At 41.2% G+C, this 72,089-nt stretch overlaps 2 protein-coding genes across 5 annotated transcripts; both read left to right on the forward strand.

Annotated features, from left to right (window-relative positions):
• Positions 1-14,941: 14,941 nt before the first annotated feature.
• Positions 14,942-56,546, forward strand: zgc:153372 (arsenite methyltransferase). 4 transcript variants are annotated; one of them, XM_030776222.1, is made up of 11 exons: positions 14,942-15,101; positions 52,751-52,814; positions 52,913-53,043; positions 53,513-53,663; positions 53,756-53,892; positions 54,063-54,132; positions 54,484-54,565; positions 54,759-54,890; positions 55,275-55,417; positions 55,768-55,893; positions 56,003-56,546. In XM_030776222.1, the coding sequence occupies exons 2-11, from the start codon at positions 52,785-52,787 to the stop codon at positions 56,147-56,149; spliced, it is 1,149 nt and encodes a 382-aa protein (XP_030632082.1). In that variant the 5' UTR covers positions 14,942-15,101; positions 52,751-52,784; the 3' UTR covers positions 56,150-56,546. The 4 variants fall into 4 exon arrangements, with proteins under 4 accessions (XP_030632082.1, XP_030632079.1, XP_030632080.1 ...); XM_030776219.1 differs by lacking the exon at positions 14,942-15,101 and adding an exon at positions 52,080-52,132; XM_030776220.1 differs by lacking the exon at positions 14,942-15,101 and adding an exon at positions 52,114-52,136.
• Positions 41,318-46,521, forward strand: nrip1a (nuclear receptor interacting protein 1a). Its single transcript, XM_030776217.1, has one exon. It carries the CDS (start codon positions 41,331-41,333, stop codon positions 44,739-44,741), a length of 3,411 nt encoding a protein of 1,136 aa, XP_030632077.1. The 5' UTR covers positions 41,318-41,330; the 3' UTR covers positions 44,742-46,521.
• Positions 56,547-72,089: the final 15,543 nt, after the last annotated feature.

The following is a 72,089-nucleotide window of genomic DNA, read 5'->3' on the forward strand; positions in this document are numbered from 1 at the left end:
CCTGAAACAACCTACTGAATGCACTTACTTGCTTGTGGAACCTGTAGAAGAAAAAGCTTGTGGAATATGCTACAAAGCCTATAGAAACACAGTTGAATCCAATGCTTCCTCTGTAAAAGACAGTATATAGCTTCAGTTAAATATGCCCTAGGTCAACTCATATGGGCCTTTAAAAGACAAACACGACATAATGTTGTAGGCTAAGTTAATTTTACTTCTACTACATAGCATTGTCTGAAATGTTAAACAGCTGGATGACCCTCCTCACCGCTGTCACCAGATTCGTCAGACATTCACAAACATATTAATCGCGATTTTCAAGTCGCATCTCATATCTACTGAGGCAAATATGATCATAAGTAAGCAGCGAACACTACATCACAGCCACCTATGAAAAAAGTTAGGCGAACACTGTGCAAACGTGTACGGGAAGCAGTTAGCTTGAAAACCAGTTGATTTCAGAAATCTCAGACATGAACTTAAGATATGATCGTGGGTGCTCTGGTGAGGAACCTTTATCTTTATCACCTTTATCTGCTGTAGTAGTAGCCATCAGTAAAACCACCAAGTTCAATTGTTAAAAAAATGCAGCACACACTTGACTGACAGCATTGGAGTAGTTTAATGTGATTGGTTTTTCTCCTGTGACAAAGACAAAATGGCCTATCGCATTTTAGAAAAGAAAATTCGTCCGCTGACTTTAAAGCTATGCTTCAAAGTAATGAGTAACAAGGACCTTCATAGAAATGTAATGGAGTGAAGAGTACAATAATTGTCTTTCAAATGTAGTGGAGTAAAAGTCAGGAGTTTCCACAAAAAAAACCCCCACTCAAGTAAAGTACAGATACTTGAAAAATGTACTTAAGTACAGCACTTACGTAAATGTACTTCGTTACCATCCACCCCTGGTTAAGGGCTGGAATACTCTATCACTGGATCCACCAACAGCTGCTTCTCAAGAATCTGTGTTTTCTCCATTTGTAATAAAACAACACTTGATTGGTTTAACTGGTTTATCAGTAGGCATGAAGACTAAAACGGTGAACGGAACTGCCTTTGCATATGGCATTTCTACACTTTTTTGTTTGATGTAGCAGGCCAAATATGAGCACCAATCATCAGCGGGCAGATAAAGTGAATAAGATCCCCACGAACCTCATGTCTCAGGACGGACATCTGTAGTACACACTAGGAAACAAAAAGGACCAGTCCGTCCTTCAAAAGTCATTTCATCTGAAACAATTCAATCTCCTCTTTCTCCTTATTATTATTATTATTATTATTATTATTATTATTATGGATTTTCAAAAATATTATTTCTATTTTATTTCTATTTTAAATATGTTATTCTACTCAAAAAAATTGCTTAAATTAATTTACAATGTCAGATAATATTTTATGGGTATATATATATGTGTGTGCGTGTGTGTGTATGAGTGTGTGTGTGTGTGTGTGTGTGTGTGTGTGTGTGTGCGCGTGTGTACTGTCTGTGGAAGTGAGAGGTTGGCAGAGACAAAGAGTCAGAAGTGCTGAAGGGAATGTAAGAGTGATCCTCATTGACCAAGTCAGGATGAATTAGCTTCTTCAGCTTCATCCGCTAACTCTCTCGCCACACACCTGCAGGCCAAGGAGAACAAGCACTGAACTGAATTGTGGTAAGAATTGTAGTTGTAGATCATTGGTTTTCATGCCTGTCACATGAATGGGAGTCTATAAAAGGACAAATGACCTTGACCTTGGAGAGCACTGTGATTGAAACTTGGAGCTGCGTGTCTGTAAATAGCAGCTAAGATATAGGGTAACGCGTGGTATTATTTTCTCTTACGAAAATTCGGATGGCTGACTTCAGCTCCAGCTCCTGCATTACCTGTCCTTTTGGGCTTTGACCACCTCTATCAATTGAATGGGAACCTCCTCAGGGCTAAAGGAGAGGACATTTTCTCATACCTATATTAAACTCTCACTCAGTTAACGGAAGAGCGTGGCGCTAAAATGTAACACGTTAGCATTAATGACTTATGTTCCTAATAAATAACTCTTGCCTACATAGTCATGATATGACTCACTTAAATACGACTTGCCAACACTGGCATGAGATTATCTTACTAACGCTGACACCACACACATACACGGGCAGACTAGTAATCACTGCAGATTTTGGTGTCACTTTTCTGGTTGATGCATTTTTGGAATCCCTGCGCTCTTAATGTGTGTTTGGCTCGTGAAGACAGTCCACAACACTTGCACTAGGTCATTAAAGCACAGATCCTCAGTTCTGGCTTCCTATTGCAGAGTGCACAGAGATATGCTGTTACTGATACTACAGTGCCCCGAGAAGCTGGACCTAAGATGAGAGAGAGAGACAGCAGCAGTGGATCAGCAGAGGAATTGCTAGCATGCTGTGAAGCCCTTTTGAAAAGAGTTCTCACTCCGAGGAAGACGTGGGTGGGGAGGGGCCAGGAACCATTTGGGAGTGTTTGGAGACAGAAAACGAAGATACTGGAGGCTCATGATCACTGGTGCATGAAATGGAACTCCAACATGCTGCGTGGTTTGAGCCCTGCTCTTGCCCCTACTCCACCCACACCCAGTTACCTACCTCAGTGAGGCTTTGATTTAACAGTTAGGGGAATAAGAGAGGGGAACCGGGGGCAAGAATGATCATGGGATTCCTCAGATCTCTCACCTCAGTCACTGACAGGAGCTCCTTTAAAAAAAAAAAAAAGGAAAAGGGAAAAAATTCATGAGCAAGGATCCTAAGAAATAGTAAACACAATTTCTACCAAGCACTGAACTAACTTACATTCAGACTGTGAGTTTATACTGAATATATACTTTTACATTTGTACTTTTCTTTTTCTTTTTTTTAACTGAAAGACAACTCAAAGTCCCTCCGGACTTGTCTCTTCTGACATTCAATCCCCTCGTGAAGCGCATGTACAAATTAATTATCGTAGCAAGACAACTTTTTAAAATCTACAGTGCAAATGTAATTTCCTGTGAGTAACACTAATATTGTGTGGTGGGGCAGTAAAAGGGATGGAACGGGATCGATTCTACATACAAACGATGCCGAAGGACTGAGCCCATGGGATTCTGGGATCTCCGACCTAACCTCCAAAAAGCAAGTTAGTAATTTAATGAACTCGCATTACCGCAAATTACGTATGGGTCCAGAATGCCAATCAAGTCCTAATTGCTCATCCCTGCTAAGACTGGAAAAATGCAAGCATGGGCGAATTGCAAATGCCCGATCCTGATCAATAGGAGGCATGCCACTATCAGTCGCCAGATCAATGCTGTTTGATTTGCTTACCCAATCTTCTTTCTTGTTGCAAATAGGTTCCTTGGCAGAATAGCTGTGGATGAAGACTACTGAAGCCAGTGCGTTTTTTTTTTTTTTTTTTAAGTGTCAGTAGGTCAGTCCACTGTTCACTGATGACCTGTGGCCAGAGTGTGCTTCTACTTCAGCTATAATTACTTCATTGACCACAGTGCACAGCTTCTTCCACATTTCGCTACTCTATGCCCCCCCCCCAACCCCCCAAGTTAAGCAAGACTTGTGATCACTGCTGTTGAAATCCCGAATCCAAAAGGACTTCAATATCACTCTAAATCACTCTAATGACTTTTAACGAGTTTATCTCACTATCATTGGTCGAAAAATGTTCTTCCTGGCAGGTGAACGTCTCTGCTCATGTTTTTGCCAGTAAGTGCCATCTGTGACGGATGGGGAAATATGACCAGTAAGTGAATTAGTCAGGAGGCGTTTATATAGCAGGGGTAGCAGTGGAGTTGTGCCAACATGGGGGATGCCAAGCCAAATCCACACGGGTCAGAACTTCAAAAAATCCTGCACAAAAATAGAATGTTACCATAATGACTTACAACTGAACTTCAGTGTTGAGAATGGAAATAGAATGCCTCTATGAGTTTACCATAAAGACTCAGAACTGAACTTCAGTGTTCAGAAAGGGAAACGATGGCTCCTCTGTTGGCACCTTTTTCATTTCAGGGCTAACTATCAAAAGTTTGTAAAATGTAAGGTGTTCACAGTGTCAAAATGAAGACTATATAAATTTACTATTAAAGTGAACTGTATAAATTTCTTAATCATTCTGCACACCTGAGTTGAATATTTTTCTGCCACTGAATGCTTAGAAGGCATTTTAATCTAGGCTCCATCTTAACCTTTGACCTTTTATAAAATGCACCAGAGTGACTCGGAATACATGGAGTATACGCTAACAAAAATGTGATTCGCTGAGCTCTCTACAGGTGTCACAGGATTCTGCTCTTCATGAAGATTCAGCTGATAACCACCCACTTTCACTTCCCTTTCCTGACACTGCATATTTGGATTTTTAGAGTTTCTGCAATAGGGAAATTAAGGCCTTTTAAAAAATTAAGAACAAATAATGCATGGTTCACCCAAAGCTATTTCCCTTTGGGCTGCAAAAAAAAAAGTCAGAAATGGAGCAAACGTACAACAGAAGGAATGAACTCTCTCTGGCCCCGTCCCTCCTGCCTGCCTTGTGCCTCAGCTGTAATTACTCATTGAATGGGTGACATGAAGAAAGTGCTGACGTAGCAGCATTTTTTCAGCAGTAACAGCACACATCTCACATGGCTTCATGCGTCACGCGACGGCCAATCACCTGGAAACGTATCTCCCACTGCAAAACGATGCACGTCAGAAAAAAAAAAAAGAAAAACAACCACACGTTACTGACATCAAAGGACAATTAAAGTCTCACTGGGCATGAGCGAAAAATGCACTCCAAAATGACCTCTGATGACATCTGTGTTGCTGTTGTGCTGAACTGAAGAAATTGGTAACACAACCAGAACAAGAGCATTTGAGAGTGTGAGTAGGGTGTAAAAAATCTGTTGGATAGTCAAAGATAAAGAGATATATGGAAAAGGAGCAAGACAAGAACTGTAGGGGAGAAAATAACCTGAGGGGGAGTGAGGTGAGAAAGAAAGAAAGGAAGGAAGAAAGAGAGGGCAGAGACACAGAGAGAGAGAGAGAGAGACACAGAGAGAGAGAGAGAGAGAGAGAGAGAGAGAGAGAGTTGTGATAATGGAGGACAAGAGAAGGTTGCTGACCTGCAGTTCATTCTGGGGATTGTGTTACAGTGACAGGACAAGGTCAGGCTACTTAGTTTACCTCTGTGGTTTCAACATCTGTGTTTTATTTAGGATTACCAACAAATCCAGAGGCACTTTTACATAGACAGGCCTTTGTTTTCCATCTAAATATAACAAAAGACAGAAAATAATCAGAGCTAACAATCACACAAAAGAGAAAAGAGCAGAGTCAGACCCGACAAGGAGAAAAAACACACACAGTTCTAATACACAGATAAAGTGTAATGGTGCCCTTTAGGCTGGGTTGAGAATGATAACCGTCATATTTCAATAAAAGACATTTTTGAAGAATTGAAAAGACACTGAAAGAGACAAAAGATGTTAAGTATGAACACCTGGTAACGCTGAGAAATGACAGCTTGGCGGTTCTGAATTAAGTCCTGATTATCTTCAGATAACTAATCTAATCAATTGCAGTTCTAATTGGAATTTTAATGCTTATGATATCCACTTATAATGTTTCCTGTCCATAGAGCAGACTGATGAGGCTTGTCCTTCATCAATTCACCTTAGTCTCATCTAATGTGACCCCCCTAACACAGACACACACGCACGCACATACATGTGCACATACACATATATGGATGCATATACACACTGTGCCCACATAGTCTGTTCCCCTGCTCTGTGTCTCAACTGTGAGGTTAAAAATGGATGTTGTACACCTGCACATCCACACACACACACACACACACACACACACACACACACACACACACACAGACACACGCACACATACACCCCACAGAGTCCACTGTTAGACTCCTAATGTAACAATTACTCAGATACAAATTCAGCACCATATAGATTATTCTCCAGCCCATGTTTTAATAAGACCCGTTCATTTCCTCTGGGCTGCCCCTGTTTGAGCTCCTCTCTCTTTCAGCAGGAGCTCCTAACTGTAGGCAGAGGCGAGCTATTTGTCATTAACCTCTGACCCCCAGCACTGGAGGGGTGGGGGGGGTGAGAAGGGGGGTGTGGACAGGAGGCTGTGAGTGGATTGTGCTCTGTCTGCATACGCCAAGTGAGTGCGATGTAGCCCAGACTGCCCCCCGCTGCTCTGGTAATGAGTAATCAGGTCAGCAGCTTGTCAATAGGTCCATGTGAACTAGGATGGCCCCACAGCTCTCCGGCCACCCGGCAGGACGGCAAGCTGGTAAGCGGCTTGACCCAACAGTCTTCTTCACACACACACACGCATGCACGCACAGACACACGTGCATGCACATGCATAGACATGCACACATACACACCCATGCAAACATATTTACACACACGCACACACACACACACACACACACACACACACACACACACACAAGGGCTGCCGTTAGATGGAAACATTTTGCAATTGTGATTTGAACTGAGATATGATAAACACAAGTTAGCATCTCATATTTTTGCTTAGTTCTCAAGACTAAAATCAGATAAAGGCATAGAACTACACTGTAAAAGGATGTTTTGAAATAATTAGGTCAACTAAATAAAAACTTTAAAATAACTCAACTACTCAGTGACAAAATGGTACAAAATGCTTGAAACCTTTCACAAAATGATTTCTCACACGTCAAGCATGTAAAATCACTAGCAGTTGTTTGTTTTAGTTCAGGTCGGCTTTCGTCTGTCTTTTTTTCCTTTCATACATAACTTCATCATAAGGCTCTAAGTTGTTGTAAAGTATGGGGTAATGCTTGACAGGGTGTCCAGAAAACTAATGAGTCGGAGGCGAAGAACTCCACACGAAGCAGGGTGGCCTTTTTTATTCAATTGCAGCCTTTTGCAGTTTAGCGATCGCACGCAGACACATTGCTATTTTGTTTTTGATTCAATTAATTGTGCAGCCCTAATACACACACACAGGTGCATGCATGCGCGCACACACACACACACACACACACACGCCAAACCCATTTTTGCTCTCCTTAACTCCTGTCCATCCACAGGCCTGTGTGCACATACACTGAGTAGGTGTAGGTCCATCACAGTAGTCTCAGGCTGAATTTCTGCTGTATGGATTTCATAGTTGAAGTTGACATCATTGGGTTGTGATGATTTGGGTTAGAGAGCAAAGGTTTCAAAAACCATCTGTCCTGACTGATCAATACCAAGTACATTGACCAGCTTAAGATCAAAGCTGTTCTCCTGCTCTAGAGATGCCCTGAATAGAATGATAAGGAAAGAAAGAGACAAACAGGAAGAAAAAGAAAGAGGGCAGCAGGCAAAGAACAACTGTGGAGTATTGGCGAGGAACAACATTTCGCTCTTTTTTTTCCCCCTTTGTTGTCCACATTTTTTTGGCCCAACGAGAGAGAAAATGATGTAGGAGAACACTGGAGGAGACACAGCTGGGTAATTACTCTCTTTGCCCTAATTAAACATCATTTCTGTAATTACACTGGTTTCTTTGGAGAGGGGATGGGCCTGGGCAAGATCCAATTTATTAACCAGAGACTCAGCAATCTGAAAAGGATCATAAAATCAGAGCATGGAAATATCTAGAGTAATCAAAAGCCCATTCAGATTTGTTAAGTAGCTTTGATTTAATTTTTTTTTTTTTGGTGACAGACTTGAGGTACGGATGTAAAATACCATGAAAAGCATTTGCTTTTGCACCATGTGCAGTTTTGAATATTTTTCACATGAAACTCAGTCAGTTCTTTTTGTGGGTTGTAGTGGCATATAGGCAGAGTCTGAGAGAAAAAAAAAATAATTACAACAGCAAAATTGTAATTATTCTTTCATTTTGTTTGGTATGCAAGGCCAAGTAAACATGTAGTTTTCATGAGTAAAAATAGTCATTGCCCCTTCAAGTATAATCAACCCGTTTAAGTGGAAAATTAAGGTCAACTCTTGGAATGCTTTGGTCAACAATCGGCCTAGACCAGTCAATATAAAATTATTATTATGGAGATAAGCAACATACAGTTACTGCAATCACAGAATTCCATAATCCAAAGAAATTTCTAAACACCTCAATAATTGTTGTTTGTTCTGTCAGAAATTTTCCAAGGTGTGTGATCCCTCACTGAAGCCAAGAAGAACACCAGGGAAAGTGATGAACCTCACTGGAACTATCCATCTAAAAGAATCAGACATGAAGGTGTAAAATTACTCCCCATAAAAACACAAAAAACAAAAAACAAACCCTACCACAAATGGCAGCTTTCATGGCTCCACCAGAGAGATGCTGAGGAGAAATAGGGTTTATGACAGAGCAGCAAGTCAGAAAAATTGCTGACTATGCAGACCATGAACACTGGTCTCCAGTTTTGGCAAAAAGCACCTGGCTAAACTGGGGTTACATGGGCCTTGTCACATCAGACCAGAACTAGACCCCACGTACAATGCAAGAACAACTGTTACATATGTTGGCTCTAGAGCGGTGATTTGGAGATCATTTTCTGCATCAGGAAATGGCACAATTAATATCACTGCATGCAGCAGCAAGACGATGATGAAAAACACACAAGCAAATCTACATCACGATGGTTAAGAGAGAAGAACTTGAAAGCTTTTAGAGTGGTTTAGTGAACAAATTAAAAGCTTTTAGAGTGGTTTAGTGAACAAATTAAAAGCTTTTAGAGTGATGTAGTGAAAGTCCAGAAAGATAAACCCATGTGTGACCTGAAAAAAAGGAATTCATTTTCAAAAACCCACAAATCTCAGAGCATCAAAGAAGTACCGCATGAAGGAACTGGCTAGCTTTGCTTCTTGCTGTTGTGAGAGACTGATCAATAGCTTCAGAGAGTATTTAGTTAAAATCATTGGTGCTAAAGATGACCTAACTGTGACCAAGTCTGAGGGGATGGTTAGTATTTTTCTTTTTTTACATGAGGCACTGGCTGCTTTACTTTCCTTCTCAAATTGATGAGTATTAACATTTTGTTAAACGTATTTAACGTATTTTAACTTATCTAATAACAGGTGTCAACTGAGGAACTGCACTCAGAGTCAAAATTATGCAAAAAACAGAAAATCGGGGGAGGGGACAATTATCTTTACTGTATGTATGTATAGAGTATTTGAGTTTAAAAAATTACAAATGTGTGTCATCATATTAGAAACGAACTTTTTTCTTTTGAAATTTTGACAATAAATATGAAAAAAATATTTAAAAAAAAACAAAACAAATAAGCCATTCAGAAGGCTGCCATAACATCTGAAAGTCATGTTACATCCCTAAACAATGATCATTTTTTTCTGTTCTGAACAAAGAACTCAGATATGAGTTCAGGCAAAGAATAACAGAAGAGAGAATATCTGCAGGAGAGAACTAAAGGTGAGGTCAGCCGATGAATGAAATCGGGTCCATTTCAAATGGGGTTACTTTTCACCATTCCATGTGATGCATCTGAATCTGCCTGAATAAAAATAGACAGACTTAGTCAAACATTCAATGCATAGTCTTAGAATAGGTTTTTTATTTTTTTTTTGGATTTCGGGCCAAGACTTCGGTAAATGAGTTCAACCCAAGCCCTTGAGACAATGCACGCAGCGGCCCGCGCTCCAGTTCCAAATCCCCTGACAGGCCTTTTTTTTCATAGAGGCCTCTTTCTTTTTTTCTTATCTGATATTCTAATGAGGGGAATCGGAGGAGCGCTCCACCCCGACCACCCGTGGAACGGCCGATGGGATTAGTCAAAGAGCACAAAATAGGTCAACAAGATGCGGAAACGAAAGCACGCGAGCATAATGAACGGCACGGCACAAAGGCAAGCAGGTCTGACACACCACGCGCGTCTCGTTCGACGTGCATGGCTCAGCTCTTAATGGCACACATCCACACACATGTGGATCAGTCCCTGACCTGTTTCTCAAATTTTGGGGGGAGCAACAGACAAGGCATCGGCTCCTGTATTATTTCGCAAGGAAATAGGCCATGCTTGAGGGGAAAAAAACAGAGAACAAACACAGCTTTTTTGGTCAACTGTCAGCTTTTCTGTGTATGGTAATTTGATCACGTTTCCGTTAGATGGTGATCTTGATGATCAATCAAACGTCTTTTCACCTTAATCGTCTACTTGTTTGTTCAAAGCATTAGTAAACAAGCATAGGCGCCACACTGAAAAGCAAAGGCAATTTTTGTATCAAAAGTTGAATTGTTCCATGCAGACATCAGTGAACGCCCACAGATAATCTGTTTATCATGTTCAAAGCCTCTCTGAAGTACAACCATATGACAGCAATATGATTTCTGACCTCATATGATGACATATCTGACTGAATGACCTTGCCTGGGTTACTCAGTGGTGACATTTACCACGTATCACATCTCCTAGGGCTGAGATCAGCCTCATCCAGATAACATTACACACGCACACACACACACACACACACACACACACACACACACCACCCTGGAGCCCTATTCAAAGCCAAAGTCTTATTCAGTTCAACCCCCATTTATCATACACTTTAAAGTGATGGGAGCGCACAATGAGAAATGAGATATATATTCCCGTTGAATGTGGTTTGGGGATTACAGCACAAGATCCCTCGTATGGAATAGACTCTGCCCAAGGCAGAAATTACATGTGCATGTTCAGCCCATTGATAAGACGTATGCTCTCATGTGGAGATTAACATAAGCAATTTGTCACAGAAAATTTGCTGGGTGTTTGATAGGTTACTCTACTTGAATATAGCTGCTTGGATTATCACCAAGAGCCTGTAATACATGAGAGATGAATTATCACTCCTTATGGAACTGTAAGAGCATGTTCAAGTGTGTGTGTGTTCGTTTGTGCATGCCTGTGAGTGTTTCTGTGTGTGTGGGTGTGTGTATGTTCACAGTGAAAGCATTACAGAGTTCAATTTTTTAAGAAAGAATACAACAGTCTTCCACAACTTCCACAACAGATTCTCATGTTAATGCAATTCATGTAAGTTTTATATTCGGTTCCGTCACCGAAACTTTATCATGTTAATTGAAAAGGTAGCTACGGTACAGTTCTTATGTCCTTCAACCTACACATTTCTCAAAGCTAGGTCAATTATGTTTTATGCTTAACCGACTGAACAAAAAAAAGACAAAATGGGAGCATTGCCCATGAGAACAGGCAATGCCTATGGGAAAGGTAAAGAAAATGTACAAGGGTAAAATATAGACGACAGAGCTATACATGAGTGCACAATGTGCATGTAGTGCGGCCCATCCTGCAGTGAACGCATAGCCGTCAACCCCCTCTCTGCAGTTACCACACAATGTGACAGAGCCTGGTACATGTCAGCCACTCATAAGGGACTTACGCTCTCTATCTCTCCTTCCTTCACGACTTTTTCTTTTCTCTGCCTTTCTCTCTTTCTCTCACCAACACTTTCTGCCTCCAAAGGCTCCGTCATTGCTCTCTCTCTCACTATCAAACATTTTCATTTCCACAGTTATTCAACACATCAGCTCAGCAAATGGCGTACATTCCGGTCAAAAGCAGTTACCCTGATGATTTTTGAACAATTGTCTGGTGCATGTTTTTTTTTTTTTTTTTTTTTAAAAAACCTGTCTTGAAACCGAAACTATAAAGCTAACAGTACAAGCTCCACTTATACATGGTGTAGAATGAACACTCAAAACAGCAACAAAAGGATTGCTTTGGCTCAGCAAGCTCAGTTACCCCCCCCATCCATCCCTCCCCCACCCCCCACCAAAAAAAGACAAAATCCATACACAGGTGCTTGACCACTGTCATGGTAAAGGGTGAATAGCATATATTCTCCAGACCCAGCACAGTTAATATGGTTCTAGAACATGCAGAGTGGACAGCAGCATTGATTGTGTCATTTCAAACTGAACCCTTCCTCTCCACCCAGCATCCAGTCATCCGACACCTCTGACACTTCATGTTTGCTCCATTTGTGTTTTATGACATGCATTTCTAACAATGAATTATAACAAATGCTAAACACTAGGGAAATGCTGAATCATGTGAATTGATTACAGAAACGGTTGAGAATAGTGCTGTGTTAGTATCCATCATTCATACCACACTCTGCCTCATAAAATGGAGACTCCAAATGATGTATTGAGCATTTTGAAGAGTGTTTTTCAGTTGGTCCTTTTTTTCTGCTGAGGTTGTCCTGTATTGTCAGAACTGTGGCTTTGATCTGAATCTGTACCATGTCTTTAGAGTCCATAATAACAGCCTTTCATTGCAGGAGATGCTGTGTGCCGCCTGCATCCTGGCTGCAGAAACAGACCGTATTCATCTGCATTGCTTGCTCGGCAGAAATTACGATGGTTATGCGATGGTTACACGACCTTCTAATCCACAGTCTGTTGCTTTCAGAGATAAGCCTTTTAAAAAAGTTCAACCAGACTCTCTATTCCAAGTAAGAGAGGAACTGGTGTGAGGCTCCAGTGTTGAGGCTTTTATCCGATGGTCCTGCAATCCTATGCTTTACAAAAACAATTCTTCAATACATGTTCTTCATTTTTCATTTTGTGTTGTTGTTGTTGTTATTATTAGGATTATAGGATTATTTAGCTTGTCTGAGAAGTGCGGCACATGGCATTAAGTCAAATGTATGCAAACATTATGTTAACACTTGTCATTGTGTATTATGGCTTCATAAAATCATTAATGACAGAGCAATACACTTTAAACTCACACGGACATCCTATGATTTGTACCTCGATATTAAAGCTTGAGCCTACTGTGTAGACTTCATATACTTTATAGATCAGATGATGTTTATCAGCAATGCTGATGTATTGCACTGATAACTCTGTGGCCATTGTACTAAAGTGATGATATTTGATGACCTGTGCTATTTTTCTGCTGATTCATTTTCACTTCTGCAAAACCAAGAGTAACAGTTACCAGGCTATTGTGGTACCAACTATCAGTCATTTTTAGATATGTACAAAGACAAACCAAGTGGGTGTAGAGAGGGTAGTTTAAAATATAGCTTGAAAAATGTAACATTTTTAGGAAACAGATTTTGAAAGCGGTTTGTAATTTCATTACAAAATGTGACACCTTTGCCTTGTCACAAAGTATTCTCTCATTAAAGAGTTTTAAATTCCACATAGAACAATGTCAATCAAAAATGTTTTTTTTTCTTTTTTTGTCTTGTGGCCTGGTAGACCAAATCAGCCACCTTTGTATACAAGTCCAAAGGTTACTGTACAGTTTGTGTTTCCCACACTCCCTATCCTTGTTTGCACCTGCCTGTCCTGTGAGCCTTTGCACTTCCTGTTAACTCTCGGTCCAAAGGAACCCACCAGCATCAAAGGTCATATTCTGCTGGCAGCCTCACTGTTTCCCTGTGTGGCCATCAGGTGCTGAGGCCAAAGTTTCCTCTGTTTATGTCCTCTGTATGCCACACAGAGGGCTTTAGTCTGGAATAACCTGACCTTTGCACTTTTTTTTTCATCTGTATTTGTTGTTATACTGAGTGGAACACAACTCCGCCAACAAAACCTTGAATTTCAGCCCCAAACCCTAATGATCAGCCTGAATCCACTGGAGATGATAAAGTAAAAACAATGAACTGGGTGAATTAATGTTTTGCCCAAATGCGATCATGCTAAAAAAGAACTTTGTGCACCCACCACTATATTCTGAAACTAGTTAATCAGAGCTTGTTCCGACAATGAATGCATTGTCGTTATTGGTTATGGAAGCACCTTATTTTTGTTGGGATGTGGTTCGTGGAGTGTTCTAAGGAAAGCACAGCTAATTCCTAATTTAATCCTAAGTAATCTCACACCTTAAATATACGTACACATATGAGTCATTCAAAGACTATGTCTCCTTTTTGTGATCAGATGCAGACAAGCAAGTGCAAAGGGCAAGAGTTGTGGGTGTGGAGAGGCAAGGAAAGAAAATAAAATATAAAAATTGAAAAATTACTCTGAAAGCAATACTTGGAGGAGAAGGGTCAAAAGGTGAAAGGAAAAAAAGAAGACAGTTTTCCTTTAACATCCGAAAACTGTTGAAGCTAAAAAGGTGGCAATGCCTTCCTACCGACCCAGACTCATCCAGGGGACGTGGTGTCTGACTTCAGCATAGACTAGCAGCAATGTGAGGGTATGACAGAAGATAACGGATCCTTTTGTCTTAGAGAGTGAGCACACACACACACACACATTCTGTGCTCAGACAAGAACTGTATGAACTTAATACTTGGTCCCGCCAGAATATCTTTCATTTAGAAGCTCAGTTTACTTTAGCCCTTTCCTCCAGTCTTTAATTTTTTCCCTCTGTAACTTACAAATAGTTTAATTTTGAATATCAGAATAAATACAGCATCACAGGCTGAATGTTAACGCAACAGCTGACATTTTTCCTCAACGAGTGTTCCTCGACCAACGTGAAGCCTTTTCAATACGTTTGTTAATACTTGTTACGTAGACTGCTAAACTGCAGCTTGGGCAATGTGTCCTTTTCATAAGTGTTTTACGGGGTACGTAATCTAAATGAGTACCATACAACACATGAATTAAAACACAGGCTTCCGTGTGAGTTTTGAATCCATGTAATTAAACATTAACGTGGGGTTTTCTTGTTTGTTTGTTTAATTTTTGGTTTGTTTGTTTTTTTTTAGTTCCTAATTAAAAGTTAACACGTACGACTGCAATCGCGTGGGTAGAGGTTAATACGGCTGCTGTACCTTTAAGGCTAGCGTCCATGCTGGGTAAGGGAGGAGTGTACATGGCAATGCAGAGTGCCGGGGATACCTTGAATAAACAATTCACCCAGTCGACTGCAGAAGTCAAAGCCGAGCTAACCGATCCGCGACAGAGAAAGCGGCTGAACGGTATCTGTGCGTGTGGGGAAAACGCGTCGACTCCAGTACACAGTGCAGACTTACGTTTCATATGTGTCGGCATTGTTAAAGAAAGATACCTATTCCAATTACACTCCCCACAGATTTTCGCGCGTTTCAAAAAAACAAAAACAAAAACAAAAAGAGTAAATTTCAACGGAATCTCATCTCCATCTGAACAGGTACGTGCGGAACATCGTGTAGCCCATACATTCGTGGGGGGGGGGGGGGGGTCATGTGGCTAGTGCGAGGCAGTTTCTCCACTGGGTTTAAGATATGTGTATACACTAACATATGTAATCTTGATTACTGTCAAGGGAACAAGTCATTGTGTTTAGAGGTAGCCATTGCGTATTAGCGTGGGTATGTTAAACGGTGATGTAGCAAGCGAGAGCGTTACCATTTTGTTTTCACTCTCCATTCCTTTATTAGTAACCAGAAGACACGTTGTGTTACGGAATTATATGTACACTGTAATGACACGAAAATAAACAACACATGGAACATAGCGTACGTTATGACAAGTGGTAAGGGATGCTTCAGCTGAGAAAAGTGCTCTTGTTTTTAATACAGAATAGCCCCCTGGCCTTTTACGAGACGGTGTGTATGTGAACACTAAATATACTCAACATGTTTTACGTTGTGTTGTCGATGTTGTTTTTTGATGTATCGGTCTTCTCAAGTTTTAGACCTGACATGTAGGTCTTTTCCCAAGATCTCTAATGTCTTTTTAAGCAAGCTACTTGTTAGAATTGTTAGTGGCGGTGGAAATGTTGTTTACATTCTTGATAAGACTTGTCAAGGATTTTTTTCTTTGGGAATGAGTTTTTTTTTTTGAGTAATGTCGCTTAAAATGTATCTCAAATGTCGATGCTGGTCGAGAAGTGCCACATGGATTCACGGCTCTGAGTGATGGCTTGAATGGCCTTGGTAATGACTGAGAGATACGTATGGATTTTGGCATTGCTTGCTGGGTCATCATTAAGTTCCCTGCTTCCTTCAATCGATACTGAAACTTAGGAAAGCAGTAGCCAGAGTCTGAGCAATAGTTAGTAGGCTTAGGGGCTCAAAGGGGAAAGGTCACTCATTTGTTAGTTAATGTTTTTTTTTTAAACGTACCCTTCCACTGTCGTTTGACGTATTAAAATACATGTGTAAATATGCATAGATTCTTAAAGTCCCCTTAAATTCTGTACAGTGTTATTTTAATAATCCATCATCTTTCAGTTACTTACCTCTCACCAATGCTGAATGGAGAACATTTAAGTAACTAAGTATATTAAATCCCAAAGATATCTGGCAAAGCTAGTGTAGTCACCAAAACATGTTGCTGATTTGAGTACAGCCCCCAATACAAGAATTTTGTTTTTAACCATTACCCATGTGTGTTTTAAGAGCTTGTATCATTTTTAATGAGTTACTCTGGTGTCTGTGAGCTGTGATATGCTGACATTCTAACTTAAATGACTTTTTCTTCAAACACCAGGTGTCTCAGTACCACTTTTACAGCTCAGCCACCAGTTTTTCTGTGTCCTTAAAGCTGGTTTTGGCCACCTTCTGTGTAAATATGAACATCCTAATGTCTCCCAGTGTCTGTGGACCGAATTTGTTGAGCCTGTTCACACACTGACTAGCCCTGGTGCTAGCGCTTAAGTACTGAGCTAAACTTACATTTCATTTCTTTTTTTAAAATAGTTGACATTTGTGTTTAGAGCTCCTGGTCCTTCCTCAGATTACAACATCCCTTTCTAAATCATTTGTCAAAACGACTAAAAGGGTATATTTACATTATTGTGCTATTTTGATCCTCAGAAGCATCAAAACATAGTCCGTAGAGGATGCTTTGGGTGACATGCAAGAATAATTCCTCTTACTTGTCTTGCTTCATAACATCAGAGTCAAGATGTCCTGAATGTTCTGTGTTAGTTCAGTGAAATGACCTTTTTCAGCTTATCACATTATAGCTTGGGTTATGGACTTTGACCTTTATGCTGATTGCAATTAGCCCAGAAATGCTATGGGGCTTTAAGCGCAGCGAGGAGCTTGAAGAAAGCAAAAACGATCGAACACGATCAGATTGCGTACGAAAGAGCGAGGGAACAGGATGAGGGATTGGACGATGCTACAGAAGAGGAGTCAGAATGGTGGAGTAAGGGAGTCATTGGTCATGAGGTGGTGACAGACTCATCTGTTGAGGGCGGAGACGGTCATAAACGCCCCTTAATCATGACCCGTAATTGATTGGCCGCCATCCGGGTGGAGTTCTATTATTCATACTTTGCAGAAATCCCCTCTCCGTGCCCACACAGAGAGATCGGGGTCAGATAAATCAAGCCGAGAAACTCACACAAGCAGTCACCCGCCTGAAAGAAGACAACTAGCCAAATGTGATGTAGTAAACAGGCCGGATCAGTGAGGGGATGCTAGCAGAAAACTTCGCATTACGTCTTTTTTTTTTCTTTCCTTTTACTGTGGCTTTTAAAATAGGCTTGGTTAGAGCTGTGCTGGAACAAAAGAAGAAGAAGAAGAAAAAAAAAAGACATATGCAAGCAGAGAGAGTACTGTGTTAAACTAATGGCGTAAGCAAAACGCAGAGGGCAAAAAGGAACTAGAAGCGTCTTAAATCATATCTTCCAGTGCCAGCTCATCTGTCTGCAGGGGAGCTTGCTGAAAATGATTTTTCCATCTGTGGAATAGAAATGTCATCCTAGGGCGACAGCGGAGCTCCGGTGACATTTTTATAGAGTAAGGTTGCATTATACATGCGATTTATGGGAATAAGTGCAGTCGGTGAAGCCTCCCACATGCGTAAATACATGCGACAAGCTCAAGGAGAGGGAGACGAGAAACAGAAAGAGAAGTCAAGTAGTAAGATCAAGTTTCAGATATTGTTTATACATATATATATAAACATTTGTGTGGTGGATTTTTTTTTCCATCATAACTCTCTTGATGAGGAGATGCTGTTTATCAGTTATTTATGCCCCCTCCCCCTTTTTTTGACCCTCCTTTTTGTTTTCTACCCTCAAACACACTTCTATTTTACTACAGTAGCTGCTCCTGGTGAATCGAGGAGGGGTGTGAGCGAATGGTTACACCAGGGTATTGTGAAATACTCTGAAATGATCGGACCAGATAAACGTCCCAGCTTTGGTTCACTTTTGGTGAAGATATTTGGGACAATCTTCTACGTTTTGAGATGCGTTTCGGCCAGTCCGGCTATTAAGAACTTTTCCAGGAGTGTCTGAACCTGTAAGCGTAAGGGATACTCTGGGAATGTGGAGCCATGGTTAAACTGGTCTTAGAACTGTTATTTAAATGGCGCCGTAATTTAACCATGCAGGGGAGGGTTATATTAAGCAATGCCCACAGAAGGAAAAAACAAAACAAAACAAAAAAAAAGAAAAAAAAAGGAACAGCGGCGGCTCTCGGGAACACCAGTCATTCCGAGCCAGGCCAATCTGGTGACTTTTCCGAAGGTCATGGGCAGGCTGTCTGCGACGAGCTGACGGATTGATGCATGCCCCCCTCCCTGTCGGGCGCAGAACTCAAAGTCCAAGGACAGCGCAGTGCTGTCCTATTTGGTTGCTAGAGGTGGAGGGGGGTGTTGTCCTTCACAACTTCTTAGCTGGCCTGTGTTTTCTGGAGGCTTCAGAGTTCAGCCAAGGGCATTGCGTTTTGTACAATAAGCTGTGTGTGTGTGTGTGTGTGTGTGTGTGTGTGTGAAAGAGAGAGAGAGAGTGAGCAGCAAGCACATCACCTTTTACATAATCATCTAGCTAGTCTAGCGCAGGTCTCTGACATTGCTCATGCAACTGACTGGAAATGGGTAAAAAAAAAAGGCAAAAAGGGCGGGAAACTGTGGAAAGGGGGTGTGGAGGTGTGTGTCGAGGTGTGGCGGCGGTAAAACGTATCTCAGCTTCATTACGTCTTGCTGTTGGGAAAGCTTTTTGTAGAAATTAAATTTGTTTGGCAATTAACTAAAAGGGGATTTTCAGAATTTATGAATGACTGAGAAGATTGATCTATTGCACAAGAAGGGCACAAAAGCATGCACTGGTGAAGTGAAGGTGAAGGTTATGGATTTACTGCTTTGCTGGAATGTTTCTCTGAACCTGGGGAGGAAAAAAAAAAAGGTTAGGGCAAGGACTGTTGGAGGTTCAGTATGTAGCCTGAGAATGTGAAAAAGCACGTTTGTACACTGTTGTATCAGAGTTGGCATAAAGTCCAAAACCTTTAGGTAGAAAGTTCGTCTCAAACAGGAGTTACACATAATTCTGGTTAACTCAAAAGGTAGTTAAGTTGAAACATATGTTCAGAAATCTTGTCGAGTTGTAACATCTTGACATGGTTGATTTGACCTCCTTCATCTTGATACCCAGTTTTCACATCTATGGCTTTATTTTTTTGTTTTATGGATCTGAAATAATTTGAACAGTATTTGAACAGCAGTTGACACCAAATGATCCAGCTGTTATGATTTTTCAGCCAAACGATAAATGAATGAATGAAATAATGTAAAATAACCTGTGGCTCGAACCACCTGTGTGTGTTTTTCAGAGACTTGATTAACACTAGTTCACCACACCATATCATTTCTAACATATGGTAAAAGAAGATTAGAGCATCTGGAAACTTCTACCCAAGCCTTCAAGTCATAGATTACTCCTAATCTGGTGTTTGCATCTTAAAGTCTATCTTATATTTGCTATTTGGGATGAAATCACACACATAGTGGGTTCCCATGAGGGGAACACTCCAAGACCTGACGCCATTTGCCTCTGATTAAAGTGAGGCTTGGCTTAAGCTCTGTGGCCTCCGGGCCGATCCGTCACTTTGCCAGAGACCTGGAACACACAGTCGGATAGAAACTTGACCAGGCATAGTGCTTAATCAGATGAAGTTGGATATAACTAATGACATTAAAAGAAAAAGTGTCCACCCTTCCTTCATCTTGATCTGAAGTTGCAATTTTTTTAATGGTCGACATGGAAGTTTCTGGTCGTGTCCACAAATGCCAAATATTTTAATGAGTCCTCTTGCTCATATAGGGAATTTTAGGACAATTTTACTATATCTGTTGCCATCATTCTTCCTGGTGTGGAGTAAGCTGATATTGAATGAACACGTTCTCTTGTCTCCATGTCTTCATATCTTCATCACTTAACTTCATGTCGTTTCTTATACATAAAGTCTGCATTGGAGCGGAGGTGTCAGACGCATATTAATGTCATTTAAGGGAGAGTGTGTTTGGGTGGCTGGGCTAAGTTACCGCTCTCAAGAGAAAGCTTGTCTTATCTGTTGCTGAGAAAGCTGGTCTTATCTGTTGCTGAGCAACAGTGACTACCATGACAACAGCGGTGGTTATTGTAGTTCAGTCTGTCTCCCGGAGGACTCGCCCTTTAAGTTCAGGTCATGGGCCATGGCACATTGTGTCCACGTAGTCTGTTTGCCCTCTGTGGGTCTCCACTGTGGAAGGAATTTGGTGTGTGGAATTGATGGCTGAGCTTGGACAGCTGGATAAACATTTCAGTTCTCTGTTTTCAGTGTGTCACTTTGATATGCAAATATTCTATGCCGGTCACCCTACGACAGAAGGAGGAGGAGGTGTCTTTTATTTAGGTCTTTTGTTTTTTGTTTCTCTGTGGGTTTTTTTGTGCGCGTGTGTGTTTGGTTGACTTTTATTGCCCACTTTGCCCTTTAGCAAGGAAAGCCCTTCGTGTGTGTCTCTTCTTCAGAGTCAACATTATAGTGCAGCTGTTTTTCTCCATTTGATTGTCAAATAGACATTTAAACTATAGCACCATTTCCTGTCCAGAATATCAGCCCCCTCCTCTCCCTTCGTTTGAAGGAAGGTATATACCGGACAGCAGCTGGGCCCAAATTCGGAGTATCAACTCTCGCAAAAACCCATGTTTGCGTCAGCTAAAATTATAACGCCCAGGGTCAGCATCTTTGGTGTGCTCTCTGAAGTTTTTGGAAATTTGTTTTAGTCACTTGGGCTCAGAGGTGGCATTACACAAACGTTTGTGTCCCTGAGGCCTTTGTGAGTCAGCATTGTCATGTGGTAAAACTATGCCATCGTCAGAGACACAGGCGGTAGACACTCTCTCTCTGTCTCTCTCTCTCTCTCGGTGTGGTGGTGTTTATATGGAACCACCGCGTGGTCCTATAAATGGCCCTAAGCATGTCCCAGGTTGTTTTTGCTCGAGCTGTAGATGATTACAACTGATAGTCCCAACCACTCTCCTACGCCACTTCGCTGGTGTATTTTTAGTGGGCATCGCCAATAATGGGTTTGCAGAAACCTGATCCAGCTTACCCAGTTGAGGGGATAAAGGGCATTGGAGCCTTTGCTCTGTGTGTGTGTGAGAGAGAGAGAGAGAGAGAGAACCACAGTTCAAGGTTGTTATCCTATTCAGGAGTCACGACAGGGTCAAGCTGGTTTTAATTTGCTCTTGGCCAAGGTCCGAAGCCATGTACTCTCCTCTAAACCAATGATTTGGTTTAATTATGAACAATTGCAATGCCATGCCCATCCTCTCTCTCTCACCCTCTCTCTCTCTCTCCATTGAATTTGATGGTGGTACTGTTTTGATAACAAAGGCTTTTTAAGCCTATCTGATTCCCTGAGCATGTTCTGCATGTTATGTTGGTGTTTATGTGTCTCTGTGTTTTTACACACACCTAAAAGGCTCATGTGTGCGTGCCCGGGGGGGTGGGGTGGCAGCTGGTTAGTTTTTGAAACTAACAGTAGGATAAATATCCCTTATGAACTTTGTTGGTTTAAATGTAAATTCAAGCTTTCGATCAGTTTTGTTCAGAGATATATTTATGGATTTGTTGATATATTTACTGTTGAACAATTAGAAGAGAAATGTGCTGATGTATCTGCTGTTAAGTGCTACATTGACAATTGTTATCAAGCTTGTTGTTATTTGTAACCATATTCAAATGAATTGTTGGCGTTTTTTCCGCCAAGGGATTTGGTCTATGCTCAGACATCTTGTGAAATATAGTAATTTCCCCCTCTGTGTTGCACAGATCTGGTGGTTTTCTTTTCTGCACAAAAGTTCAGTTGAGTAGAAACATCAGTGAAATAAAACTAGAACAGGGAAGCGTTATGCTTGGTGAAAATAATCTGGGACAAAATTACGCAAACTTTTTGGTGTTTGTTTGATGCAGTAGCATGCTGGCATAGCAGTACCAGATCGTTTTGGTACATAAAATAGACGTGTTAGTATCTCTCCCTCGAGTAAACTTTTGAGATGGCAGAAGTAGCTTTTCAGCGAAAGGCAAAAAAAAAAGTTTGTTTGGCCTTAAGGAAATCTGCACTTCCTCTGCCAGTTTACAGTTAACGAGGTTAAAGGAAGTACACCTGGGACCTATTTTTGCCCTCATCACCTGTACCAATCACCATGGTTTGACCCATTTACATCAGAGAACTTTTCCACCTTCTTTGCCTGACACAATGCACAGTAAAACCTGACTGGAGTGTTCAACACCCCAACTGCTACCACTCTAACCTGTTTTTGAGTGCTTTTCTGATGCTTACGTAACACTCTTTAACAGTGAACGGCTGACATTGTCGCTTGACGACTCTTATTTAGCTGGCCTTTTTTCCCCCCCTAAGCCATCTGCACTTTGTTTTTTTTTGTGGGTTGACCTTACTCATTAGGACGAGATTAGAGCTGACCTGAAAACATTTGCATGCCGTAAATAAGGGCAGTGATCTAATTGGACCGGTGTCTGCTCATCTTCCTGCACAGTTGTGTGTGTGTGTGTGTGTGCACGCGCGTGTGCGTGGGTGGTAAGCAAGGAGAAATGAAGGTGATAAAACATCCAAGCTGCCTCTGAATGAGCTGAAGACCGAAGCCGCTCTGGGTTCAGCCATTAAAGATATTTTATAGCTGCTCTGCACAAATGCGCGTGAGCACACACACACACACACACGCGTAAACCTATCTATCAAAGAGAATTGACCTAGCAGCAGAGTGATCTGTTCACAGGAGCCTCTGCTCTGGTGAAACCTCCCCAGTGTCCTCCAAAGGCAAGAGTGACATACACCTTCCTATGATTTTTTTTTTCTATTTAAGTTAACAGTATTTTGTCATACTTTGTGTTTGAATGTAAGGAAGCATAGTTAGTATTGTGTGTTTGTTGCTGATAGCCGTGATGGAGAACTGTGAGGTTCCATCTGTTATACCATGTACAGTGCTTTACCTCATAACAGTGAAAAAAAATAAAAATAAAACAGAGACCAAAATCTAAACTAGGCTTCCCTGGAGGAGACTCGAACGCAGCATCGTTGTGTGCACGTGTGATGTCCTGTCTGACATTTCCTGTGTTATGTCGAAATATTGCATGGAAACCTTCAAAAGCACCAGTATCACGAAGAGAAGAGAGCTATAGCTAGAAGGGTCAGCCTAGATTTTCTATTTTTCCCCCTGTATCTAGTATGAAATTTTTCCTGTACAGAAATCTTATGTGACAATCTTTTTTGAATGGGATTTTAATCTGCAAGGTTCCCACTATTCGTTCTCAACCAACAGCTGATAGTGACGCTGTCCACCGTGACGGAGGGGGAACAAAGCCGAAATAAACTTGCTTGGGCTGCGAAGTGCTGCAGTGTGCCGGGCTTTTAAAATTCCCATCCGCTTTCAGCGCGCTGTAACCTTGCGGGGCTCTGACTTCATCCTGGAACAATGTCAGAACCATGTAGATGAATATAATTAAACAAGAGCTTATCGTTCGGCCAGGGAAAGTTTAGCGACAGGTCAGCCCTGTTTGCCTCTCTCTCCGCTGAAGGTCGTGCCGAGGGCAAACCAGCAAGCTGGAAGGTATGTGAGGAGAAAGAAATTCTCATAGCCGGGGTCTGTAAGAACTTTTTCCAGTCTACGACGTACTATTTTTACTCTCGAACTGTTTATTCTTAGAAGTCGTTTTAAATCCTGGGCCTACGAAGTGTAACGGTCGGACTAGGGTGTAACACAATGCGTCCCTCTCGCGCTGAAGAAGCGATATATAGATAAATTTTCGGAAAGGCTGGAGAGGCTGACAGAAGGCGATCTTTCATATGTTTATATCGCGAACGCATAAATCAAACCAGCGCAGATCGGCAATTAAGGACAGGCGAGCAAGTCACAAGAAATTGTTTGCAGACATTAACACTGTCCGCTCTCTGAATTTCGGCCAAACGTCTTGATATCCAGCTTCACAGGGTCATGGTTGATAGGTAAAAGGTTCTTCGTTCAGATGTTTTTTTAAACGTTAAAAAGCAGTGAAGTTAGCGACCGGAGAACCATTAGGCTGAGATAGGGCAAAGTGTTCCTTAAAAAAGGCGGGGGAATTTCCAGTCAAAAAGAGCCTTTCACCACAGGCAGCTGAAATGATCTTCACGGTGAATAGAGGGAGAGGCAGCGCGAAAGCAAAGCGCGAGCAGTGTGTAGCCTTTGGGTGAAACCACTATTTAATTAACATCTGCGTGTCTTACATACATACTGGCTGATAAGCGCGCTGCCCATATGAGTGCTTGATCTTTTACTACTGGGGTTAATGAAAGGTAGTCCCCTTAGAGTCCACAGATAAAAGTCTCTGAACTTCTTTTATAGAGAGAAAAATAGTGCTTATATTTGACCTAATTCTGGAGATAGGCTCGATGTACAGTCAGTCACAGGGAGAGTGTGGATTGGCTTTGAACTTCCCAAGTCTTGGCTAGTTAGAGACATCAACTGAAAAAAAAAAAAAAAACAACAACGAAAAAAACCATACAGGACAAAATTCTTGCCATGCCTAATGGTTCTTATGAAGGGAACCAAACAAAATTAAATCTGTACTAACACATAGTTTCTTTTGTGCTATATGAGAATTGTACTATCAGTTTTAGGTTGTAAGAGTGGTCGTTTACCTTTGTAAATTCAACAGTGGATACAAGAGAAGGCAGCTCAGATAACTTAAATATAACAAATTTCTTAGATATAAATAACAAAACCAAATGTATAAGTGGTTGAACAAAACTGGAACAGTTGTGAACATGCTTGATAAGAAGTGGTATGCGCTCTGAGGAAGATGTTTGAAGGGCCAAGGAAAAAGATAGCCTATGTGTATATATATTCAAAGCACCACAGTTGTAAAATGACAGTTTGTTTCACCGGGTCATCCCCTGGACCCTAAAATTTTCATACCAGGCACACGTAGAGAGGTTTTACATGGAGGGTTTTCGGGGGGGGGGGACAAGCCTGTGTTGAAAGCAGCCAACAAGTGTAAGCAACAGGAGGTTCGGCTAGTGGATTAGAAACACTCTTTTTGTGACAGGTTAGCTGAACATGGTTAATTGAGCCCTGGATTTTAGTTTTACGATGTCTGTCTTGGTTTCAGGACAGGCTGTCTGAAGAGGCCACCCCATGAGTCATAGATTGACTGATATCAAGGATGGGGAAGAATGGTCTAAGATCAGTCCCTCTCTGTTTGTCTGTTCTGTTTTAGAAAACATTCACCCAGGCTTAATACCACTGTCCTTTCAAAAGAGAAGTGAATTGTTTTTCTGCTTTTAGAAATGATTCATTTTACTTGATTAAATGGACTCATAAATAAAATAGACTTTTGGAAATTACAGCATAGTTTATACAGGCATTAATTAATACCTGTGGCCTCTTGTTAATCTGTATTTGTGTTTTCAGTCATTTTGGAGGTAACCCTATCTTAGTCCACAGACACAAATTGGGAAAAAAACCTGAATATAATCAATGTGTTGCATATTTTGGGGGTGTGTGTTGCATTTCAGATCCTGTTTCCCGGTTGCCATGGAGAAGCAGTGTGTTATTTTCACTGTACTCACAGCTATGGCAGACTGACACTAATTCAGTTCTGACCTTGACCTTGTTCCAAGACCTGGAGTTCCCAATCCCAGGGTGCTTCTTGTCCTTCAGCAGATGTATTTGTTGTTTTTTGGAGGGGTTGTGCTAGCATTGCTGCTCACTGCTTGGGACAGTATTGACCACTGACCCTGACTTTGTTTGGAGTGTATGGACACTTGAAATTTTTTCGGTGGGTGTCAAGTATGTCTCTCTTATACTCCCCACTGAGTCCTCCAGACTTAGCTCTTGAGCCGCAGGGCATAAGAGCTAACCTGCGGGCGTAGTATTTTCGGATAGAGTGTCTGGCAGCATGTTTTTCGGCCGTGCCAGGCCTTGGGGGGTGATGAACAACATTAGATTCCATCCCTCTCGATGACCCACGGACGTTAAACTGGAAACCAGTTGGTTTGCAGAGCGAAGCACACCCCACAGTACAGGACACGAACAGCTGGGTACAAGCCTGGGCACGGTCAAGTCAACGGGAGCATAGAGTTTCATTTGAAGAGGTGTGTGTGTGTTGTGTGAGTGTTTGTGTGTGTGTGTGGGGGGGGGGGGGGGGTATGGCAGTCAGCCTCGTTTCCCCGGAAGAGAGCACGGGCCTCTGGGAAGGCCCTCCCCAGTCACGTTGTAAAAGCTATGTTTGCACCAAGACTCATCCCACCCCCTTCAGACAAACTTTCTTGTCCTATGTGTCTCATCCTTACAACGTCTTGGTTCAACAACACACCCTAATAATAATAATAATAATAATAATAACAATGATGTCTCAGTTAAGGGCTCCCAAGGTTAATGAGAGAGAAATGAGACGACTGTTGTTATTTTTAGCAGGAAAAAAAGAGGCATTGATTTTCTCTCACAATTGCCTGCTTTAGTAAAGTAGTGTTTCTTTAGATAAAAAAAGCTTAGTTTTCATGTAATAACATCCTTCTTTTTCTTTCTAATCCTGTCCTCTTTTCATGTGTCAAGGTAATCTTTTGCTTCAAACACAGTATTATTAGCTAGACCTGCTCAGGAGCTGATAAATTCAGCTGGAGAGGAGAGAGGTTAAAGTTTCTCAGTCACAATGAAATTTTTCCATCACGGAACTGATAATGCAGCCGGCTGGAACAGAAAAAAAAGGAGAGGGAGAAGATGTTTTAGATATCCATCAGGGCAGCATGCAGGCTTTTTCTCTTTTTTTTTTTTTTTTTTTGTCTTGCAGATGCAGTTCAAGGGCGCCTGCAGGCAGCGCGACCCTTGCTGTGCGACTGACGCGACTCAAGGTCACACACGCTCAACCCTCTGACATTCACCAACAAATGGGGAGCGGGGGAGGGGGAAGGGGGGTAGAGATAGGGAGGCAGCGGTAGAGGAAAGAGGACGGAGTTTTGGTAAAAGTCGTCGTTACCTCGACACATTGGGTAAACATGTTTTCACTATTGCTTGGTGTTAGCTCTGCTAATAACTCCCCTCTCCCATTCACTTTTCTCTCCATATATGTGTTCTCAGAGAGAGTAGACCACACCACAACAGGCAAGGTCTACTCTCTCTGAGAACACACATAGTTGGCACTACTGAAAGAACTTGGAAATAGATTGGTGTTTGACACATGTGCAACTGATAGGAGGAGGATGAGAGAGAGAGAGAGAGAGAGAGTGCTAATGTTGTAAATGCTAAATGCCATAAGAGACAGGTCTGTGAGGTTTTGCTGATTCGTTCAGCGCTGTGGTTTGCACTTGTTTTTATCCCTTCATTAACTTCTTAATCCAGTTTCATTTCTGCTCATTAGCCATGCTAAAGATTGAGGCCTGTCACCCTGCCACCCCCCTGTCGAGCTGTGCCCAGCCTATCTATCTGTGTCATGGAGGGAGCCGTTAGCTGCCCCTGAGTTGTCTTCATTACTTTTGTCTTTTCAAGTCCTTCAAAAGTGCTTATTACTATTTAAGTCAAACGCATAGGAAAGTGTGCTGTCAGCTCTTCCGTGAATGTGCACCACGGTGGAGAGCTGGCCAGGAACACATGGGAGAGCTTGCGGTAAATAAAGAGCTCTGTGCACGGAGGAGGCTAACAGCTAAGGCCTGTTCGACTCGTCACAGACGCTAACCTGCTAATTGTGGACAAGACACAAACTCCAAAGGCAGGACAACACAACACAGCACAATATTTCTCAGAAGTTTTGGTCACGTGCAGTTGGTTGGCAAATGACTGATTCAGCAGAGGTTAAATACCTGAAAGGATTTTTTTTTTGTTTGGTAGAGGGGAAAAAAAACAGCTAAATATAGAAAGAATGTACACATAGTTAGCTTGCCTTGAGAACACGGACAGATTGTTTAGACTATGTAGAGGTGATGTTGTTTTTGCTTTGTGCGTGTTTGCTTGGCTTAAAATAAAATAGGTAGAGACACATATGCCACGTCTCGGTGGTATGATTATATTCACAGCCTTAGGTCAGGCTTGTGTCACTACAGTTTTCTCTGGGGAAAACTAGCTTCACGCCACCATAATGAAGAGGGTTTCTCGGTTTTGTTTGGAGAATGAGTCACATGAAAGAGACTCTTTTTTTTTTTTTTTTTCCCCCTTCCAAATTTAGTAGATGGCTTGTATTGCTGTATTATTCATGATACCTTCTCCTTTTTTTCCCTGAGAAATGGAGAAAAGGAGAACACACAAACCCTGTGCTGTCATTGCGTCTATTTACAGTTTACTCTTTCCAGCTCAACTTTCTTCTTGCACAGGTTCCTCTGAACTAGGCCAACACCACAACCTCTTTGGCATGCTGAATGTTCAGGAGCCAGAATGCATCTGAGATATTGTTGATTCCCAAATCCATTAAAATAGTGACACATTAATGTGGAGCCGGAAAACAATTATTTTTATGTTGTTGTCCGTTATGTTTATTATGGACCGTGATGACTTTCTCCGGATGACACTTCGTTAACACAACGCGTTGCTTCTTTGAACCTTTTGTTTAAATACACAGGAGTACGGATCTGTATTAAAATTCATTCTTTAACGTTCAGTCATAAATTATTCACATATTCTCATTAAAGCTGAACATTTTTTTACACACATGACCACATCCTAAAATAATACTTTACTTCGTGAGATTACTCAGATAAGTATGCAATTTACCCATATTTTCAAATACAATGATTATTTTAAAGTTTGCAAAAAATTTTTTTTAAAGTTATCTAATTTGCTTTCAATTCTGCTCGGGTCATATCCTTGATAGTTCCACAGTTCTCTAGGGCAGGAACTTTTTGGCTCCGATCACTGCTGAGACTTCGTCGTCTTATTAACTACTCTTCCTCATCTCGGGGGAAAAGGCAGGGGACCCAGGCACGCTCTCTTCTTCCTTTTAATGTGCTGGCGTTTTTCTTCAGTCATTTAATTAAGCTTGGAGAGATTATTCAGGCTAGAGTCAGCTCCTTCTTGCCTTGCAGGGCCTCATTCATCTCTGATTAAACTTGTAACATTCTGTTACTGTACTGCCTGCTCTTTCTAGGGCATGTTAAAAAAAGGGAAAAGTGAGACACTGTTCCAGGGAAAAGAGGAAATGAAGATGTGGTGCTGTCAAGTAGACTTTTCCTTTATCACCTTCTCAAGTCTCTCCAACATTCGGTTTAGGAGTAAGAGGTTAGAGGAGTGGAATAGTGAAGGGAGAGCTAACAGGAGCCGTGTGTGTGTGCGTGTGCACGCGCGTATGTGTGTGTACCCAGCTCTGAAAAGAGAAACACTGTGCATACCATTGTTTTGGTTTGATTCAGGGAGCTCTCAGAGAGGGGCAGTTAGGCCGGTGGCTGTGTGAGAGAGTATGAGTTTGGTTTAGCGTGCATAAAACAAACACAAAACTGGTCAGAGCTTGGTCAATATTTATCCACACCGTTATTTCACCTGTTATATAGCCTGTTTGTTTATTTATTTTGTTATATCACTGGTCATTTTGTCATTTTGTTCATTTAGTCCACCTTCCAGAACTAGAAAACGAAGCACATTACGCTTGGTCAATATCTTCTCCCATTAATGTATGGCTCTCCCATGATGTCCGTAAATCATCTCTACCACCTCTGTTTTAGTTGAGAGAGGAGGTACAGGAATGAATCTCATTCCTTGGGTGCCCTCTCCTCCTGAGATGTTTGGGATCCTGCGTCTGTTTTGGCCTGTACAGTCGTGCCTCGTGATCCAGCTTTAGGTGACATTGGTGATACACTTCAGAGCGGCTGTGTGTGGGTTCAGTTCAGTTGTGACTCCTAGAGGTAGCCCCTCTTTGCCCTCGCGAGCTGTGTTCCTGTCTTGTGTAAAGCAAAATGGACAGTTGGTTTGTTAGGAAGGATATGTGGGAATGGAAAAACAGGGACTGCTTTGAGACAAAGCATCCTAGTTGATGGACTACGTGGTTTCAGTCAAGTTCCTGAGAATAATGTGACTCTGGTTGTAAACAAGGACCCCATGAGAGCAATTCCCATGGGGGGGGGGGCACACAAACTCCTTTCCCACCCCCCACCCAGAACAAAGATGGTTAAAGTATCACTGTAATTGGCATCCACAGCTGCTCGTCCTTCCAAGAAATAGGTGGGTAAGGGAGGTGATTTCTGCCCCCACCCCTGCCTCTATGTCTCTCTCCCTTCCTCTCTCTCTCTCTCTCTCTCTCTCTCTCTCTCCCCCTTTCTCTCTCTCTCTCTCTCTCTCCCCCTTCTCTCTCTCTCTTTCAGTCTGTGTCTCTGTCTTCATAGCCTCTGCTTTGTATGACAGCTGCTTAATTGGGCATTCACCCCTCGTAGTGTGGACTGCCCCCCCCCCCCCCCCCCCAGGCTGCTGACGAATGGCGGCGGATTACAGATGAGGACATGGTGACCTCCTCGACCTTTCAGCGGTGGGAGGGGCCCTGGCCAGGGGTCCGTGGGTCCAGGCGCTTTGGGTCAGTGGAGGAAGGGGTCGTGAGAAGGTGGAGAGTCCGCCAGGTGGCCAATGACATGACTGTCACATGACAGTAACCTGATGTCAGCGTGTCAAGGTCACAGCTAGTGGCAGTGTGGCAACCCTCCCCTTCTGCACTTACCTAACCTCCCTCCCCAAAATTTGTTTTTCAGACGCCCCCCCCCCCCCCCCGGTTTTGGCTCCATACTCCTAGTATGAAAAACAGTCAGTCAGAGACCAGAGGACAGCCGACTGCTGAGGACGGCTTTAGTTTGGGCATTTGAAGGGTTTTTGTATTTATCTCTCCCTCTCTGTCCTCATTTGCATGTCATTTCCCTCTCTCTCTCTCTCTCTCTCTCTCTCTCTCTCTCTCTGTCAGTTTCTTTTCTCTGTCACCACTCTCCCTCAGGGAAAGAGTGTTGAATTTGCTTGTTACAAAGTGATAATTGTCTTAGCAATGGCATTTCCCTGGCTCTGAACACACAAATTGTCTCAAGCTTTCTTTCCACGTAGGATGCCCTGTATTCTATGAGTATGTGGACTGCATATGTTAAGATCATTTGTCGTTTATCCCTCCACATTATAAATTACAAAGCATTATGGACAGATTTTTGACAGATTTTTGATCTCTTCCTTACATTGCACTGTATTGCATAAGCTACACTATCAGGTTTATTATGAGTTATGACTTCATTGAACTCTACTCAGAGTGTTCTTTACATATGCTCTATGGCCTTGCATATTTTATTTTATTTTATTTTTATCTATATGCGACATCTAGTGAAGATCAGTTTATTTAAAGGAGAGTGCCAAGACTTGTGTTTTTATACACATATGTGTGTCAGTTGCGTTCAGGCTGTTGGCTCGCATAAGCCATTAGAAGATCAGACATTAAAGGAAAAGACATGTCACTAAAAGAACAACAGCTGGGATTCCTTAGAACTCCGACATGAAGCTACAGAGCTAGTAATGATTATCGCTTTGCGTAATGTGTACGCTTAAACAGTCACTGTCCGCAAAGCCACCGGTCTTGCCTTTCCACGGCTTGGTCAGTCAGAGGGTACAACATTCTATCTGTCTGCAAGGTTCCAGAAGGAAGCCCTGTGTCTGACAGGAACTGCTCCAAGACAAATTCACACAGTAAGTGTCTTTTCCTCTCTAGCATCTCGGCCTGGTCTAAGATGCTTTCTTAGAGTTTTGACACAAAGCCACAACCCCCACCACAAGGCCTCGGTTACAGTGTTTGTGTATGGTAATATGTGTGTGTGTGTGTGTGTGTGTGTGTGTGTGTCAGTTTATCTGTGTGAGCGTGTATGTGTGTGTGTGTCTGCGTGTCTGTGTGTGTGTGTGTGTGTGTGTATGTGTGTGTTTGTGAGTGAGTGTGTCTGTGTGTGTGTCTATGTGTGTGCGTTTGTGTCTGAGTGAGGGACAGCAGAGTTGGGTTTAGGCTGAAGGTTTCTCTTATGTGCTGGGTACTTTTCATTTAGTCTTTGTGAATGGGGCTGTGTTTGCGCGCGCGCGCGTGTGTGCGTGTGTCTGTGAATGTGCGTGTGTCTGTGTGTGTGCGCGTGCGCGCAGCGTCCAAAATGGTCTTTCTGGTCTATCTGCCAATGGCTGGTAAACTGAAAAAATTTACCGGCCAAAATATTTTTCAACCGGCCGTAGAATTGTGTAAGATACGATCAGTCACGTTGTCAACGGATGGACCTAGGCCTGCCCAAAAGATGCATCCATCCCAAGTTAGGATGGACTGATTTAATTGAATACTAAAAAAAATAATACGTTATTGTTTGTTAAATTGGTTGACAGTATAACTAAAATATCATCACAAACGCTCTAATGTTTTTTTGTATAGCCTAATGCTTGATGGGTTTGACTGACATCTGTATTCGCCAATTAACACGTTTGGTTTTGACTTTATAGTTCCAGCGATGTAAACCCTCAACAGGAGATAGCAGCTGGTTTTTCGCCCAGCACATTCGCACATTTTAAGCGCATTAATGAAAATTCGGCTCAGGAAATGTCTGTGCACATTTCGATCAGCTGTGTTATGCGAATTAAAAATATACATTCTCCTCATCAAGTGTGGTTAAAGTATGCTTGGTGAGTAGCCTAAAATGCGGCAGTATTTTGTGGTTTACTACGTGTTCCGTCTCAATGCGAACAAAGAACAGAAGACTGGATCAGCTTGGTTATGGAGTACCATACAGTTGTGATAGGGGGTGTCTGACCTGTCATTTGGTTCAGCAGTAGGTTATACAGAATGTGAAGGCTAGTGATGGACCTTGCGTCAAAGTCATGCCCGTTCACATTTGCCGAGGCCCGTCCGGAAATAAATTTCTGGCTACGCCACTGGATACGATGTCATTAAAAACAACGTAATTCCTAATTACCCGGTGGACGGTGGACAGCGAGGTTCGATCAAAGAATTGCGAAACTAGTCAATCAGTTTATGTGTTGCAGTGTTGAAGGTTTGTTATGAAGTAGGCTTATTTCAGCAACTTGCCAATGGCGACTGACCTCGTTTATTTTATTCGCCAACGTAGATTTTTTGCTCTCATTTGGTGAGTGGCAGGTGCTAATTTTGGACTCTATGTGTGTCTGTGTCTGTGTCTGTGTGCGTGCAAGTCTGTGTGTGTGTGTGTGTGTGTCTGTGTCAGGGAGAGCAGAGTTGGGCTCAGGCTGAGGTTTCTCTTAGGTGCTGGGTACTTTTCATTTTGTCACTCAGCCAAGATGCAATATCTTTGAGTCGAGGTAAAAAGCTGTCAGTAGTAAAATATGATGAATGATCTTACCCTGCCAGAGTCTGGCCTCTCTGTGTGTGTGTGTGTGTGTGTGTGCGCGCGTGCATGCGCCTACGGTATGTCTGCATAGGTGACAAAAATGTGGTAATGTTAGAAGAGGACATGAGCGGAGCAATTGTAATTGCAGTTGTGGCATACACAGTGTGAGTATTTGTCAGCAAGGAAGGTGGGGGGAGAGGGAGACAGACAGACAGACAGTCAGTCAGACAGACAGACACAACAGTGACGAGGTTGCCACAGGTTTAATGGTGACCTTGCTGTGCGTGCACTTAGCTGCTTTTCAGTGCTGAGTCTCACACTAGCCAAGCCCTCTAATCCCACATCCCGGTGCTCACACACTTGATTAGTATCAGCGGTTATCTGCACAAAGGACAAGCGGCTGACCCCTCCTCACCACTCGGTCAGGACTCAGACGCTGAGGGGTGTCAACAAGAGAGAGAGAGAGAGAGAGGGCAAGAAAGAGAGGGAGAGAGAAAAAAAGAGAGAGAGAGAGAGAGAGAGAGATTGTGGAGGCGGGAAGCTAGGGTGACATATTAGTATTCAGACAGGCCCTTGCTGCCTGCAGAGCAAATTGATTACTGCACTGTACATATACTTGGCCCCACAGTGTCATGAAAGGTAGGACTGTATGTATACTGTGCCTGTCTGCATGGGGTACGGCAGGTTCACACAGACCTGTCTGGGTTTAAGTAGCCGCAGGGTCAAAGAGCTTGGAGGTTTATGTCATAAAAGAGCTGTATACAGGGTCCTCGGACTGGATCTTGGCACTGGTTTTGAGTATTGAGACTTGTTGTTTGAAACCTGTTCCCTGTGTTCTTTTGTATATTGCTTTTGACAAATGCGTCTGCCGGATGACGGAATGTCATAATCTGGTCTGTGGTACAAGCAATCTCTACAATGGGGCAGAAGTTAGTTTGAAGTCTGACATAAACTGTTACTATTTTCAGTTGTAACTGTTACTACTCTTTTAACTAACTCAGAACCTTCTGCGACATGTGACTAATTTAGAGGCTTTTGAATGGGTAGAACTGTAACACCTCTCACTCAGAGATGTGTATCTTTGTGATAGGTCCTGGAGTGACGTGAATTGATCAATTTTACTGCTTATGCACGAGAATTATTCTTGAAATGACAAGAGTTTGAGCTTATGAATTATACTATGGCTGTGGTCCAGACATAATTTGCTCTCGTCACATAACAGCTTTGTGTACAGACGTGTATATTAAGTTGACACTGCAGAGATGAAAGGCTTGGCCAAAAGCATGGAGGGGAAAAAAAAACCCTCAAACAAAATTGTGACTGCAAAATCACAAACGCACTCTCACTTTTAACGACACTGCTGTCCAGAAAAATCTGTTTTGGATCAGTGGATTTCTGTAAGCATGCATTTCTATAACAATAAAAAGTCTGCACTGTGTTGTGGTGGGTAAATATTGTAAATATGACTTGAAAGATTGTAGGGCTTGTGTTGCTTTTGGATTTGTTGTGACGTTGGAGCAATGCTGTTTGTTTATTGCTCTGCAAAGTTGCCGAGAGCTTGTAGATCGGAATCTGCAAATGGCAAGTCATTCCTCATTCTCTGACAGAATTTAAAGTTCAAATTTTTGGTAAAGATGTGGAGATCGGGTCCCTCCAGATTTGGGACGGAGGCCATAATGAGTTTTTGTCTGTGACTGCTACAGTCGCTATATCAAAAGACATGAACAAATATTAGTTTAGATGCTCTTTCACTTTCCTGGAGATATTGTATGTGGTAGACGTTTACACTGTTTTCCTTGAATGATGAAAGAATCAATTAAGATCTTTAAAAAGACTGTATATAGTTCAAGGTGATATAGAATTAGTTACTGGGATATGGGATAACAAGCAAGGGTTCTCTTACTTTTACAAAGCTTCTGTTACTTTACTTTACTAGTTTACTTTACTAAAACTTTTGTTAACTTTACTTCTTTACTTATTAAAATTTCTGTTTCCCCTCTGCATGCTTTTTAAGTTCAGTGTGACTTACTGTGAATCTGTGGAAATTTTGGGTATGTGTTTTTGTTTTTGTTTTTTTCCTTCCTGCGAGTCACTTTGGTAAAGAACCATTCTAGCCTCGTCTCATGGCTGTGCATTGACGCGCTAATGTGGAGTAATCATCCACTAATGATCTCGCACAGGCTAAAATTCTCTCTGCTGTTTTTCCTCTCAGGAAACCGATTTCACCATTTCGCTCAGCCAGTTATGAGCACCAATATTTTGTTTGCTCTTTCATACTCTCTCTTCTCAGTAATTACTTTTTGACTTATGCTGCATAAAAAAAAAAAAACCAGTTCAATTAGTTGTGATTTTTTTTTTTTTGGTTTCTCTAATGGATCCCTACTGAATATGTGATCTCCTCTGAATATAAGTGGCAGGTAGCCAACAGTGTAAGAGTAAACTCAGCCTCTTTTCAATGACTGTTTATGTTAGCATAATGGTAACGTGACCTCAGAGTGCTGTGCCAAGGCCAATGTGAAAGACCACCTTGAAAGTGTGTTTTGGGCGCGGGGCAGGTCACTAGACCAAATATAAAAACATCTATTCGTTCTGTTCTCTCACTCTCTCTCTTTTTTGTGTTCTGGTTCTGTTTACCTTTGGTCTTCGATTAGACCTTTTGCCTGTTTGGTAAGAACAAAAGATAACCGTTTAGCTTGGTTAGATTACTGGCTGAAGAGACAGTCATGTCTTTAGGTTACAGTAATGTAGGTCAAGCACTCGCTTTTAAGTTGAGTCAGGGATTGCCATTGGTTAGAGCCCCCCTAACGAGGAGCGCGTTCCAGCAGCTAAACGTCGATGCATAATGCCCGTCATGCTTCTTTGGAAGTAGGTCACAGTGACCTAGTTTGAGCGGTGCATGGCCCTGATTGACTGAGTCACCCAACGCTATCTGAGGAATGTGTTGTCGCGGTTCCACGGGCTCTATGCCTCAGTGTGACCAGAGAATAATGACAACGCCACCATAGCAGTCGTGTTGTTGTGCATTGACTCGACCTTGAGCTCTCTTTAAAGCCATGACGCTTAATATAAACTCGTCCGGGCCTGTCATTCTGACGAGGTGAAGGATGAGGCTTATAAGGAGTGTTCAGACTCTTAATTGCGTCTGTGGATATAAACAACTGACGCGTCTGAAGTCTAAAAGGTGGTTATGAAATACAAGGAAAACAGGAAGATAGATATGAAAATAAATGAGTTGCAAAGGTCATAGATTTTAAATTGCTGTTGGGTAAAAGAGTTGAGCTAAATACCCACGTTGTGGCAAGACCTTGACTTATTGTAATTTGAGGTTCAATGACTGAGTGAAAAGTTGGTCGCAGTGAAGAGCAGAGCATCTAGAGAATGTACCTTTAAATGTGATGCATGCAAAGCAAACTGAGTGCAATGCAAAGCAAGGGCAGCTTTGTCACTCCTTATTAAAACCTAATGCTTTGTATGGACGCCAGCTGTTGCATCAACTCAAACAGCCCCGGCAGAGAGACTGACCTTGACTTCAAACAGGGCATCCTGCAGGTTTTGCTCCTTTTGCCTCATCATGCATTTTAAATAGCTTAAATGGATTACAATTTCTGGATCAGGGATGTAATTTATGATCGGATATTTTTGGGGAGGTGGGGGTGAGGGATGGTGTGACGGGGAGGTTCAATTAATCTTGTACCTCTGGTCGTTTGAGAAATGGAAGATCCAATCCAGATATCAAGGCTTCTCCATTTATTTCAAGCCACTCATTTTCCAAGGATTTGGTTTCCCCCGCAGGGGATGAATCCTAACCAAGTGCTGATGGTGATAATGTTGTGACGTCATAGACTTGAATAGAACTCTGAGCAGCTGCAGACTTGACCTAAACCGTTTCTTTTTTCCAAAGATATGAGATTAACACAAGTTGAATTTGGTTTTTTTTCTTTCTCCTGTGTTCTTAGGCTTGTTGGGTTTTGACTCATTCTCTTTTGTTTCATCATGGCCATCAAGGGCTCATTGAAAATGAGACTAGACTAAAGTAAACAAACCATGCTGAAAAATATAAACGGGAAGACCTTTGAGTGTTGGGCGAGCGGTTTTCCACTCATTTTCAAAGCGAAACTTTAAAAAAAGAGTCTTGCCGCCTTACATGAAAGCTGTCGATGGCCTATGGTTCTAATTCTCTTACGTTTATGTTTCAAAACCTCAGTTTCACAATATGTTTAAAACTCTCCCGAAATAAAAAAAAGCTGCTGTAGGACTGTTGCTCTTTCCACTTGCTGCTGTGACAAGCAGTGCTTAAATGTGCCTTACTTCCTTTTGCCCCTTTCCTCGGTGTGTCAGACACTGGCTGCGTTACCATGCTGAATATTGCTTTATAAAGACACTGTGTTAGTGCACTGCATGAAATCATGTGACTTGTAGTGCGATTCTCTCGCTCCACGGCCTTGTAGGTGACACTGCACTCATGTATTTGTGTACCAAAGCGGAGACAGTGTTGTGTTTCGTGCACCTCCTTTGCATTAGCTCAGCGGGCTGGCTGGTATTGACAAAAGTATAGGATGAAGAGTCGTTATTGTTTGTTGAATCAATTAACACCTCTTGACACAGCCTTGTCAGAGAGGGACGATCTGAGCGTTTGGCTGGAGCTAAACAAACAGAAACACTGGATTTGCCAGCGTTTAGCCCTGGACCGTGTAAGCTTTTGCAAGTCTGACATTACTACGAAAGTCAACATTTTTGCCTGTGGGGTTGTATAACTTAATATCTGATTAGTTGAGGTTTTTTTTGTTTGTTTGTTTGTTTTCTGTTTTATTTGTTTTTTTGACAGTTGCAAAGCATACGTTCCCCATCGAATTTTGATCTTAGCAGTTGGAGAAACGAAAAGCTGTCACACACATCACAGACCGAACGGCGAGATGCGCAGCTCTCTTCAGAGTGTCGAGAGACTCCGCAGCAGATGTCTGACCTTTCACGTGGCTTTTCGTGTGATTATGTGCGCGCGTTGGGAGGTGGCGGTGGCCGGTTTTGTCACTTTGACACCCCTGCTTTGCGATGGGGCAGATTCTTGACAAGCAAGGGCAGAGCAAGTCTCTCCTCAACCCTACACACAAACTCCACAAAGCGCAGCCAGCTCAGCACCAATTAGTGACAGAGCCTGGTAAAAGGCCCTGGATCTGATCTGGGGACAGCCACCAAGCAGTGACAGGGTCAGCCTAATGTCTGTCACCTTATACCCAATATCTGTTATCCCACTTAGATGAAACTTTGCTATTGTCCTACTGTAACACTGAATATATAATTCACCTCTGAGTCTACAGGTCAAAAGGAGACTTTCTTTTTTTGTCTTTAGCCTCTCAAGGTGCAAAGGAATCTGCCTTCGTGTGAGCTTATTGAGGTTATTTTTGATACTTGAAAACTGTTAGAAATGTGAAAATTTTAAGACTCTTCCATTAGGATTCACTTGCACACGCACACACACACACACACACACACACACAAATAAATTTACAGCTGTATTTAACATATTTGGCTATATTTAAAAATCAAATTATTTGCTTTCTTTTCATATTGGTGACCCCGATATTCTTATTTTTATCTTTTGAAAAAACATTGCAGTTTAACCTATTTGTAAGAGGGCTACATGTGAATAACAGTCCCATTGCCCTATAAAAAGTAACCACTGTTTTGTATGATGAAATTGATAATGGGGCTTTTTGTGGCGCCAGGGAAAAAAAAAAAAAAAAAGACAATGAAAGCGTGTCCTCCTCAGTGCATCTCTACCTAACCTAAACCGTGGGTGGTGAGTGGTTAGAACTGGAGCGGTAATACAACGGCCTGGGTGCAGGGGTGCGATTGTGTGTGTGTGTGTCTGTCTGTGTCTGTGTCTGTGTCTGTGTCTGTGTCTGTGTGTGTGTGTGTGTGTGTGTGTGTGTGTGTGTGTGTGCGTGCGTGTGCGCGTGTGTCTGTGTCTGTGTCTGTGTGTGTGTGTGTATGTGTGTGTGTGTGTGTGTGTGCTCGGGCTGCAGCTGGTGGCTGTTTTGTCTCTAGTTCCTGACAAACACACATGCCCTTAATGGAGTGAGCGCAGGGCAGTTGCCAAAGCGCAGTGGTTCAGACTTTAGCTTTATTTGCTCCATATTCACTTGAACTCTTACCACAATACTGCTGCCGACAAGACAGTCCAGATACACACAGATACATTCCCATGCTACAGGCAGATGAGCTACATGTTACATAAGTCTGTGTTTTATGAGTGTCTGTATGTTGTACATTAAAGAAAGAGGGCTAGTCATTGAAATACAGTAAGAATTACTCACTTTCTTCCTTATATGATGTGTATTATCTGAATGTAGTCATGTCTGATATATTTATCATGTTACTCAAGCTGTTGTCAGAAAAACAAAAACCTTTATCAGTGTATGTAGGTAATGGGGGATGAATAAGTCAAGTCTCCAAGCCAAACAAGTCCTCACACTGATGTGTAAACGCATGCATGTCTGTCCTGGCAGGGGCATCTTGACAGCTGTTCTGTGAAAACATTAAAATCCTCACTGGGATGCTTTTGCTTTGTTGTTTTTTCCTTAACGTCTGTTAAATCAATCAAGGCTCCCTCGTTCGTCTGTGTATTCAAATCTAATGAGACTCAGCAGGCTAATTCCTAGTACTTAGCAGCAAGTCCAGTGAGGGACGTAAAGTAGTTACACATTGGCAATAGCAGACCTAGATGTCCTGTACAAAATCTCATAAGGGTGTACATCCGATGGTTACATTGAGGGAAAATAAAATGAGAGAGAGAAAGACAGAGAGAGAGAGAGAGGCAGAGAACACTGATAGAGCAGCCAGGAGTGCGTGAGCGGGGCTAATCCTTAGTCTGGATCTTTTGCATGAGAAGTGAATGGAATCGCTGTGTTGTAAAGCTCTTTGCTTGCACATGGAAAAACACACCTTGAGCGGCACTTAACCATCCTACCTGCCCTCTCTTAACCCCACATGTGGCCAGATCAGTCACCTGAAAGTCTGTTGCCTTTTTTGTAGCGCTGCATGACACACTTTCTTCTTATTAGAGACATAGTGTTGAGAAAATTACTATGTTACAGGTTGTTTTGCCATGTTCTAAACAATGAAAAAAGTGCAGTTCAAGCATGAGGTCAGGCATGAGTCCACTCTGGCTAATGCTTATTACAGGCCAACTAACTTCATTTTCAATCATTTTCCTTTATGAGATCATTTACAAATATCATTTGGGATCTGCTGGTCTTCAAGGGACTGTTTAATCATTAATGGGTTGACTATAAAAAAGTGCATGCTTTGTAATAAAGAATAAAAAAGTTCAGTGGCGTTCGGAGCATCTTCACATGTGGTCTTTGTGTAAACGTTGACTGAAATAGGTTGTGCTTTTTCATCATATCCCCAGCTCTAATATGTGGTTGTCTCCCTTCTGTAGGTCGTTCTCCAGCTGAACCTGTGGTCAGACAGCAGTCTATGGACAGTCATCTGGCTCACATCCCTGGAGCCTAGACACCCACCATCATGGAATCCCATATATACAACCACGGCATGACTGGCTGTGTTCTTTACTGATGGCTTCAAAAACAGTTTTGTACAGAATGATCTCTCACTTTTCCAAGAGAGTCCCTCAAATCTCTGCCATCTTCGGTCATTGTCTCACTTAAATGGATTAAAACATTTGAGTCCACTCAAACACATACATTTTAATCTTAAAACAGAAAGTAACAGAGCTTTAGAGGCTTTCTTTTTGGATTTTTTCCCCCCAGGTGTTTGTGTTGTTTAAGTTTTTTAAATTTATTATTATTATTATTATTATTATTTAATTTTTCAATCCTGGTGGCAAACCATATAAGGGACTATAATACTGAACATGACTCATGGGGAAGAGACTGGTTCTGAGACACACCAGGATACCGCTGTTTTAACCTATTTAGAAGGCTTACTCATGCATCGAGTGGCAGGAGCACAAGGTGCCACGGCGACACAGCGATGCGACGCCGGGCATGACAACCAGGGTCAGGACAACAAGGGAGCCGGAGGAGTCACGCAGCCAAATCAAGGCCCTCAGCAGGAACAGGACAAAGCAGTCCCACATGGCGGATCCTCACAGCACCTCAAAAAGGCCAGGCTGCTTTGCTCAGAGGCCTGGACTGAACAGAAGAAGTCAGGTCCCCCTGTGGAGTTAAGAGGACAAAATGATGATGATGACGATGATGATGATGATGACGACCCCAGTGGACTGAATGGCTCTCCCAATTGTAAAGGAGAGAGCACTCTGCTGGCTAATCTTCTCCAGTCCTTCAGCTCCCGCCTTCAAAATGTTGCTCTGTCGCAACAGATTGTCCAAAGCCTGAGGCAGCAGGATGCCTCTAGCCAGATCAGCAAGGCCGCCCATGAGGACAAGACTGTCACGTCTTGCCACAGACCTGCATCCAATCACCTGAAGGGACTGATAAAGAAAAGCAAAACGCAGAACCATATCAACAGTGTGCCTTATCCTTGCCGACCGGCCAGTCAGGACAGACTCTCAGAGTCTCCAAAGAAACTGCAGAGCAATGCTCAGTCCTCCGCCTCCTCCTCTTCCTCCTCCTCCTCCTCTCCCTCCTCAGACTCCATGTCTTGTGCTGAGCGTCTCAAAGCTGTGGCCAACCTGGTGAACATCAGATCCAGTCCTGCTCCATCGCCCAAGCCCAGTGTCGCCTGCAGTCAGCTAGCCCTACTACTGTCCAGCGAGGCTCACCTTCAGCAGTACTCGAGAGAACATGCCCTAAAAGCCCAGCTCTCTGGGCGGTCGGCCAGCCAGAGGCTCGCTGCCATGGCCACGCAACACCCACAGGATAAAAAACAGACCACCACTGCCACACAACCTCAGATGACCACGGAAACACTAAGCTCCTTACGTAGCAAAAATGGGACACCCCCCCAAATGTCAACAAGCTCTGGCAGACTGAGCCTAACTTCTGGGCAAAGCCTGGCGGCTCGGTCTTCACCAGCAAGTCATCATTTACGAGGGAGGCGTCCATTTGAGAGACACGGCAGCAGGCCAACACCAAACTGCAGTAGCCTCCTCCTTCAGCTTCTGAACAACCACAATACAAAGCACTGCATCAATGGACAGGGTCACCTGAAGGAGGACTCTAGCACCCTCAGGAGACAAGAATCCCCCTCGCTTTCTGACAGCGAGCACTCAAACCCTGACAGCAGTCTTCACAGTGATGCTGAAAGCGTCCACTCTACTTGTTCTCCTATTGACCTTTCTTTAAAGAATAGAGCCAGTGCACCAACAGTATCATCATCATCCTCTCCTGTTCTGGACAAACCCATGGAGTCTCAGCTGAACAGGTTAAAGCCTGAGACTCCCCATACAGTGGTCACTGTAGAGTCCAGAGACCTTGATAGAAGCCCAGAAATGAAACCTCACCATAAGGTTACCCTTTTGGAGTTGCTCCTGGATCATAAGAATAATGAGAAGGTAAACAAAGGTCTGCTTAATCCAGATTTACAGCCTGCCATAATCCCTAAGGCCTCCAGTGCATCTACGGTCAGACAAGCTTTCGTCACCACAAGAGCATGTGAGGAGAAAAGGACAATGAGCCCACTGCATGAGCTAGGGAGTAGAAGTCCTCAAATCTTACCTACATTCCCTCACAGGAGAGACTCCAACAGTACTGCATCTCCATACATCATATATGGCTCTCCCCCAGCACAGTCTATGCCTCTGGATCTTTGTAAAAATAAACCACTCGTTAGTAAAAGCAGTGTCAAAGGACAAGCTTTCAGTGCCAGTAAACTGTTGCAGAATTTAGCTCAGTGCGGAAAACAAATTGCAAGCCCTTCTCCTCTCTCGACGTCTTTCCCCCCTGGTAAAAGGAAAATGCAAGAATTGAATGTCGACCATTCTGCGACTTTACTGGAAAGGCTTACTGCTCCAGTGCAGAGGAACAACACCCCAGCGTCAGAGGGAACCCAGGTGAGGGCTCCAGTTGCACCGGAATCCTCCCAAAACGTGTCAGAGATTGAGAATCTCCTAGAGAGACGTACAGTACTTCAGCTTCTTTTGGGAAATGCTTCCCAAAAAGAACGGACCGATAGAAAGCGAAAGAGAGACACAGGTTACAGTACCTGTTTTGAGAAGCAGCCCAATCAGACAAATAGCCTTTGTCACCTTAACGGAGCATATTTGAATGTTCCAGTTAAAACTGAGGCAGTCGAGGAGGATCATGAGAGTGATAATGGCAAAGAGACCAAAGAGTGCCAGAGTGTACCTCTGGAGGCTGGTAGCAGACAGAGCCAAAATCCCCTTAGCCACAAAATTATTAAACAAGAACCACTGTCCCCGGAGGTCATGCCCAAAGATGGCATTCTCAGTCACCTTCTAAAGCAACAGGCTGGAGCCATTCCTCAAGACACACCAGAGGACTCAAACCATGGCATCACTAAGATAGAACCACACGAATATCAGGGTCCAACCATCCCTAAGAAGCGGAAATTTTCAGTGGAGCCAGAGGACCACTTTGAAGTGTGCCAGTCAGGGGGAACTTCAGATAGATCCTGCAACCAAAAGATTAGCAGAGATTGCTCTACTTCTGGGAGACCTGAGAGCCTTGAGCCCAAAGAGCCATCAAGCCCACCTGAAGCAGACAGTCCTCCAGCAAGGTTTCCTCCAGTTGAGTCCCCTCCCAGTGACAGCCAAGGTTTCAACGTGCTCAAGCAGCTCCTTCTTTCAGACAACTGCTTGAAGGAGTTGTCTCAGCCAAGGAGTACCTTTAGTCCTCCCATGGATCAGGGCAGGCTTGATAGGAGCACAATCAAGACACCGAGACACAACAGTGAACTTATGGGCTTTCAAAAGGACCAGAATCACAGCAAGATTTCTGCTGGGCTAGAAGGTAACACCAGTCCAGAATCTCCCCGGGGTGCACTTGGGACACGTTGGGAGTCTCCTAAGTCAAAAGCTGAGGCCATGAAAGAGGACACAAAGGATTCTGTGAAAGGGGAGGTAGGTGGAGAGGAAAAACAGGACTGCCAACCTGACTCTCCACGGCTGACTAAGGCCAATCCAATTTTGTACTATATGCTTCAACGGGGTAATGTTCACTTGGTGAAAGAGAGCAGAGAGTATGAGTCAGGGGTGAGTCAATGCAGAATGCAGTTAAAGGTGAAAGAAGAGACTGTATCTGACACTGAGGCCTTTGACTATTCACAGAACCTGAAACAAAACTCACAAAATCACAAGAGCCGTGACACAGCGCGGCTTAACGGGTCATTGAAAAAATCTTAGTTACAGTAGTGAGAAACTGTTGTTAGAGAGAAGAACTGTCCTTGAACTGAATGTGGTTCACTTTGTGTCTGGCTAGGTTTTTTTATGTTCGTTTGTTTGTCGCTAGATGGAAACGGAATCTCTGAAAAATCTTCAGTTGCATTACAAAGCTACCCAATGTTGACCACAGATTAACTCTGGAGCACTCTCCAGGGCAGTATTTTGAAAGGTTACATATAGTTACTGCATTAAATGAGGCTTACATTTGAAATTCGTGCTTAAAATGCAAACATGTTTTACTGACATAACTATGTGTCGTTAGTAGCATTTATGTTGTTTCATATGTACTTCATGGCATGTATACAGACATGTGTGCACCACAAACGTTACGATTTGCAGAGATTGATGCCGTATTGTTGGTGCTGAGGTTCAACAATTTAAACCAAGTTTTTACACCTAATCTGCAGATCACAAATAAGTGAATTATTCCCCCAACTATTCTGGATAGTTTGGAATAGATATGCTTAAGATATTTAAATATGACTGATATGTCATGTTTTTTTTTGATCTGCCAAACTTTGGTTTTATTGAAGGATTCAATGAAATGAGAAATATGGTGAATAACAGTAGGTTTAATATGGTCCTCTTATAGACAGGCTGGGTTTCAGTCTATTGAGATCTATGAAATATGCTATATTCCCTTTTTTCCATATTACATTATGTTATTGTCATGTTTTCATTGATTGCACCAGTAATAAAACACAGTTTCTTATTAGCTTACATTTTAGTAATAAATAAAAAAATGCCTTTTTTATTTATTACTTTTTAAGGCTGTTTTGATTCTAGGCATATAACAGTGCCAAGTGGAGACAGACTTCTCTTTGGTCAGCTGGAGTGTAGTAGTCTGTCTAAAGTAATCGACAGATCTTGGCAGCTGCATGTTTCTTTTGTACGGGAAAAAAAAAAAAATGAATGTGCTAGCTAATCTGACTGACAAATCAAGACAGAAGTCTTTTCGTGGTCTGTGCTGACCTAAGGGTGACCCCTTCAGTCTTATGGGTGTGTTAGCAAACTGAAGGTTAAACAATGGAACGAGTGCCATTCCCCTCCGACATAATTATGTTTTTGCTTATGTGACATTACGGAGTCTTATGTTTGACATATGGACGTGTTATTTTGTTTCTTTTCCTCTCTTGGTGTAAAAGACTCGTTATAAACTAAAATTTTATGTAAATAGCGTTATCTTTGAGAGACAGCTATTTTGTACAGAATGAAAATTTGAAAAAACAAACAAACAAAAAAAACAAAAAAAGTTTAGTTTTGAAATTTTCCTATAGAAAGTACACAAGTGAGCGCTGTGTGCTAATGTACAGAACTTAAAAAGATTTTTTTTTTGAGTCCTTATTTTGCATGTGTCCCAAGGTAAAACTGAAAAAAAAAATCTGTTATGCAACATGTTGTGTCATGTCAGATATTCTCCAGTCCGCTGCTGGCTGTTTGCATGCAGATGCATGTGAAGGATCCCTGTGTTATTACAGGACACAGGAAGATTCTAATGACGTCTTAAGCATATGTTGTTTTCTTTCTTTCTTTCTTTCTTTCTTTCTTTTTTGACATGGAGCCGATTACATAATATTGTGAACTGTCTGCTAATGGAAAAATAAACTGAGTAAAGTAAGAGTATTAAAACTTTTGAAACTAATGTGGATACAGATATTTATTTTGTTTTTATTCTTATTTTTTACAACCCAAAAAAAAAGAGAAAACCCAAGCAGGTTGAACAATCATGGTATGTAGAATACAGTGCTAAGATGGATGACTTTGAGGTTATTAAAATATATATATATATATATATTAACCTCATATTTAGAATTTTTTTGTTTTTCTCCATGCAGCCAATCTGCAACATATTGAATATTATTATTGTGGTTTCATCGTTTTTGAAATGTTTTCATTTGTTGGTGTTTACTTGCAGAGATTTTGAATAAAGTTCTAAAATGCACAATCAGTATAACCTTACCATTTCTCTGTGTCTTGCACTGCCCCAAGGACTGTCCCATTTCATACACAATTCAGTCTCCTCAGATTTTTTTTAATACTTTTTATACCACTCTTATCAACTGTATCAGCTGTTCGTACTAAGCTTTATCGGTAGCAAATGCAGCTACATTATGTGGCTCCTTCTTCTGTTAGAATTTACCTCTGTAAACTGTATGGCTAATAATTTGAATCAAGAATGTGTTGCACTAATGTTGGGTACAGCTGGATCAAATTTATCATTAAGCATTCACAGCATAATTTAAGATGCTGTAAGATGTTGTACATCTAAAAATACGATCACAAATATGCACAATAAAAATAGCAGGTAGGGTGAGACACATAAGCGGTGTTCCTTTTTTTCCCAGAGCCATATCTAAATCTCACTGCTGACCTAAATTCTCTGTTGGGCCCTAGGTTTTGACCTCAATTCTTGCTTGTTGATGTGACATAGGTGTGAGGAGAAGTGTTAGGACAGAGGTGCCCTCATGTCTCAGTGAGGTCAACACCAAGGCAGATCAGTGGCCTGTAAAAAAAAAAAAAAGGGGGGGGGGGCAGAGAAGACAGGCACATTCTGCAAGACAGCACAAGCAGCCTCAGGCACAAAGCTTGTATCTCAGGAAAGCAACTCTCTTCTCTCTCTCTCTTTCTCTCACACACACACACACACAGACAATCTTACTCATACACACTGTTCTGTTTTTGTACAGATGCCTTCTGTATTCATGAAAAAAAACCCCACATTTTTCAAAAATTGGTAAAAAGCATGAGTGATGTCCTCAATTTCTGCCTAAGAATGCAAGTGTGTAAATGCAGGAAAACACGCTAGGTTATCAGAGTGTATGAACTAATTAAGCAGAACGTATGCAGGAAACCAGGCCTTTGTCTGACACAGAGTCCGAAGGCTCTTCTTCCAACCTAGTGATTCAGGGTGTGGAATAATGGATTCAAACACTCTTTGGTATTCGGTTTCAAATGAAAATCTAGGGCAGGCAATCTCGGATTCATTCGTGTTTTTTGTTTTTCATAGCACTTGAAAAGGACAGGAAGAGAGTAGGCAGGAGAAGTTGTGCCAATCAAATGCAATGCCTTCAGTCTGCTTGCACTGTTAATCACAGTGGGGCAATGGGGCAATTCACCCCTCCCCCACAAAACCCTTTTAAAAAATAAAAATAAAAATAGGTCACATTATGTGTGTCCTCTTTTGTATGTGTGTGAGAGCATGTGCATGTGTGTGTGTGAGAAAAAAAGAGAGAGAAAACAAGGGAATCGTGTTAGAAAGATTAAAGCAGAGAGGTGTGTGTGTGGGCAGGGAGGCATATTAACAGGATCTTTTTAAAAATGTACACTGAGTATTTTTGTATATTGTATGTGTGTCACGCACGAGAAGACGGTAACGGACCTGGATTTGTAGTGGATAGTGAATTCGTTTATATAGCACAAACCAGATGCAGCAAATGGCCATAAATACCTCAAAGATACTTTTCTTCATAGTGTTCTTTAATTTAGAGATGAATACGAAATAAAATATATGAGAAATGTGAACACAAAGGAAGATGTAGGGGCCTGTTCATGTACCAGTTGGGCCCATCCTGTGTTTGAGCACAGAGAGAAAGAGAAAGAGAAGGGGAGTCAGTCTGAATTTTCAGTCGTTACCGATACCTCACACAGTCTCATATGTGTGTTACTTCTATTTTTATTGAGCCTGGCTTCTGAAAAGAGATATTATCACTTTATACCAGGCTTCTCATATGACATCAGTGGGAGTGAGAGACAGAAAAAAAACTGTATGGCTGTCTCATCCTACACAGGAAGACAAAAAGGTCAAAGGAAAAAAAGAAAAAAAAACCAAAACATTTTCAATCATATTCATGGCTGAATTTGGTTTCTCGGAAAGAAAAAAAAAGAAAATATAGTTTCACATGGTGAAATGAATAATAATAATAGGAGAGGCAGTGTCAGAGCAGAGCATAAGTGACAGACACACACTCCACATCTGTAGTGGTGAAATTTCACAGGTCCTCTCACTGGTAATTGGATGAGAGCTTGCCTGCCTTTTTTTGTTGCTGGATTGAAGAAAGTTGCACAGTTGGCACGAATCCGCTGATGTATAACGACACACATAAAGTATACCCTGCATGGCTGAAGATAGCTAATGACCCTCGCACTAAAGAGGGAAATTCTAAATCACGCACGTGATTTATGCCGCACTGAGTTCCTCAGCTGGAATACAGCCCTGTGTGTGTGCTCACACACACACACACACACACAACAGAGTCAATGCCCCCTTTCCATCCTCATGACACATACCACTCAGCTCTCAGAAGACAGTTAGTAACCTTACCTACAACATTTCTCAGTGCATACCACTCAAGTTTCTACGTGGGCCATAGTGGTATTATCCTGTGTTTCCTCAATCTCAGCACGAAACTATGTTTTCGTCGAAGATGAACTTACTTCCTATCCATTTAATCCTCTGAAAAAACAAACACTGAATTTTCTTGCTAAAAGAGATCATGAATATTCTATTCATGATCAAATAAAAAAAGGCCTCTTGAAAGAGACTCTTGTGACCCAGATTTGCTGATGTAAATGACAAGAATATGTTAAATCAACTAAGTGCCAGTGCAAACATGTAAATAGAGACAGCAAGATTGTGGGGGTTTTATGTGGTAAAGAATTACCCTATTTTGATGATTTTTTGACATTCATGACGTTCATGTGCATTTCTGTTATGAATCATCACCTCTCTGGTATAATTTCTGTTCCATTAGGTACATAACTTACCTAAAATCTATTGCAATGGACTTCACGAACCTCAATAGTTCAAAAGTCATGCAAAGGTTAAGTGAGACCTTGTTTTTGCAGTACAGCGTGTGTGAGTGTGTGTGCACGTACATGCGTATGTGTTCTGGACGAACAGTAGGGTTTTGTTTTTTGAGGAGAAGGCCGTTTGTGTCACACTGTACACGTCCACTCTCCTCCCCCAAACTTCCCCTTTATTTGATCTTCCAACGATTACCCTTTCCTTAAACTTGATGTAACCTTTGGTCTGGCAATGAACCCTCTCCCGCGTACATGTTTGTCAGGCTTGAACTGGCAATGACCTCTTGCTTGCTTGGACTGTGCAAAAAAAAAGGAAGAAAAATTAAACAAATAAGTCTGGGACTGAAACCGGGGTCAAGTTTTGAAACTTGACAATGATCCGTTTGTCAGGGAACGGAGGGGAAAGGGAAAAAAAAGAAAAAAAAGAAAAACGTTATATGGGAAATCTTCACTTTGAAGTTTTGGCCTTGCTGTGGCCCGGCCATGGACTTTGGAGAAAGAACAAAAGGTCACTGATTCAAAGGAAAGAGTTTTGATTAAGAAACAGATCAAACTCTGTAACTCCAATAATTAGGGAGGGAGGTGCTGAAAGGAACAAAAACCCATTCCCATCCTTTTAAAAATCCTTCTCATCAAACCACATCATTTATGAATTACGAAGTTAGAGGGACAGGAAGGTCAGGTGACCAACAATCTACCACTGCAAAAACACAAAAGAATGTCAACAAAAAAAGACACTCTGCTCTGTCAAAAGAGTGCAACCTCAGAACACATCTCTCTTTCTCAACGAGTCACTTAAAAACGTGCTTTTTATTGTCAAACTGTGGTTGCTATAAAAACTGATGTAGATTAAGTACCAATATACGGACTTTGTCTGACTCTTCTGTTTACAAAAGTGTATAAATATTAATCTGAGGCCACAAATCACTACTTTCCATTTTGACCAGTCAAAATGTGTTCTGCTTGGCTTTTTTCATGAAGAGTAAAAAAAGTAGGCCCGCCCTTGGAAGATGTGAATTCCCAAAGACATGTATAGTGTGGATGACCTGCTTGTTAAGACTGTTCTCTAGTCATCATTAATTCACTGAGCAAATTTATGAAAAACAACTGTTTTTCCGTTGCAAAATTCATCTAATAAATTTTTTATATGACAGAAAACGACCTGACTTAGAATGGATCATGAGACAAACAGCATCTCTCACTCTGAAAAACAAAAAAAAATCTTCTGTCATGCTGTGTCCCACAGATATTTGCTTACATGGAGGCAGACATCGCTTGGCCCACCCTAGAGCAGACAGCAACCTATTCTTTTGAAGCAAACTCAGGACAGTGGGGCCATAAGGAGGTCACAGCTGACTGAATCTCCTTAATGTCAACCACTGCTCTGTGGGAAGAGTCTTTGAGCTTGGCGAGAGGGAAGAGTAACAATGTCTTTATTCATCATAGCGTGTCAGGGCTCTTCCTCATAAGCCTTCCAAACTGTGCCAAGACAGCCTCCCACTCCCTGCATTGTGCTGCTTTAATCAAATTATTTCCCCACAAACACATGAAAGGATGACAGTAATCCATACGCGCACTTTTTTTTTTAAATTCAGATTTTGATCTCCCTTTTGTCCCTCAGATCACAATCGCCTTACAGTGTACTTCATATCACTTTACTTGAATGCATGGTATCATGCGGTATATTAAGTTCTGGGGCCCTATTCATGGCCTCTGCGAGTTGGATTCCTCACAGTTTGAGTGTGAGCTTTCCTCATTATGACACACCTGTGCACAGGGCCTGGCTAATAGACTCTCATACATTCTGACAGTGAGGCTACTGGCCAAAACCTTGTCTCTCAAAATGACTGTTTTTTTTAATGTGATTTTTTTTATGCTAGGTCCCTATGATACTGCATCTCACATTAATCAAACTGCTGAGCCTGACATGCCTGCCTTTGCTTAGAAAACAGTGCGTGTCCTGGCGCAGTGTGTAACTAAACATTTTTATGCAGTATGTGTTTTGACAGGTCAAAGTCCAGGGTGATGCTTACAGTGGGACAAAAGAAACAACAGTGTTATAAAAGCCACAAGTTGTAGGAAGGCTGGATTTAAGTCAGTTTAAAGAACGAATCAATTTTCTGCCAACCAAGGGTAATTACAAACGTTATAATGGATTCAGATGAGGTGATTTGGCCTACATGGGGACAAAAGGCGGCTGTCACAAATTGGCACCAGAATAATTTGTCATTAATGTCTCAGGACCCCAGTGGTATCTTCTGCACTCTTTGAGCACTCAATCAGAGAATGGCGATCAGATTCCTGATACACTCAAAGACTAAGGCTATCCTGATACACTGAAAAACTGACACTTGACACGCGGGCATAATTCGCCGTTAGGGGTGAAAAAGCAATCACAAAGGCACTAGATCATTTCCGTGAACTACTCTCTCAGACAGGAAGTAGAGCACGCGCATACTGCACCACCTAGTGGCACCAAGAATTTGAGTTCCGTAGCAAGCCAAAGGAATTCTGTGAAGTCACTCTGTTGTGGGGATTACATCTACTTTGTACGTATGTATATGAAATCGATTAAAGCATGGTTCGAATTCCGGGTAGACTGAGGTGGTCTGACCTCCCCCCCAACAGGGGTTTAAAAAAAAAAACAGTTCGGCGGCGTCGAAACATTTATATATCTTGTGTTATATAGCCCTGGAGAAAAAGTTGCCCCCCCGATTGTCATTGTACAATTCGCACTCTGGATTAAAACGCATATTCACTCAACAAAAGGCATATTCTGAAATCTATTTTACTTTTATTCTTGTTTTTATGATTTTATTAAGCTATCGTCACGTGTTCGTTTTGCTGTCGATATATTTTTACCATTTGTGTATGAGGCGTTTAAGTCTAAAGGACAAATCGACGAATGTGGACTTTAGTTTACACTAGACTCTAAATCGCGTTTATTTGTGGCGCCTGATTCTGCATTATCATCCATACTTGGCATTATTCTGTAGAGGCGTTTGTGGAAGCCTTTAAATGTTCTCGACCAACTGAGACAGCCAAACTCAGTACAACTCTTCAGGAGAGCAGTTCGTTATTGCAGAGGTACTCTAATTTGACATTTGTCACTGGTAGTGATAGTGGATTAAAGACTTAACACTTTGTGTCATGTCTTTGTAATGCAGGCTACACAACAGGCAAAATCCGAATTCGAGAGATATGGCGTCAGTTGTGCACGAGAATGTGAAGGTAGGTCGCTGTGATCCAGTCTCTCAAGAACTTTCTCTCACCAGTGTAACTGAAACAAAATTCAATCCTCTATTCTGGTTCGATTTTTTCTTGGTCAGAGTTATTATGGCTCTCGCCTGCAAACTTCATCGGATTTACAGACCAACGCGACATGTTCAAAGCCCGCTCGACCACTTCCAAAAAGCGCAGCTGAAGCCCTTAAACACGTCCATCCTGAGGTGTGCAGTCGGTAAGGTGATTTTTGGTCACGCGCTTATGTGATATGCGCAGATATATGCAGTTATTCAAATTTTGCTCTGTGAGTTTGTGAAGTTCCACGCATGTGCCATTCAATGGCTGTCTTGACTTTCGTCATATAAGTGATTTTAAGTTCTGACACAATTAATGTGTAGTTAAAAGTCGAACCTGAAATCAACAGATTGACTAAGTAGGTATTCCTCTGATTCGATACCTAGTGAAGACACCTTTTTGCTGAAGTAACGAATCTGCAGGATATGGATCACAAATATCTTTTGCATTTCTGTTTTGTCCCTCCTTATTTGATGAAGTCTTTTCTGCAGGGATAGTGAGGCTTAAGAATGTGTCCCTCTGTGTTTTTAAAATAAATGTGAATGCACGGGTGAAATACATAAACTCTGAGCATTATGAGGTGAAGGAAGAGCCCAGGAGAGACAAGGGATTTCTTGCCATTTTCTCAGGTACTTTGGGTGTGGTCTGGTGATCCCTGAGAAGTTGGAGGGCTGTAAGATCCTGGATTTGGGCAGTGGATCTGGCAGAGACTGCTATGTCCTCAGCAAACTAGTGGGGAAGGATGGCCGTGTTACTGGCTTAGACATGACTGAAGAAATGGTACTTAAACACTACGATACCTTCTGTTCAAACCTGTGTTACACAAATACATGGTGCATTACACTATGCACACATAAATGTTTCTTTGTCAGATTCTCATCTCCCAGAAATATGTACAGTACCATCAAGAAAAGTTTGGCTATGAGGAACCAAACATGGAGTTTGTTCAGGGATACATGGAAAGACTTAGGGACGCAGGCATAGAGAGCAATTCCTTGGATGTCATTGTGTAAGTTTTTGGACTTGGATGAGTTCAGTTCTGGTATTGCCTAAGTTGTTTGGACAGTTTTTGAAAATTCAAAGAGTCTCATGTTAGGATGAAAACGGAATCTGTAAAATGACTTGTTAGGAATGATTTTGTTGTCTTTGTCTGCATTTCGCATTTACTTTGTCACATAGGTCAAACTGTGTGATATGCTTGTGTCCTGACAAGAGAGCTGTACTGAAAGAAGCCTACCAAGCTCTCAAGGTGAACATTTCCCTTTCGCTAACAGTTGTTTTGTTCATTTACTTTGTCCTTGCCCTTTACCTCACAGGAAATGCTGAAATAGTGTGACAACAAACGTTTAATTTAAACTGAGTGTAGGTAATAACTGGTTAAATGTCTTCTCTTAGATGACAGTGAATGAAATTGTAAAACATTCAGGCATTTGTTTAAAATGAATATTGTATTTGTTAAAACAGACTGAAATAATACAAAACTTTAATGTGTATGGTAAATTCTTTTGATAAGCTCTTGATTTATGTGTATTGTAATAAATTAATTGTTCACTGGGGTTATATTATGGATGATAACACACATGTGGTTCATATTTTACAGGAAGGAGGAGAATTTTACTTCAGTGACATGTATGCAAGCAAAGTTGTCCCAGAATCTTTTAAAGAAGACCAAGTTTTGTGGGGTACACATGAATCCTTATGCTTTACCTCTGAAAGGACACTATGGCATTCATAAAGCTCCTATGATTAAGATTATATATATAAATATAAATAACATAATAACAAATTCATGCCTTGTGCTCATTAGTGATTGGTCAGTTTTATATCACAACCAGTACGAACTTACCCTCTGACTTTTGGCTCCTTGCTTTTAAGGTGAGGGAATGGCTGGTGCCCTCTACTGGCAAGACCTGATCTCTTTAACTAAGGAGATTGGCTTCAGCACCCCATGCTTAGTGTCCTCCAGTCGCATCGTGGTGCATAACCCTGATCTCCAGAAAAAAACAGGTAACTGAAGATTATTTCTAATGTACTTTGTCATCTTTTCAGTGATCCATTGCCAAATAACTGTTTTCCAATTTAAAGCAATTTGAGTTTGTGTCTCACTGTCCTTACAGACTAATGCTCTTTAGATAGATAGATAGATAGATAGATAGATAGATAGATAGATAGATAGATAGATAGATAGATATTTTACTGATCCTGAGGGAAATGTAGGTATCCAGTAGTTTTATATATATATATTTTATATTCTTTACCTGCCAGCACTTCACACATGGTAGTTTTGGTCCTCATTGTCATGTCATTTGAGGCTTGATGTTTTACATTGATTTCTCAACATTGTTTCATTAGTTAATTGTATTTTTTTTTTATTATTAATGTTCTGCACAGGAGACGTTCAGTATGCGTCAGGAACATACCGTTTCTTTAAAATTCCCAGAGACTTGGTGAAGACTAGAGCTGTGGTCACATACAGAGGGACTGTACTGGACTGTGCGGAGCAGCTGGAGTTCGATGCCTCGCATGTTTTTAAGGTATTCAAACCACCTTGTCTGGTTTCACTTTGACCAGGCTTAGACAAATGCTTTGACATTAGTTTTGTCTCTCTTGAGGATTAATTCTTTAAGCAATACTTTTGTTCACTGGGATGGCACGATTATTAGGAAGGGATTGGAATTAACACCATAATAGATTAAGACTGTGCCAGTCATTCATCCGCTCACATACTCCTTTGGAGAAAAAGTTTCACAGTTCACTCTCAGTAATCAGGTGAGCCATTGGTACACCAGTTGTGCTATTCTGAACAGGCTCTGGGTGGCTCTAGTGGACCCTTCAGGCTGATCCTGTGAATGATCAGCAGTGCTTTGTTCTTTGGGCTTTACAGACAGGTGCACCAGTGGAGGTAGATGCAGAAATGGCAGCCATACTTCAGCTCAGCCGTTTCTCTGTAGACTTCTCAATCCAAAAGTTAGATACTCCGGAACACAAACAAGACCCTAATCCCTCACAGGTAAGAGAGTGTGTGTGTGTGTGTGTGTGTGTGTGTATGAGGGAGAGAGAAAGTCAGAAACTTGGATAATGAAGCTTACACACTGTTTCCGGCATCTGGTGTTTTGCAGTTTTGCCATCTCAGCCCGTTCCTGCTGGCAGACAGACTGGGTTGCTCCATCCAGCAGTGTTCCAAGACAGGGAAGACAGGAGACGGTGGAAAGGATCCCAGCACAGTGTGTGACGGCAAAACAACCACAGGGGCCTGCAAACAATGAGCAAAGACCTCTCCTTCAAACCTAATGCCACTACAACAAAACATGTTTTCTCTTTCGCTTCTCTTGTTGATCAGAATGAAAAAATGCACCGTTTTCTTTTTAGGTGTGAGAACATACAAATAAGTCAAACAAGTCTTGCCGTTTTTTCAGTATAATTGATGTAGTGTCCAAATGTAATTGTATTAGATCAGTTGGTTTTGACACTAACATTTTATTTTCTGTAATTTAAATACTGCCACAAATTAAAATGTAATTGCATTTTACATTTGGAATAAGATTTATACAGGTATTTGAGAGTACTATAATGTGTTAAAACTATTCTAAAAATGTAGAAAAATAATGAGTCTTCTAACATGAAATCATCCCCTTATCACTTTTCACATTAAATGTTTTAGCACTGAAGCTCTGCCTCCGATCGTGATGTCAGTGTATTGTGTCAGCTGTGTGAGTGTATCATGCTGATCATAAGACTGGCCAGAATCTATCTGACATGCAGACAGATGAATGGGATATGTAGGATATCAGGCCCTCTGTAAAATTTCTGACGTCATCATCGGAATGGTAAGAAAGTAAGATCTGTGATGTCGCTGTGGCCATCCCAGGACAGATCTGTGATGTCATCAGTGGAGTGGTAAGACAGTAACATCTCTGATGTCACTGTGGGTATGATAGGACATATCTGTGATGTCACTGTAGGGATGGTAAAACTAATCAATGATGTAATTGTGGGTGTGGTAAGACAGTTGGATGTGTGATGTCACTATGGGCATGATAGGATGGATCTGTAATGTCACTGACAACATGGTAAGACTGTGAGATCTGTGATGTCATTCTAGCGATGTCAGGACAGATCTGTAATGTCACTATGAGGATAAAATAATATCTGTGATGTCATTGTGAGCATGGTAACACAATTCTCATGATAGAACAGATCTTTGATGTCGTTGTGGGGATTGTGGGACAGATAATTCCAAAGTCATAGTAAGATTACAGATCTCACTGAGTGGACTTTGGATTATTTGTATGTTAAACACATAGACATCCATGAAACTATTTCTGATTGACACTGCATTGAATAAACTGGCTTAATGGTGAAGGAGCACTGACAAGATGAAAGTCCTTAGCAAAGTAGAGAATGTGTTCAGCAGATCTGCTGAATTAATCTGAATTAATCACAAGGCCTTTAGGTTGTTTGTCAAACGCTCTGTTTTTAAGAGCTGATCACTCTTCCAAGGAATGGAATACAAACTGCACCACAAAACCCACACAAAACGCAAGTCTCAGAGGTCCCTGAAGTGGGTTCAGAGCACTGAGTTTGCCTTCAGTGGATGAATTTGTTGGCCTTAAATAGCCAAAGATGAATCTCTGAACGTCTTCTGGGACATGTAATACATCGCTGGTTGCCTGCAATCTGTCCTCGAAAATTGCGCTCAAAGCTGCAAGGACGTTTCTTCTTCTTCTTCCTCTTTTTTTTTTTAAACAACTACTGAAAATAATTTGATTACCCTTGTCAGAAAAAATACACATGAGTATGTATGTTTTTGTGTGAACATAAATATTTATGCACATACATAAATATGTTTTCTTTTTTTCTAATTTTTCTTCACAAGTCTGTAATTATATCCTATTTTGAATTCAAGTTTATATAAAGACAATGAAGTCTGTGTGTATATGGAAAACCATATCCCATGATTTTTCTAAATAAGTTTTATTGGTTTACTGTTCTGTGAAAAATAATACATATAGTTTCCTGCTTCCTGGCAGGAAACTATATCAGATACATGAAATATCGCGAGGCTGTATTTTCCGAGATAAATTATAAATACAGTACATTGAACATACAGACCAATGAGCCAAAACATAATACGACCACCCGCCTAATATGATGTTGGTCCTCCGTGTGCCGCCAAAACAGCGCCGACCCGCCGAGGCATGGACTCTATAGAGTGTATATACCGTGTATACAAGACCCCTGAGGGTGTCCTGTGGTATCTGGCACCAAAACGTTATTAGCAGCAGATCCTTCCAGTCCTGATCGTAATGTTTTGGCTCATCGGGGTATGTACAGCGGGCTAGTTTTGAAGCGTTACCATCTCCAGAGGGCAGCAAAGTCTTTGAATTACATTCTCTTTCGGCAGCCCTCGGAAGAGAAATATTTATTTCTGACACATTTTTCTGTGGCGACATTTTACTGACTACTGCATTCTAAAGACGCAGTTAGAGTCTGTAGTCACGTTTTACAGTGAGCAGGATGATAAGGTGACATTAATATCATCCAGACCCTATTTAATTTTAACGAACGTTTAATATATATATATATATATATATATATATATATATATATATATATATATATATATATATATATACACATATAGGCCTATATATACTTTAAAAAAACAAAAACAAAAAAACCTTCCCTAAGAGACTGAGATTTGCAATCAATCAATCAATCAATACATTTTACAGAGCTCATAGTCGTCGTAATTTTGAATCCATTTCTTGAGGTGCAAAAGCATGGAAAGACCAAAACAATGTATCACACTACACTGCTTCAGTTGTCAGACTTAAGTACAGCCAACATTGTTAAACGCGACTTCGTTCAATGAACATACCATTTCATCATGCTCTCTTGTTATACATACACTTTAACAAACGATTGTAGGCCTACATATCTTCGTTTTAAGTCTCCGATGGAGCTTGTGATGGTTGGTGGCAATATTTAGCGTACTGTATAAACCACAGTAGTATATGACGCGTGGCTATAATAAATTAACACATTCTCCTCCTTCCCATTATAAAAAAGTCGTAACGAATGCCCTGCTTTCATCAAAGTCTTGAAAGCATATTTTGCGATTAGCAGAAGCCGTGAAGGAAACAGGTGGAGTGAAGTGTAAACAGAGCACCGAGGAACGGCTCTCATTGTCCTTATTTCACCCCGCTCAAAGTGCCGGGCTCTGGAATCGACCCAGAAAGTATCCGATTACTTAAAGCCACTTAATGCACCATCAATATCCTGTGGTAGAAAGCATGTAGCGTCAAGAAACTCTCTAAACCGTATGGTGACACTACATTTCAAATGTCTATGTTCTGACACTAACCATACAATAGCTTTTCCACTGTCATTTGAGTATCGTATTACAGTAAAGTTGTCTTTTCCAGTGCAGAGGTTTTTAAAGTTGATTTGTCAAGCGGAGGATACATTATGATACGGGTCTCTTGCGTCGGAAAAGCTCGACCGTGTGCATCTCGCAAATCGCCTGTTGTGCAAACAAACCCAGAATATGATAGGCGATTTTATATACGGTGGATATGAAGAGTGAAGACAAAAGTATTGAAAAGTGAATGTGCTTCAAAGAAATCCTACTTAGCAGTTTACTGTAGCATCATATAGCCTTGTAAAAGAAAAAAGACGGGTTAAAAAACAATGGCAATATTAATTCACTGTCGAGTTTTGTATTTAACAGTTATATAGCAAAATGACTACTATGGATGCTCAAAGAGGTTAAAAAAGCTGGGCGGGGGGAGGAATCACAGCGCAAGAGAAAAATAAAAGAGTGCTCTTGACCTAAGCTCAGACCCTCTCGCAGCCAAAGCCAACCTGCAGGAAATACTAACAGATGCCTCACCCATGCAGCTTGACTGGGCAAGCGAGATCAAAAGCTCTCGCGGGTCCCCGCCCCTGGCCCCCCCTTCCAGCCTCGAGCTGATTGAAGCGATTCATGACCAAGTCGTGACCCCTGTGCGCCAGACTCAAGCTGATGAGAGACCAGCACCTCGCTTTGCTGAAGTCTACCCTCCCAGCGCCGTGCAACACACACACACACACACACACACACACACACACACACACACACAGAAAGAGAGAGAGTGTTTCATCATATCACCTCTCCTCCCTCTGTGTTCCTCTCTAATGAATGAGGTCATTGTTGTTCTTTTTCTCCATTTACTTGTCAGCCATGGCATTTGATTTCTATTATATATGTTTTTTGACAATCTGTGCTTTGTCTGTTTGTATCTGAGTAATCATTGTCTCACTGTTTTGTAAACTATTGTGGATAATGAGGAAAAAAGACAAATATTTATGTGTCTTGTTCACTTAATGCAACGTTACATTTGTTTGTGAATGGTGCTCAAAGCTTTTTGGTTTTGCCCATGAAAATAAACCCTATAAACAACAAATAAACGTGTGACCTCTTGCATGAACTCTTTGACCAACAAAACACGTCATTGTTTGTCCTCTCCGATGCATGAAGGGTACAAAGCAGGTGTTGTCTCGGAAATGTGGTCCCTGACGTAATTAAATAAGTAACATCTCATCGTGTTTGAGATCTCAAATATAAAAGTCGAGAGGGATAGACTGACAGAGGGGTAATTGTTGGGTTGTGTTTGGGAGGAGTTTCAGTGATAAAAACTATTCAACTTTCTTCTGTTTCACAAAAGAACCAGTGGCCGTGCGTGATCTTAGCATGTAAGGGTGAGAGAAAGTTCAGCTAGGGGCACCTGCGCTCTAAAGTAGACACTCCTCTACCTACGCCAACGTCCGCGCATTGTGTTGAGATGAGCAAAACCGACAAGCGACTCTGAATCAGCCGATGTGAACGTAGGGCGAAGACAGGCAGGCATTTTTTTTAAAATCAAGAACAGTTCACAGAGTTTCACTGGCAGAGATACTATGGCTGAGGTAACAGCAAAAACAGTCTCATTACGCCTTAAAATTCATGTTTACAAGTGAAGTGCGAAGGTAACTAATCCACAGTTCTGCAGAGCAGTGAGAAATCGGCATATTGTCTGCTGAATCATTCTTCACACTATTTTGAACAAGCGAATGAGTGCATGTGTGACGCGCGCCAAAACAAATCTTCAGGCTTGTTTCCCACAGTGAAGTTCTGGCAGAGTCAGGGATGGTTCGCGTGCATTTAGAGGGCACGGAAAACGCTCATAGAGACACGAAGCCGTTCTGACCGATCACCTTGATCCTGTTGTGAGGCATTCTTTACCCGACGGGAGTAGTCTCTGTCAGAACGACCGTGCGCCAGTCTATCGGGCATAAATTGTCCCTGAATGTTGTTGAGCGTGAAAACGGTGAAAATACCTATACTGTTTCTGTCAGATTTCAAACCTCGCTGAACGCATGTGGAAGATTCTAGAATCCCACCTGAGACACTGTTTTTCACCGCCACCCCCACTAAACACCAAACGGCAGAATGTCTCGTGGAAGAATTGTGCGGCATTCTTTCCACAGAGTTTCAGATTAGTGTAGAATCCATACAAAGGCACACTGGAGCATTTCTGGTGGCTCAGGACGCCTCGTTACTCCATCAAGACACTCAAGGTGGTATTTCCTTTATTTTGTTATGATACCTTGAATAAAGGCTGCGATTACCGTATCCCCCCCTTTTTTCCCTTTATTGACATTGTTCATGTTTTAAAGGCTTTCCCCCTGTATTTTATGACACCAAGGCCGTGGTGATTTGTATTGATCCCTCCTAAACTTCCCAGCAAGGGGCGGCTTAGTCCTTGTCCAATGTCGCTCCTAGCTTTAATTAAAAGGTTATTAATACGGTATCAGGCGGGGAGATTATCTCCGCGCTTATTGAGAGACGGCTTTGTGAAATCGCGGTGACCATTCTCTTGTGTCCTGTCTTATTTATCAGTCTCACAGCAAACAATGAGCGTAAGAATATCGGTCGACAGGTCCGTGAAAGCTTTTTGTGTCGGTTGTAAAGTAGGCTAATCTAAATTGCTCAGAGGTGTTTTCACTGAGGTTTATTCAGATTTAGGCCTAACCAAAACCTTTTGATCATGTTAACCACATTAACAACATAAAAGAATACTTCTAAATAGTAATAAAACATGCGTGTTGCAATCACATAAATGCATCCTAAGAGTATGTCGTGCAGTTACTGTGAAGATGAGTGATAAACGGAAAGTATAACAGACGTTGGCTGAGAAGTCTGCATATAGCGTTGTTTTTTGTGATTTGTCCTTGCTGAAGTCTACATAAAATGTTTGCCGCCAAAGCATGGTCCCCCTGCCCACTTCGCCACTCTGCCAGGTCTATTGAAACGTAGCCTACGATGCCAATAGCATATTGTGAGTTATTATTTCCAGAAATGCATTAGCATAAGATGACATTGCCTGGCGAATAACGCGCTGTTGTGTAATGTCTTTTTAGACCAGCTCTGCCAAAGTGTAGCCTGGACTTATTTCATTGCTCAGTGGATTTAAGGTCATTGTTAAAATTGGCTGAGTCACACCAAACCTCATCTTAAATTTTCTCTCTTCTGTCTCTCTCTCTCTCTCTCTCTCTCTCTCGCTCTCTCTCTTTCCACTGACACACACACACACGGAGAAAGAGAGAGAGAGAGACGGGGGAAGGCAATTATTTAATCCTGCATCCCCCCCTATAGCAATAGTTCAGTAACATTACTTACCTCATGTGAACTACATACCGGAAAACTAGTGCCCCCCCCCCCCCCGAAGTATCTAGGAAGAATAAAAATTTGTTATTTTAAACATTATTTCATCATTTGGCTATTATTTTATCTTCATTCCAAAGAAATTGTCTTTTCTAACTCTGATCAGACTTATGCAAAAGCAGCATGTTGATGCCTATCAAAAAGAGACATTTTATGCTTATTTAGACATATTAAACCACATCTCTCCCAAATAATGTGACTCATCTAGAAAACGACGTATTTTCCTCCCCAAAGATTGTTTTAGTATGAAGAACAGCCTTTCATTGTCCAATAATGGTCAGAATTGTGTTGGTTAAAGTCCAAATGTACAGTTTGCAAAGTCTGCTTTTAAGCTTTAGCATGGTGGTCTGTCTCCTTCGGGTCTGATAAGTCTCCAGGATTATTCTGGAAAAGGGCAGAGTGAAGACATGCTTTATGGCGAGAGATGTATTACAGTATTCTGACACACGGCACGGTTTTATGCCAAAACTTTATAGTGATCCAGTCAATGCATGGCTTAGACTTGTCATAACCATTTTGCACATGGAGTACTGTGCTCTTAGGCTATTAATGAATATATTCCTTAGTAAAACATTAATATTATGAGTATACCAATGCTCTTATTTATTCTTTCATGGCTGTTTGGCCCATTTTTAAGTTTTCAAAGCTTTAATTAAGCTAATAAATCATAACATTACATCCATAAACATGCTGTAATACAGTCTTTGTCTGACTATCAGAATAATCACTTTGCCCCCCCGAAAGAACAGACACTTCAAATCAGATCAAGTGCAACAGTCAATGAGTACACAGTCTGAACTTTTGAGTTTCTTGGAAAATAAATCAGATATTCGCCCAGACAGACTAGAGGAGGAGCGGAGAGAGGAGCCAGGGGAATAGAGAGAGAGAGAGAGAGAGAGGAGTGAAAAAGAGATATAGGAGGTTTCCCCCACCGCCTGATGCTCCTGTCTTATGATCATCTTGAGACAGTGTGATAGACTCATAATGAGCTGAGGAAGTACACTCTGATCATGGGAATTTGCGAGTTCCTTTTCAGGTCGTGTTTATGGCCAAACACTCCTGTTCAGCTCACAGATTACAGGGAAAAACCAAAAGTCTATCAAAGCTCCAAATTAGCCTTGAGACAGAGACACTGTGCCTTATTCTCCTTTTATATCTCTCAGGAAATGATCCCTCTTCTTTTTGGACATGTCACTCTTACTGCTGAGTAACCATGTTTGGCATTATGCCATGGTATATATGTTTGCCCCACCTAAATGTCCAGATTTTCCACTGGCTAGAAATTCTTGTTCATGTCTTGGATTTACATGGTGTTGACAGAGGTGTAGCCAGAATGGATTTTTTAAATGAAAAGAAAACAAAACAAAGCAAAACAAAACTAGTTTCTTCTGCTTTTAGTGATATAAAAAGTTATCTTGTGTCAAGTGAGTCAAGTGATGAATGTGTTGTATTACCCTTCTCTAAGCTTTATGATTGTTTACAGAACTAATGTTGCAGCTTTTTAAATGTAACAATGTTCAGTATTTTACAGTGCTTTCAATGTAATTTGTGTGAATTAGTGAATTTGATGGAATGCAATCTGTTTTGAATTAGTTGGAGATTTTCTATTAATGATAAAATACAGGAAAAACACACAAGGAACATATGCACAGAAGCTAATGCTGTTATTGCTTCTTTAGATGTAATAATATAAATTTCAGATTGCAGAACCAAAACAATCACAATACAACCAAAAATAAGAAATCGAAAAAATTGTTCATATTAATGTCTGTCCCTACTGGTATATAGAGTGCACACTCTCACACAATCTGTCTCTCTGACACACACACACACACACACACACACACACACACACACTTACGAACACACACACAATGACCTTGGGGTCATTGTGAAGGGACTCGGGGGCTTGTGTGACTGGGCCTCTCGTAGCCCAGCCTTTGCATTCCAGCGCTCAGACAAGGGGCAGAGACTCTTATTAGAGAGAGGAAGTTTGAGCAGAGCAGGGATTATGCGCAGTTTCCTTACCCCTCCCACCACTCGCACAGAGCTGTTTCCATGAACTACGAGAGGAAGCCCCGAAAAAACTTAGATCTGCTCCCCCAGGTAGACCAATATCCAGGCAGGACTCTAAAGGGCTGAGATTCAGGGAGCTTTTCTTTTTCTTCTCTTTCTCGCTGTTTTTTTTTCATCCTTCTTGCATTAAGTTCAGGATGAAGAAATGTGATTGGAGAAGAGAGAAACGGTGCAGCAGCACACGGCTGAAGCCGGTCTTCAGTGTGCCGGCTACTCAGAGCCGTTCCCTAGTGAGGAGGGAGGTGGGGGAATAGTTAGTGACTGTGTGTGTGTATGTGTGTGTTCAGAGGCAGGGGGGGATGTCTCAGAGTTGCCGCTTTGCTCTGGAAGGGAGTTGTCTGACATGTCCATGTGGAACGGATCGGGTGCTTCACAAAAAAAATAAATAAAAAAATAAAAAGATGAATTTCGTGCCCACTTATGAAGTTCAATAGCTGCTCAACTCTGCGGTAAGTGCCCTCTCACTCTTTCTCTCTGCTTGCGTTTTTCTTCCTTCCTTGTTTTGAAATGCCAAAAAAATATGTGCTTTTGTATAGTTTCATGTATGTTCATGTGTATTCTTCAAGAAAATGGATGTTTCCTGGGAACAGATGGTCTGCATATCTTCCCCATTTTCTTTTTATCATACGAACGATTATACGGTGCCTACCCGGTTTGTCTTTTTTCCTCTGTAAACAGACGAGCTGCCTTATCAGTTAGACTGAGTTGCAGGCATGGGTGAAAAGCAAGCTTTGTGTTGGAATTCCAGACCAAGTGGAGGTTCATGGCCCAGCCGTCAGATTAAGCCAACCTTTTAAACTTAACGGCTTTAGAAGAGCTGACACACTGATGTCAGTGATTTTCTTCTAATCAACCCAAACCCCCCATTTTTTGCCCTCTCACACAAGTATGCATTAGATTGTCTACTGCTGAGATGGTAACTTTTTACCCTACAAAATAAAGATTATCAAAATGTTTATGTATTTTTCATGGTCCTAATGTACAGAAATTAAAATAAATAGCTTGCATAGTTTCAGTGTATCAAAGCTGTTGCCCAACTATTATTGTTAGTCATTTGTCACATTGACCAATAGAACAATATTTCAATGTGGATTCTTTTGTTTTAGGTGATATCAATGATTTTTCACTACACATTCTTGCCCAGATGTTGGGGAAATTGTGAGGTTCTGATGCTTTAAACGACAAACTTTGGAACCCACGTCTGAAAATTAGGTTTTGACACATGATTTTTGTCCCATTTTTTTATTTCTTAACTGTGCAAAACATTTGAACTGAAATGTTTTCATAGGCAGGTTTGTCCTCTGGCATTGAGGAGCTTGGGATGTGTTTTCATTAAAATGCAGGCTGTTGAACTCCACAGTCAGTGCTCACAAAGAAATCAGAGCATCTGACGATTGGAATTCCAGTTCTATTGTAGGAGTGTACATTAACGGAGCTCTGTTGTGTGGTCCTGCTGCAAGGGGTTGTTTTCGTTAAAGATGTGAACAGAATAGCAACTTGCATATCCTCAGACAGCACCAATACAAGTGCACATTTACAGTAATCTTTACTTCTGTAGTGGTATGAAGAATTATATCCTGAATTTATGTCCTGAATACACAAGATATAAGTACTGAACCAGCTCTGAATTAGACAAACAAAAAGGATCTTATGCAGGATTGATTAATGAATTCACTGTGAGAGGAAACGGTCACTTGGGTATTTTGCTTTGGCCAGTATCAAACATGGCAGATAGGACAGATGCATAAGTTCATTTTTTTTTTTTTTAATCAGTTATAAATCCTTTGCACCCAAGCTTAGGTGGGCATCCCTTAGCCAAGATGCAGCATGTGCCAGCAGATATTTTCATATTTAACTGATCTATGTCCTCTTTTTATTACATACCTGCGTGTTGTCAGTCTTTAGCAGACTGATCACATCGTGCATGAACATATTACTGTCTCAGTTTTTCATCTGAATGCACAAATGATCACAACCCAACCAGCTAAGTCATATTCTCTGAGCAAAATGTCTACGTAATACAGTGAACAGTAGACAACACAGGTTTGCCAAAACTAGGGAGGGTAAATCTCATATGAATAATATTGGAAATGAGTGTAATGAAACTTCTAATGAAACATGACATACATAAAGTATGTTGGATCTTGATAACAGAAATAGTTTGAATTTTAACATGAGCTGAGTCAATGAATTTTGCTTAAAAAAATACCTACCCTCATTTAAAGCTCAATAAAGCATTCTTCGGACTGTAGAGTTTTTCAGAAGTCTCAGCAGAACACGCAGCCTTGCCGTGCTTAATCGCCTGCCCGTGAATAGTCTAATTCTGTGTCTATAGGCTGAGAGCTCTGTGGCTCTTTTGGCTGGACAAACTTCAGCTAACCAGTCTGCCAGGTGGACTGCTGCATTACACGATAGTGTTGAACTGGAAAAGAGAAACAAAGTTGTGTTTCATTTGCTCTGTTTTTGGCTCTCCAGAGTCTTTCACAAAAAAATGTCTCGGGATTTATAAAAGATGAAAGGTCTCACTGAGTCACCTGAGAGTAATGAAGCCTCCAGAGAAATTTTTTCTTAAGTGTTTTCTCTGTAAATACATAAAGAGCTTTATGTAATCAACATTCCTAAGTGGCCCAGTACGTCTACAACTGTCAGATGAGTAGTTTGCTAGTTTAAGAAGAACCGTGTAATTTATACAGCACTTCATCATAACGGTACTGAAGGTACAGTGTTCAACCTCCCAGGGAGATGCTGGGGTTAGTCAGTTATGTTGTGGCATTTAAATTGAAAACCCATGCATGCGCCTACAGGGTGAAGAGAAGCCTGAGAGCCTCAAGAATATTAAATGGATTTATTAGCAGGTTGGAGCAGATTATACCGGCTTATTCATTACTATGATGCCTTGCACTTTTGATCACAGTCATGAAGAAACAAACAAACAAAACAAGTTGTTCAGTCCCACACTAAGTGCTAGAACAAGAAATGTTCTGTGTTTGAAAGGCTCTGTTTGCATGGGCACTGGCGGGGTTTAGCCTTTCCCTGCTCTTTGCTCTGAATCCACCTGTAAGTTAAACGCTTTGTTAATTTCCTGTTAATTATGCGGTGAAAGCAATCATGTGTTTTAATTTTTTTTTTTTTTGGAAAGCAGTTTACATTCCTCAGAATTTGACCCAGATTAATCCCTTTGTTTGGACTGATTAGAAGTTCAGTCCAGGACAAATGTATGCCTTAAGCTAACCATTACTGCATAACAAGTACATAGATGTATGCTTCTACTCCATATCTGATATACCGAAAAACTCAAGTTTCCAGATTTTTTCAACCACAGATGACATTTGATTAGGGAAATGAATAGACAAAGACCATCATTCCTAGAACTTGTTGTTGGTCCCACAAAACTTTCTGCAGCAAATATGTCCTGTTATGTTCTAGGCAAAGAGCTGTTTTTAATTGCCAGTTGAGTTTTTGCGATACGTTCTGCTTAAGTTTGGAAGTTAGTGCCTGTTGGCTTGTGGAAATTCTTGAGCTGTTCAATGTTAATGCACTAAAGTCCCTTTATGAACACAATAATGACATTCTCACACCTCCACAAGACTTATGTGTCAGTTGCTTATCAAAGTGGCCTGTTGTCTTACTTTGATCACCAAGATTTTTCATTTTTCACTTTAAAAAAATGCATAGCTACACAAACTACCTCTCCAAAAAAGTTAAGTGGTTAACACTTCAAACACTGGTTTGACAGTGTATGGTTTTTCTATTACCGATCTTTCAAGCCAGCAGGGAGGTTTAATGACTATCCTGCTGAAATAATTGATTATATCCTGGATACTCAGAGACTATGAAGAGTGGAAGTGGGAGTCATAAACATGTAGAGGATATAAGAGATGGAAATGCTCATTCATCTTACTCAAGTTAATTGCTCTCTGGAGTGATTATTCTACTGTTCTAGGTCATTTTGATCTGCAGTACTATCTGCCGGTTTAATTTTCCATCACTGCTTTAACTATACGAGCTGCCACATGCCAAGAGCAGTCCATAAAACCAGCTTTCTTAATGCAGAGCCTGCAATTTTTCTTTTGCGTGTCCCAAACTACCAAACTCCACGACATTTGATTTGCCAGACTCTGTGTCCAGAGAAGTGAAATAGATACATAGCTCTTTTCATTGTCCAAAATGGTTTGGTCTAGTGATGGTGAGGTTTTGTGTGAAAGAGAATTCTTATTTATGAAAGGACATTTGAGACATCAACAAGGCAAGCAAACACTCCCCATCAGTTTTATGTGCTGTGTGTGTGTGTGTGTGTGTGTGTAGATGACTGAGGTTTTGTCTGCATGTATTATTTGTGACTGTAAACCATTGTCTTATAAAGCTTTATGTCTCAGAGCTGAATCAGCTTCTTGAGTAAGGCCTGGTTGTAATTCAGTGACTCGAAGTCATTATTTTCCTCATGATGTGTGAATGTGAGAGAAGCTTACCACAAATCATATTCTTATTGATTCACTCACAGATGTGGTGACATGTGGTGTTACCTCTATGCCTTTTCAAGAGCTCTCTGATAAACCTCTCATGTATTTCGGTTTAGGACAGAAGCAGTTGTGCATGCTTTGCAGTGCAGTTTGGAACACTGTTCTTTCCCTTGAACTTGGACACTTTTAGCACAATGGCTTAGCACCAGTGAATTCTCTTAAGCGATTTGCACGCAGTCTGGGGTAGAAACATCTTATGTCATTCTCTCATGATGGTGACTTGTAATGTTTTCAAATGGTTTTGTGGTATTCAGAAACAACACAATCATCTTCGATGAGACAAGACAAATGTCCTCTTGTAGACATCTCCAGGTGTATTCTCACAGTCATACTCAATCTGCAACAAAGAGTTAAACTAAGTTAATGTCATTCAGAACATTGTACAGGTCAGTCAGACCTCCAGTATTCTTTGAAATTGCTTTTGTAAACCTTAACCCTTTTTAAAACTATTTAATTGTTCATAAAGGTTGACCAGTGCACAGTCATTGTATATTTACTTTTTCAATAACTCACATATATTTCTTCAACAACCTTATCTTTAGTCTTAGTCTTAGTCTTTAATCTTTGAACTCTTGAAATTTAAAAAAAAAAAAGCTATAAAATTAGAAATAAAAATATTCATGTAAATCCAAAGAAAATGACATAAGGATTCACTTTTTTGAGCGAATGACCGATTTGGACTTTTCAGCCAGTCCAAAAATATCAGCTCTCTGCTTCGTGAAATCGCACAAAAAGACTGACAAAGTAGATTGTGTCTGTCACAAAGCTCCTGGCAAATACAGGAACTTGGCCTATTCAGACCAGACAAAGAGGAAACCCTGAAAAGTGTGTTCAGGGTTAACAGGCTCCTTTGAGACAGATTTTTAAAAGCTGCAAAGAGAAAGCTGGGACGAGGAAAAGTAATATTGTCTGCGACTATTGTGCACACCGAGTCTCCAGCTGAGGACCGGGGAAGACCACAAAGTAACGAGCCGTCTGCTCTCTTATTGACAGGTTTATGCTGCCAGGCCCCGAAACGGGACCTGTTCCATTTATCTGTGAGTATCCAAAAAGAAAAGATTTTTAAAAATACTGTATGTATATGTAACTGTATGTGTGGATGAGAATAGTTCATAGTTAATAAGGTTTCATTATGGCTTCCTACAGATTTTTTTTTTTTTTTGCACTTGGGGTACACATACTGCATTGGAAAAAAAAGGCTAAAAACTTTCATATCCATATCCTCCTGTTTTTTTAACCTTTCAAAAAGGGTTTCATCTCCTATGGTAAGAAATCCTTTTAGCATACAGGCAATTTCATCTGCAAATAACTCATGAATACATTCCTATATACCACCAGCATTTTCTCCCAAAGTCAACCTGCATCATTCTTTAGCAGGACATAAATGTTTCCATTAACCAGACTGTTAGGAGAAATAGCATAAAAACAAACTTGAAACAGGACACATTTAGACTCTGACTTTCCTTCCATTTTATATAAAACTCACAAAAATAGAAACATTATGCAGTTTTGAAATGTGTTAGTTATTTTGAAATATGTTCTAAAATATATTATGTTCTCTAACCCAAAGAGTGCCGTGTAGGCAAGGCGAGATCTGGATTATATGCTTAAATTTAATTTCAAACTGAATTTAAATATCAGGACTAGAGTTTTTGCTGGAAACCATAGACAAGAGCTCAGTGTAGCATTTTGAAAACGTCCGTATAGTTGATTGGAATGTTCTGGATGGTTACAGACAGTGATACACAGAAAGGTCTTCCATGTGACGTTGTCATGTGACCGAACTCCCTCCCTGATTAAAAAACTTGTATTCAGTGTCAGTGCTTAAGGGCATTAGAGCAGACTTTTTTTTTCTCCTTTCTGAGACGTAGCAAGGCTAAGACCCCTCCTAATACTGTGTGGTGCCAGAGAACGGACGCATGCTTTTGTTTTTAATCTCTTACATTATCTTAATACACTTTTCGCTTGGCTCACATTCTGCCACTTACACGAAATGCATTAGCTGGAGTCTTAGCTCACTGCATCAGGAGAGAAATCACTGCTCCTCTTCCAGCTGTACATCACGGACTCCCTGTGTCTTTTAGAATGCCCTTGCTTTCACAAGTACCTGCAGACATATCCCAATAACTGCAAAAGCCCCTTCAGCAATGTCTTTTTCAAAATACAAAATCTTTAATCAGAAAATCTGTCTTTCTCAGTGTATAAAATCCATTTTAATCACAAAATCTATCAGGTTTAACTAGCTCTCTCTTTATGTATCATCTGATTCGACTTTATTTTACTTTATGTCTCCTATTTAATTCAATCATTTCATGGTTATTTATTAATTTTATTATGGGACTTAGATCACTCATATTTTATTTATATTCTTCTTTTAACGCCCTTAGATATTTCCTTGGCCCTCTACATGAGGCAGAGCTACAAATGCCAATTCATACATATCTGTGTGAAAACTTTGTACCATCTTCATAAATGCTACACAGTGTTGGTAAGAGCCCTCATCCAACATCTATTCAGCATCGGCCAACTGTAATATTATTCAGTATAAAAGTCCTATTTTGGTCCCTTGCAAATACTGAAAGTTTAACAACCGCTAAAGTGTCTTGTAGTGACTCACTCTAATAACCCATAGTTGTTAATCATTGCATTATGTTTGACAAACTATAAACACATTTGAGGAGACAAAACAGTCAACATAAAGGTTGCTTTTCAAACCTTACTGTTTACTGTAAGTTTCATAAAGACATGGTCTGTCTTTCAGTGACCAGTGTATCTATTGGTGACACTGTCTAAAAATGTGTGTTAAAAAACTAAAGGAGACAGTTATGAAGGTTAAAAATATTCTGTTGATGAGCCTATGTT

Source organism: Chanos chanos, chromosome 6, assembly GCF_902362185.1.
Source record: "Chanos chanos chromosome 6, fChaCha1.1, whole genome shotgun sequence".
Classification (NCBI taxonomy): Eukaryota; Metazoa; Chordata; class Actinopteri; order Gonorynchiformes; family Chanidae; genus Chanos; species Chanos chanos.

What these genes read in the sequence shown, in the direction of transcription:
- zgc:153372 (XM_030776222.1), top strand. Translation starts at nt 52,785, where the DNA reads ATGGCGTCAGTTGTGCACGAGAATGTGAAG. An exon ending in TAGACATGACTGAAGAAATG is followed by an intron (nt 53,664 to 53,755) that starts GTACTTAAACAC and finishes TTTCTTTGTCAG; the next exon opens with ATTCTCATCTCCCAGAAATA. An exon ending in AGAAGACCAAGTTTTGTGGG is followed by an intron (nt 54,566 to 54,758) that starts GTACACATGAAT and finishes CTTGCTTTTAAG; the next exon opens with GTGAGGGAATGGCTGGTGCC.
- nrip1a (XM_030776217.1), top strand. Translation starts at nt 41,331, where the DNA reads ATGACTCATGGGGAAGAGACTGGTTCTGAGACACACCAGGATACCGCT.